This window comes from Balaenoptera musculus, chromosome 13, assembly GCF_009873245.2.
Source record: "Balaenoptera musculus isolate JJ_BM4_2016_0621 chromosome 13, mBalMus1.pri.v3, whole genome shotgun sequence".
NCBI classification, from domain to species: domain Eukaryota; kingdom Metazoa; phylum Chordata; class Mammalia; order Artiodactyla; family Balaenopteridae; genus Balaenoptera; species Balaenoptera musculus.
The window spans coordinates 77,251,677-77,323,765 of NC_045797.1; the positions used below are offsets into that span (position 1 = coordinate 77,251,677).

At 45.4% G+C, this 72,089-nt stretch overlaps 1 protein-coding gene across 6 annotated transcripts; it reads right to left on the minus strand.

The window, feature by feature from the left end:
* Window positions 1-18,127: 18,127 nt before the first annotated feature.
* On the minus strand, window positions 18,128-52,140 carry KCNS3 (potassium voltage-gated channel modifier subfamily S member 3). Of its 6 annotated transcripts, XM_036872327.1 has the most exons (5): window positions 51,993-52,140; window positions 40,094-40,277; window positions 35,769-35,879; window positions 28,870-29,061; window positions 18,128-20,131 (listed from the first exon to the last, which is right to left on the minus strand). In XM_036872327.1, exon 5 carries the CDS (start codon window positions 20,073-20,075, stop codon window positions 18,600-18,602), a length of 1,476 nt encoding a protein of 491 aa, XP_036728222.1. In that variant the 5' UTR covers window positions 20,076-20,131; window positions 28,870-29,061; window positions 35,769-35,879; window positions 40,094-40,277; window positions 51,993-52,140; the 3' UTR covers window positions 18,128-18,599. The 6 variants fall into 6 exon arrangements, 5 of the variants coding, with proteins under 5 accessions (XP_036728222.1, XP_036728221.1, XP_036728223.1 ...); XM_036872326.1 differs by lacking the exon at window positions 40,094-40,277; XM_036872328.1 differs by lacking the exons at window positions 35,769-35,879; window positions 40,094-40,277.
* Between the last annotated feature and the right edge of the window lie 19,949 nt (window positions 52,141-72,089).

Sequence of the window (72,089 nt, forward strand, 5' to 3'; positions counted from 1 at the left end):
AATGTGGTAGTTGAGGGACAAGGGTTAAATAGCCCAAATGAAACAATATGGAATGTCCTTGTAGAACAGAAACTCCTTTGGGCCACCTGGATGGATAATGGCTTGGCAGAGAGCAGAAAAACCTGCCGTGTCATTGCTCTCTAGACGGAAGAAATGCAAGGGTGGTCTCAGGAGATGGGACTTTACACAAAGAAGGATAAGATTTGTACATTCATGGATTTAGCAGCATTATTCTCATAGCCAAAACGTGGAAGCAACCCAAGTGTCCATCAGCAGATGAAGGAATAAACAAAATGTGGTATATACAAATAATGGAATATTATTCAGCCTTAAAAAGGAAGGAAATCCTGTTACATGCTACGACGTGAATGGACCTTGAAGATATGTTAAATGAAATAAGCCAATCACAAAAGCAACAATGCTGTAGGAATCCACTTAAGTGAAGTCCGTAGAGTGGTCAGATTCATAGAAACCAAAAGTAGAATGATGGCAGCCGAGGGCTGGGGGAGGGGACAATGGAGGGGTATTGTTTAAGGGGTACAGAGTATAAATTTTGCAAGATGAAAAGAGTTCTGGAGATCGGTGCACCACTATGTGAAAAATACTGAATACTCCTGAGGTACACTTAGAAATGGGTAAGATGGTAAGTTTTATTTATGTGGTAAAAAGTGTGTTTTACCACAATTAAACAACTTTTAATTTAATTAAAAATAAAATGACATGGTTGGAAAGACCGAAAGAATATGATGTTATAAAGAATATGCATTGGCTGAGCAGAAACTGGAGGTAGATGACAAAGAATGAGGCTGATGTAAAAGTGCAGGGGAATAGCAGCCAAGGCACGGTCCCCAAGGGGTCAGAGGACGGGTCTCAGCCCTGTGCCGCCTCCCCGCATGCCTGCCCAGCCGTGGAGAAGTCTCTGCTCTTCTAGGGGGCTGATATGGCTGCACCCTGGGTCACACATGCTGGCCCTGCTGACCCCAGAACCACAGCAGAAAATCAGCACAGCCCCTACCTGTGAACCATGGCCCTGCCTAGAGAGCCACGCAGCACGTGACTGTATCATAGTCACAGACAAGGGCCCACATGCTGCAGCTCCTCAATTCTCTTGGGATTGAGCTCTAACCAGTCATGTGACCAGAGAGTAGTCCTTCCACATGGCCAATTCCCAAAGAAAAAGACTCGAATAAAAATATAAAAGAAAACCAGTCTGAACAATGAGCTATGCCAGATCCCATGTCACCTCCACAGTTAACTGAGGGCCGCTTACCCGAGGGCAGGTGTACACAGGGCCTCACTCTAAGACCACTGCAAGTCTGGGCTGTGAGTCAATCTAATAGATGAGACTTTGTCATAACGAGACCCCGCTGTACAGCTGAAAACTGTCAGCGTATTCTTTTTGTTCCTAATATCACTAGCCTATTGCAGAAATGTTGAGTAAGACTGTTGCATATCCCATTTCTACGTCCTCACTTCCTGTTTTTCACCTCTTCTTACTGCCCTCGCTATCACTCAGCCCATCCTCTACAGGGCTGCCAAAGAAAGCTTTCTAGAATACAAACTTCCCAAGATTATTCCCTCCTTAATGCCACCTCAAAGACGCCCCACGAGACACAGGATCAAATCCAAGCTCTTCAGCCCAGGTCATTTGTGACCTGGTGCTGCTCCCCTGCACTCGCCTCGGTGCCCACAATTCTCGTCTCAACCCAACACGCTCCCTTTGCTCCAGGGTCACCTTTGACCCAACTTTTCTCAGCCTAGAACACTCTCCCATCTTTACCAATGCCCATCCATCCAGCCTAATTATCACACATCCATCCGTGCATTTAGTGTAAGTGCAGCCTCTACTGCCAAGCTGGCTTAGGTTCCTCCAGCTGCCCCCATACTTGCTAACACCTATCTTGCCCAGGCATTTATCCAAAGACTTTAACAGAAAGTGACCAAAATTATCTTTGTCATCAACAAAAGTTCTGAGTATTTTGAACAAACAAGAATCAGTTGAGCAATTTTGATTCTTTCAAATGATTTCAGTTGAGATGGTTAAAGAAGAGGGAAAAAAAAACATTTTTAAAGAACCGCATGATTATTCTGAGTCCAAAAACCCAGCAGCTGGAGTCGGTCGTTGAGGGCCCCAGGGAGGCGTCCTTGGCGACCCTGCAACTGCCCTGGTCCTGTCCTCCCATGGCTTGGTGTTCTGTTCTTCCTGTGGATCAATGAGTCTCCCTCGAGTTTTCTAATGAATCCCCCCTTACGCTTAAGTTATCTAGAGACTTTTTTTGTTGTTTGCAACCAAAAGAGTCTTCACGGACACAGGGAGTTTCTAATTCAAGTCCACTTTGGCTACTAAGCCTAAGGACATGAGAGAACTGGAGAAAAGAAGCAAGCAAGAAAGAAGCTCCTGTCCCAGGAATGTTCCAGTTCTTGAGAAGTTACCTAATATCATGCAATATCCTTTTGTGGGCCTCAGCGTCCCCATCTGTAAAATGCTAAACGATTTACAATCTTCCAGTTGTGAATTCTGACAGCCTATGAATTTTTGAGAGCCCAGGATGAGCCAATGTACATATTTGTTTAAAGTCCCTGTACTGATGCTTCCACCAATAGCCTGTGGCACTGGTAAAGCTTAGTGCCAACACCGAGATCCTGCCAGAAACACGGCGGAGTGAAGTAGTCCAGACATGCTCCTTTGTTTATTTGTAAACCAAAATGTCTGGGCTCCCTGGAGGCGTGCCTCTGCCTCTTGACCCATGAAATAAGACACAAATCTAACTGCAAAGACCTTGAAGCATAACAGAGAACTTTAGTGAAGGCTTTTGAAGGAGCTCAGAAGACTGTTGCTCCCATAAAACACGCAGCAGAATTTCTTTAAAATCTTTTTTGAGCATATTCCTCTTCCCTCAAATTTGATAATTCGGGGCGGCTACTGCACCTCTTTCTGTCCATAGAACGCCCTCATTACCAAGTACACCCCCAGTAGCCCCCCTCCTGTGGGATGCCCCCCATCACCTATACACTCCAGTGGCCCCTCCAAATCCTGACTTCTTGTCCTGACGTTCTTGCAAAATGAGGCTTCCTAAAACTTTGGCAGATAGATTGCAACTTCATTCAATAAACACCCATATGACTGGGAGGAAGGGGTCCCTAAGGGAAAATTCAAGCTGCATTTCATACTCCGACTCCAGTTCCATCCCATATTTCAGTTCTAAAGTTTAATGATAGGGCTTCCCCGGTGGCGTAGTGCTTAAGAATCCGCCTGCCAATGCAGGGGACGTGGGTTCGAGCCCTGGTCCAGGAAGATCTCACATGCCGCGGAGCAGCTGGGCCCGTGAGCCACAACTACTGAGCCTCTGCACCTAGAGCCCATGCTCCGCAACAAGAGAAGCCACCGCAGTGAGAAGTCCACGCACCGCAACCGCAGCGAAGAGTAGCCCCCGCTTGCCGCAACTACAGAAAGCCACGCGCAGCAACAAAGACCCAGCGCAGCCATAAATAAATAAATAAAATAAATAAATTTTTTTAAAAAATAAAGTTTAATGATAAAAAATTAATTCACTTAAAAACCCTAGTCCAGCTGGCAGTTAAAAGCGGCCTCATTGAACCCAGGCTGCATGTGACGCCCCGCTGGGCCGCTGACATCAAAGCCTCAGCACAAGGGGGCGGTGCCTCACGCAGAGGCCACCCAAGGCCCAGGAGTGGGGAGGCCGCCGCCACTGCCCGAGGCACTGGTGCTGTCTGGGGGGCCTTCTGTGTCCGCGGGGGGGAGGCACTGCTGATCGCTCTGGACAGAGATCTGAGGCCACTGCTGACAGGGTGACGTCAGCCTCCTGGCTCGCGTCCGACTGGCGGGGCTTCAGCGCCCATGGAGGAGTCGCTGGAAACCGGTCTCGTGTGGCAGCAAAGCAGCTTCTTCAGGAGGATTCAAGTTAAATCATTCCGTGAAGCCCCTTGATCGGAGGAAGACACGGGGCTCACATAACTGAACAGTCAGTTTGCTCCCTTCAGAGAGGTGCACTGAGTTATTTCAAACCAAACTGACAGACTTTGTGTAAAGTGACCTACAGCTCTCTGTTTGGGGGGTGATACTAACAAGCCACCAACATCTCACGCCTCTTAACTAGCATCTCCCTCCCATGCTCTCTCCTCTCGTCTCCATTCTCCACACTTTAAGACAAAATTTAAAAAGGATCATATCACTGCTCTGCTTTAACCCTTAAGCAACTTCTCATGTACCTGTAGGACGAAGACCGGAACCCCTCAGGTGACCCCACAGGCCCTTCATGGTCAGCCCTGCCCCCACCCAGCCTCACTCATGCTCCCCTGTTCCCTGTGGCAGCCACTCCAGACTTGTTTCTGTTCCTTCAAGGTCCTGGCTTCCTCTCACCAGGGCCTTTGCACATTCTATTCCCGCTGCTGAGAACCTGTCCTCTGCCCTTTAACTAGTTAGTGTATATTCTTCCATCAATATCAACTTAAATCTCACTTCTTATGGGGAAGCTTCTTACTTTATGTTTCCAAACCAATATTTATCACAAACGCAGTGTTCCTTTTGTTTTTATAGTTCTTTGATTAAACTATAAGTTTTATTTTGATTAAAATATAAGTTCATGAAAGTGGAGGCTGGGACTTTTTGTTTTATGCTTACTTTTGTTTTTCCGCTAATTAGCATTAAGACTTGAAATATGGGACTTGAAGGAAGGAAGGAAAGAAGGAAGGGAGGAAGGGGGGGGAGGGAGGACCTCACGTGGGCAGCTCCAGGAGGTGACCTCCAGGCCTCTGGCTGGGGTCACTGGGTGGATGGTGCTGTCATTCCCTGAAACAGACAGGACAGAAGATCATCATCTTAGGAAGATGATGAGTTCAGTTGGGGACTTGGTGGGAGATCCCAGTGGTCATTTCTCTGTCAGTCTGAAGCTCAGGGGAATGAGTAAGTGCTAAAAGATAAATGTCTGCCTTTGCCTTGTGAGTGGATGGGGTCGCATGAGGAAGAATGCACATGAAAAGGAGAGCACTGGGCCAGAGGAAGCTTGCACAGAACCCATCTTTAAGTACTAGGCAGAGAGTGAACAAGCCCTAAAGAAGACAGAGAAAGAGCATTCAGAAGTTTACAAAAATCCAGAGAGTAGGGTCAAAGACACAAGGGCCGTTTCCAGGAGGGAGGGACCGAAGCTGTCCAGTGTATCTGAGAGGCCCAGCACAATGTAGAGTACACACGGGAATGACTTTGGCAGGGGCAGTGCCAGGAGAGTGATGGGGGAAGGATCCAGATTGCAGGAACTGTGGAGAAACGAAGAGAAGGCTGGAACTGTAGGCAATTCTTTAGAAGCTTGGCTCAGAAGAGGGAAACTAAAGTGACAAAAAGAAAGCGGCAGAAGAGGATAAAAAAGATTTGGGCATTTTTATAGGCTGAGGTGGAACAAACCAGCAAGACAAAGAGGGAGCATCAGCAACAGAAAGGGGGTGACAGATAGGTGGAAGCCCTGAAAGACTGGCATTGAAGGACGAAAGACTGTTATTCCCACTGCCGGGCACGGTGTCTGGCACCCAGCAGGTGATCAGTAAGTATTGAATGAGTGAATGAATGAATGATGAACAAATAAACAAATGGACAGACAGAGGTGAAGAGAATGGCTTTGAGAAAGACCTTCCTAGACTGGAAAGAAGCCAGAGTGGGTGCAGATATAAATAAACTGCTATGGGTTATAACCAGTATTGCAGCAAAATTTTCGTTTTGAACGAACACTTACCTCGGGAGCTATTTAGAGAGGTTGAGACACTTGTCACACAGGGACCCCAAATGAGACCCCCCTGCCATTTTTCCAGGCAGCTGTCCCTTGGCTGCCATGGATGAGGCTGAGTGAACCAGAAGATGCAGTGGCGTGGGGAAAGCTGGCCTGGAGTCAGGAAGATATAGTTTTTAATCCTGTTTAAAACTTCGTACTCGTTTGACCTTGGAAAAATCTAACCTCTCTCTACCTGAGTTTGTTCCTTGTAGAATGGTGCTAAAAATTATCCTTTAGTCATGGGCTTTTGTGAGAATGAGTGTAACATGTCTAGCTCCGTGCCTGCCACAGAAGGGCTCAAACATTGAAGATGATGCTGTTATTTTTGCTTGGGTTGTTGATGTTATTGTTTTGCAGCCAAGAAGTAAACCCTCCTGGGTCTAAATATTGTATTTAGCAGACACCTGAGAATCCTTTATAAAGTGACTGCCCTGAGTATGCCTGCACGGTGTCCCATCAGCAAGTTGACAAGCCAGCCGGTGACTTATGGAAACCACCAATGGTACATAAAGTAGTCCAATGCCTGATACACAGTCAAAAGAAGTGAAGGGCCCCAAGCCCAGGCTCCACAGCAAAGGCAGATGAGCAGGTGAAACAGACACGTATGCAAATGAAGCAACCAGACAAGGTAGTCAGTCAGCGTGGATGTAGGGTCACCAGTTGACGCAGTGCATCCCGTCCTCCCAGACAGCACCATCCATATGGGGATTTGGATTCCATGAACCCAAGATGGTGCAGCCAGGAATAGAGTGCTAGAGGGGTCCTGAGCCCAAGCCCCAAGAGAGGCTTTGCTGAAGTCAAGTGAGGAGAACAGGGTTTGGTGCCTACGCAGAACTGAACAGGGTTTGGGTAGGAGCAGACCTGCAAGAGGAATCAAAGTGGAGAGTCAAGGCGGAGGCAGAAGAGGAGATGGTTGGAAGCAAAGCAAGGGAAGCCAGATGGTTGCAGAAAACCATGATCGCTCAAGGTTTCAAATTTGCCCTTGTTAGCGTTCATCACTTGACATCAAGACTCAGGATGGGTACCAGGTGTCACTCACTGTGCACGGAACCCACACACTTTGCATCTTGACCCTATTCAATTTTTCTTCTGTTAACTCGTCTTTGTTCTTTTTTATGATTATTAATTTCCTGGCATTTGTTTGTTTTGAATGTATAAGTTAAAGTCCTTTGGGGCAGCAGTCAGGGCATGAATGCATATATTGCAGTTCTTTTAATTCTGTCATGTTAGATGGATATATCTTCGTAAACTACTTTAAAACCCTTCCCTAATGAGTCAGGGTACAAATAATTAAATAATACATACTTTTGAAGTGTATAGCTATGCATAATTTCCAATGTATTTTACTTGGCCACCTCTTCCTCAAGTAATCTATTCTTATCTTCTTGTTTCTCTCATCTCTATTCCAGAGTCCTGATTGAAGTTGGTAGCTGGGGTTGGAACATGTTTGGGGAACTAATCCCTTTTCATTCTTTGTAAGCGACCCCAGTTTTGGTGGGGAATGAGGTGGAGTGTTAGTAAGTAAACAAACAAATAAATGCAGCCTGTTTCTAGAATGACAATAGATACCATTTACTGAGCACCTGCTATTCGGTGAGCACCGTGCCAAGGGCTCTTCATATTTTGTTTCATGTAACCTTCACAATAACTAAATTGGGTGGTTTCCCCACTTTACTGATGGGGAAACTGAAGATGGAAGTAGTTACACAGGTTGCCCAGCTAGTAAGAGCTCTGAATCCAAGGGTACCAGACACGCGAATCCTGGCTCTTTCCGCTAACACGCACACACATACACAAATGTGTACATGGGTGTACACAGACATCCCACAGATCACCAAATAGTGGAAAGGGCTAGAATGTGCCACGAGATTCAACCAGTTACCTTGACTTCTCCAGCAATGTCCCCAAGGTCAAAGTCTCCCTCCCGGAACTCAAGCATAGGAAAAATGGCTTTCTGTGGCTTTGTGGTCCATCTCAAGGTCATCGCCAACTCATACCCACCAATTCACTGAATTGCAACATCTTGAGAATTTGCAGACACAAGTGATAAATGCCCATAGAGCCCTCACACACGCTTCATGCCTTAGAAAGGGGTGGTGGTCACATCTCAAAACTTCCCTGGCTTCAGCTTCATAGAAGCAGGGTCCCAGACTGCCACTGAAATGCCATGAGAAACTGAGCTCGTCTACCACCTTCCCTGGTAATGCTTGTTTTCTCAAAGTTGGCTATCGGCTTACATAGATGGATTATTTTCCTCACTATGGCCCTGGAAGCCGTATGGGAATAACAAAGAGCAAAATCCACTTTCATTCCTGCGGACAGACCAGAGGGGGCTGGAGCAGCACCACGAAGAGACCGTGTTCCTCTCTGGCCTGGAGTTCACTGTTCAGGATTCTTTCAGGGGAAGAAAGCTAAAGGCTCTTGGATCTTCATGGGGCCTCTCTGAAAACCAAAGTGCTCTTGGAAGGAGAGGAGATTATACTACACGAGGATTCATTCCCCCAAACTCCTCTAATCCTGGCTTTTAGCTTTGACTAATCCCCTATGAGAAGGGGATAAGTGATGGGGATGGGGAGTGAGAGAGGTGGGAAGGTAAGAAAGAGCTGGAAAGGAAAACAGGCTGTGCCCAGAGCCAGCCCCCCGGCCAACCTTCCTATGCACACCCACCTGCAGTAAAGGCTATGAGGCCGTGATACATTGTGTACTCGCCATGAGGGTCTCGACTCAGACATATGCTTGTTGGCCCCAAAGCAGTCATTTGTTCACAAGATCATTTAATAGTTTTCGTTCACTCATTAGACAAATATCCACTGAGGACCTATTATCCACCTTTAAAGACCCACAGTCTAATGGAGAGACACTTATATACACATTTTATATTAAAATGGGAGTAAATACAGCAAGATATAGATAGATGATGGATGGATGGATGGATGGATGGATGGACAGATGGGTAGGAGGGAGAGGGGAAGGAATTAATTTAGGAACATTAACTTTAGTTGTTTTATTTTTAAGGGGAGTAGAGGAGGTAATTCTTGAGCTGATTCATAAAGCCTGACAAGAGTGGACTAGTGAGAGGGTATGAAAGAAAGCTTTCCAGAGAGACAGAGCAGTGTAAGTAAAAACATGAAAAACTGAAAAACCAGTAGTGTGTGTGTGTGTGTGTGTGTGTGTGTGTGTGTGTGTAAGAACAATACCACTTTCAGTCTAGCTGTTTAGTAAAGTATAAGGGGCAAAGTATGAAGCAGAAGTGGCAGACTTGGGTCAGTTCATAGAGGTCATGTGAGCCGAGCTATGGAGTCAGAACTTCACCCTTGGACAATGAGTACGACTGAGGGATTGAGAGCAATAGTGGCATGATCAGAGAGAGGTAAGTCAGGGGGTGGATTCGGGTAATTAAAGAAAAGTTCCTGGAGAAGGGAGATCTTGTGCCTGTGTCTTGCTGGTAAAGACAACAGGGATTAACAATTACTCAAAGAATCTGAGTAACCTGTGGCCATATCACCAATTTTCCTCAATACAAAGAAAATCCAACTCATTTTTCTTTACTCTCCATTGTGGGTGTAGAAAAGCAAAGGTCTTGCCATTTTTCACTATGATATTGACCAAAATTCTGACCTCTACATCTGCAGGTAATAAGTATTCATACCCAATGGTAAAGGAAAGAAAGAGTCAACAACAACCAGAAGGTTCAGAGAGGCTGTGTAGGACACATAACTAGTAAACCACTGAGCCATGATTGGAACCCAGGTCTGACCCCAAGTCCAAAGCCCTATATGATTGAGCACCTAGCCTCAGCTATGACACAACATAAAATGTTCACCCTCTTTTCACTCTCCAATTGCTTCTACTTAGTGAAATCTCTCCTCTTTCATGAAGACTTCTATACCCCTCCCCCAGCTCACAATGACTTTCCCCTCCAAGAGGCCCTTTATATTTGCAGTCAAAATTATGCAATCCCCCTATATTACTCAGATATGGTTTCATGTCTGTTATTCATACCCACACACTGAAAATCTAGAGTCTTAGGAGTCCAGGGACCTATTAGGAGACAATTCATGCTCATAAGATGAGAAGAAACACAAGAGACCCATGAATTGCCTTCATTCTGATCTATTTTTTCAAGGATGTTTACAGAGCAGATGGAGAGAGTGTCTCCAGGTAGTTTCTTCCAGAACAAAGGGCAGGTCTGCTTACTGTGCAGGATAATAAAGGTAATGTCACCTTCTGGGGCAAAGGATAGACATGCTCACTTCCCATTAGGAAACATCTGAGTTGCCTCAGTTCACGTGTCCTCCTCAGGGCCACTTTGCATCACCCTATGGAAATGGGCTCAGGAACAGGTGGAAATGCTGATACTCTGGTGACTGCCATTGCTGTGACTAACGAACTGCCCTTTGTCTCTGACCCTGGAATTGTGTGTCCTCTGCCAGCACCTGTGAATCTATGGCACACCAACTCATTACCATGCAAGCAGGATAAAATTCCAGATTCTACACAGTTCTCAATAGGATTGTATCTAACAATCCTCCAGTCTTCTCTCCCAAAACCAAGAGAGTCCTCATCACATAGCAGGGCCTTAACAAAAACAGCCATAACAAGATAAGGAACAACACATTTTCAGCATGCACTCGGCCTTTTGAGATAGTCAAAATCTCATCAATCAAATTTCTAAATAACATGTAGTCATGTGACTTAAATTAGTATTGAGCCAGTATATTGTAGTGGTTGAGAGCATGAATTCTGAGGCCAAACCAGCTGCCTTGGTTCTGAAACCAGCTGCCTAGCTTCTGAATTACCAGCTGGGTGACTTTGGGCAGGTTTTATAACCCCATTGTTCTTTAGTTTTCTTAGTGGTAAAATGAGGGTAACAGCAGTACCTTACTTCATGGGGTTCTTGTAAGGGTTAAATGAGTGAATTTATATCAAGCACTTAAACAAATGCCAAGTATACATGTAATATTATTACTGTACAGCTGCCATTTCAAATGCAGCAGCACATTCCAATGGCACCAAAATTACTTTAAAAACACCAGCTTTATTATATCTGCTGATTGCAGACGATTTCCTAACATGGACTGAAACATTTAACCATCAGAAATGAAGGATGCCTGTCCCGGGACTAACCTATGCAGCTCCATTGTAGAAGTCTGGTACTCAGTGAAGGATGGAAACCTTTGCCAAAATTTTTGGGGACCACTGTGATGATTGTCATCACTCAAATACCACGTTCATGAGGCAGTTATTTTGGGCCCATGTTGTTTTTAGAATCCCTCATTGACAAGGCAATACTGGATTCACAAATGTCAGCAAGTCCGTAACCGCTCAAGGAAGCTCCCACAGTTCAGGGGTCTCCTGACTCAGGATGCATACGATCATCAGGGGAAGATGAAAAGGTCAGTACCAGCAATCAGACAGGGGTGGAAGGGGCTGCTCTTGACCTCAGAGCAACAAGGGCATGTAATATCATTCTAATGAACCAACACAAGTTTATCAGGCAAAGGACGAGGTGAAGAGCAAGGAGACGTGGTAAGTCTGAATCATCTGGCTTACAGTCCTCACCATTCAGATTCACTAAATACATGTCAAGGCTTCAATTCCTCTTATGTAACGAAAGCTTAGCCAAGAGTGCAGTATTGGTTAATGGAAAGAAGAGGAAAGTAATGTTTATTGAGCACCTACTATGTGTCTTTAATGTGCATTATCTCAACTTTGTGAAATAGGCTGAATTAGCCCCCTTTGACTAATTGAGAAAACAGAGGCTTCAGAGAGGTTAAATAACCTGACCACGATCACAGAGAAGTAAGTGATGAAGCCAGTCCCTGAACAAGGTCTGTACTCCAAGTCTTGTGCTCTCTTCCTGCTCTGCCTCGGACACCTCAGCCCCAGATGCCCATACCACCACACCATGAGCTTCCTGTAAGCAGGAGCTGTGGCCTTTGCACCAGTATATCAGAATATATATATGCATATATATGTATATATATTAACTATAATATTAAATATAAATATATATATTTATTAGTAGAGCCCTTAACAAACTTTTATTGAAAAAATGAAATTGGACATCTGGCAAAATCATAGTAAATAATCTGGGTTCTTGAAGGCAATCACCCAGAATAAGAGCTCTAGGGTCCTCTTCTATCAACTTGGGAAGCTGCCGCAAATAACGACTCAACTCTACAATGTCTCTTGACCACCAGGAGCAGCTGGGGCAGGCTGGTTAGAAGAGGGGACAGTTATACTGGAGGTCCCAGGAACATGCAAGGGAAGGATGGCCCATTTAAAATCCTATTATACATCATGCGTTATCTTAGATTTGACCCTGATGTTAGTGGATAACCCTTGCTATGAAGCCTGGAGTGAAGTCTGATCAGGCCTACATCAGTCAGCTGAGCTCATGGATTCCAACAGCCGGAAATGTCCAGGTTTCTCCCTGCAGGGCTTTCAGCAGGTTGGGCTGATCCCTGGCTGGCTGGGGCTTGGGGTTTTCCTGAGAGGCCGGCTGGGGTAGGTTCACATTGAAAATGGTCTGAAATGAGAAGACAAATCGACTGAGGGGATGAGGGCAAACTGAAGTGAGGAACAGAGAAATCATTTGCCAAGATCCAAGGGCAGATGACGAACAAAAGTCAAAGCTGAGAATCAGGAGCCAGATCACACCCAGATCCATCGGAAGCTGGAAGGGACCAGTGAAGAGGGCTTGAGTCTATTGCTGTGAACAAGAGGGCCTGGGTCGATGGCCATGAACTGACAGCTCAGTCCCATGGGCTAGGCAGTCAGGTTAGCCTGGCGGCAAAAGGTATGGCAAATGTGAACCGCTCTTGCCCCCATCCTAACATAGCCAACCCCCTTGAGAACCTGGAAAGGATTCAAATGTCCTGGCCTTTGCAGATCCCACCCCCCCAGCATGGCAGTGAATCATATCTGAGATGGCTCTGAAAGCTTTCTCTTGCTGGGCAATGGGAAGGATGAAGATGAGGATTGTGAGTGTGCTGACCTCCCACAATCCATCAGGGCCTGTGACGTCAAGGACTGTACGCCATGACTCTTCCTTTACTTCTGGAATCTGTTGGGATTGACCCAGGGAAGAATGGGCCGAGCGTCTGACCCGGGGGGGCCTTGCACTCAATTCAGTCCACAATCGGAACTGCACATGCTGGAGTCATCACCATCCATGGAGAGAATCCCTTGCAGGAATAGCTTTGCTGACAGAATTTATGAATCCATCATTAGCTCTTCAGAAACAATGAGCCTATTTCTTGCCAGCACTCAGGCTTGAATGTATGTGCGTGCTGAAAAACATCTTTTACAGTTTATAAATACCATAGCACGTGCTCCCTACTCCAATGGGAACAGATCCGGCTCGCCTGCTGCAGACAAGGCGCAATTTCATCAGATAATTGCTACTGGAAAAAGAGCTCTTCGTGTGCTTCATACATCTGGGCTTGCAGCACCATGGAACTTCTCAATAAAATGTATACTCATGTTGGTATCTGGCAGGATTCATTTGGAAAGAAAGCTGTGTTCAAATAAAGCTGCACAAAGCTTCAGGAACCATGTTCATTGATTTTTCTTTTTAATGATGCAGTAAAGTCTATCATTGATACACATGTAGTTGCTTCTCTATCTTCCTTATAAGAGAAAAGGGCCTCATGATAGCTTCTTACTATGAAGTGTTTGTAGAACATGCATGAAGCATTTTTACATCCTCACAACCATGATCTTGTTGTTCCCTTTTCATACGTTAAGACACTGAGGCTTAGAGAGGTGAAGTGACTTCTCCAAGCCCATTCAGAAAGAAATAAGCAGATCTGAATGCAAACAAAAGGTATTCCGACTCCAGGTCCGATGCTGTTTTCCATCTTCAAAGCCGTTGCATCTCGGTGACATTTTCTGTTTTCCAAAAACCCTTACGATCCGCTTAAAAGTTGACCCAACATTAAATGTGATTCTTCTGTCTTAGATTTATATTTCTTAATTTTAAATTAGCTTTGGTGTCTTTTCACACAATAATACTTTATAATTTTTCTACTGACACCTGTAAATGTCTTATAGGCAAATTGTGTTTGATTTCATTAATGTACTGCAATCAGACAGAAAATACCAGGTCCTGCCTGGGTACCACTTGAGATAAATCAAAAGAAGACTTGCACTAAAATAACATGGAAGACCATTTATGGAGTGCATATTATATGTCAGGCACTGCACCAGATAGTTTATATTGATTAGCCAGTTTAATCCTTACACTATCTCTATGAGAAGGTTGGTACCAACCCCATGCACAGATGAGAAGACCAAGACTCAGAGAGGTTAAAGAGCTTGTCTATGATTACGGACCAAGCTAGGATTAGAACTCAAGCTTGTCTGACACCAAAACCCATGTTCTTATCCAATGTTCCTTTCTCCCAACCAATAAGATGCATTATATTCACATAGCATTAAAATTAAGGCTTCTTAGTAACAGTGTAACTTTGGTGTAGTTGGCTGAATATTGGCCCCTAAAGATATCCAAGATATCCAGGTCCTCACGCCTGGAACCTGGAACTGTTACCTTACAGGGCAAAGGTACTTTCCAGCTTTGATTAAATTGAAGATCTTGACATGGGGAGATTACCCTGAATTATCTGAGTGGATCCTAAATGTAATCACACGTGTCCTTATAAGAGGGAGGCAGGGAGAAGTGCGACACAGAAGAGAAGGCGATGTGACCACATTGGCAGAGACTGGAGTAATGCATCCACAAGCTAAGGAATGCAGGCAGCCGTCAGAAGCTGGAAGATGCACAGAACGGAACCATGCCCGGAACCTCCAGAAGGAACCAGCCCTGCCAACAATTTTAGCCCCTCAGACTCAGTTCAGACTTGTGGCCTCCAGTACTGTGAGAATGAACTTCTGTTGTTTTAAGCCACCAAGTTTGTGGTAAGTTATCACAACGACCACAGGAAGCTATTACTCTTGGGAAAGTTGTTTAAGCTCGCTACTAAAATACCCACCTTCATTTGGATGTTGGTTAAGTTGAGTAACACTTAATAAATATTTTATCTTCTTCTCTTACCTTCCTGGAAAAAAACTGAGTAAAGTTTTCAAAACGGGGATTCTTTATAACAGGAGAAGAGAGCTCAGAACAGAAACTGAACAGCTGAAAGGACACAAACATTCCTTATTCATGGACAGTCGTAGTTGGTTCCACCCTCAGGGAGTGTGAAACAAGGACAAATGAACTTTAAGCTGCTGTTGACAACATTTAGGTTAAACGTAAGCTGTAAGGTGTGTTCTCTGAGCCTCTAGAGATTTTTAAATCTGGAGAAAACAAGTTATGTGTCTCAGGTAATTTGAAGGTCTAAGCAGAAATCATTTCAATTACTTCTTGAGCTTCCCTGCTTTCCTGTGACTCTTTAATTCATGATTTGTAGAAATTCTTACCTGAACCAGGTGTTTAGAGATGCCAGGTAACTGGAAAGTCATGGCCCTGCCGTACCTTCTAAGACTGGATCGTTGACAGTATTGAGAAATTACTGTTAATTTTTAGTTTTACTAATGGCTTTGCAATTGTGTTTAGAAAAAGTTTATTCTTTTAAAGATACTGAAATACTTATGCATCCAATGATATGACTGACAGTTGCTTCAAAATAACCTGGGGAGGAGAGGAAGTGAGTCGAGGAAGAGATAAAATAAGTTTCTTATGAAATGATAACCGTGGATCCTGAAGAGTAGGCACATGTAGGTCACAGGGTAGGGACAAGGAGTCTGAAAGAATTAAAAGACAAAACTCTGCGAAGTGGCCTGGTCCCACTGGAACGAATGCACCCCGGTGCCTGGGACTGAGCAACTCGTGTAGAGGCAGTGCCCATTAGGTCAGGTTGCCTGGCTTTCTCTGTTCTCAGCACCCACTCCATCGCCAGCATCCCTGGGTAGCAGCTGTTCAGCCACTGACTCAGCCCCCCTCACAAGTAGGACCCCGCCATCTCACCATGCGGGAATGACCAACAGGTGACCTGCGTGCATCGCGGGAAAGCCGAGAGGCATAGACACGGAAGGCACTGCAGCGCTCTTGCTACAGAGGCCTAATGATGTGGCATGAGTTTTGACCGAAGAGCATGGCAGGGACTGAGGTGAGGTCCTGGGGGAAAGAGTTCCAGCTGGCCAAGCCCAGAGGGAAGCCACTCGCGCCACTCACTCCGCACCCTCTCAGGTGGTCCGGCGAGCTACCTCCGCGAATTAACACGCAATACCGGCAGAAACACAAGTCCCGTACAGCTGCGACCTTGCAGGAGCTCAGAGTACAAGGATCCAGGTTTGGAAGCTCTTCTTAAGGACCCACAAGCTGAGAGACACTCCTGGATTCTTGTAGAACCACAGGTTTCCCGCTGTTTCTGCCACTCGGGGGCAGGGAAGGACCCTCAGAGCCTGTTCCAGCTTCTAGAAAACCCTGCCCTGTCAACAAATGTGTCTGCTTTGTGAGTCAGGAGAGGGAAGGTACATAAGCCAGCATTTCCCCTTTCCACTCACTTCCCGGAAAAATCAACGTCGGCCAGAGTTTATTGCTTTTTATCTCTTCAGATGAACGTGGCCCTGACGCATCCTTAAATCCACTCCTGAACCCAGGAGAGCAGGAGGCAGTGCCGTGTTCAAGGCATAGGCTCTAGAATCCGGCTCCTGGGGTTCTAAGCCCAACTCTTACTCCCTGTGTGAACTTAAGCCATTTTTCCTGTGACCTTGTGTCCTCATTTTTTTCTTTTAATTTATTTATTTTATTTATTTAGTTTTGGCTGCATTGGATCTTCGTTGCTGCGCGCGGGCTTTCTCTAGTTGTGGCGAGCAGGGGCTACTCTTCATTGCAGTGCGCAGGCATCTCATTGGGTGGCTTCTCTTGCTGCGAAGCACGGGTTCTAGGCGTTCGGGCTTCAGCAGTTGTGACTCGCGGGATCAGTAGTTGTGTCACGTGGGCTCTAGAGCGCAGGCTCAGTAGTTGTGGCGCCCGGGCTTAGTTGCTCCACGGCACGTGGGATCTTCCCGGACCAGGGCTCGAACCCGTGTCCCCTGCATTGGCAGGCAGATTCTTAACCACTGTGCTACCAGGGAAGTCCTGTGTCCTCATTTTTAAATGGAGACAGTAATAAAGCCTTGCTGCTAGGGATGTTGTAAGGAATGAATGAGATTATATAGGTAAAGCCCCTACATAGTAGCTTATTATTATTATTGCTGTTGCTGTTATTACCACTACTATTGTTATTACTATTGCTATTACTATTACTATATAAGCAGTCTTCAATTACTTTATGACTATTTGGGAAATCTTAAATAAAACTGGGTTCCAAGTTCTACTGCCATGCTTCAAAACTATATTTATGCCAACATCCAAGGCACTTGGGGGAAAAGAAACTTTTTTTTAAATGGGCAGGGAATGACACACATGCATGTAATAAACCTCCAGATTTAAAAATAACTATAAACCCTATTCAGTTGTATCCATCTCAGAAGTCAAGAAAACATTAGAAGGGGTGATGAGTCAAAAGGTTACCTTCATCAGATAACCTACAGAGAATGTCCTTCTTTCCACAAAACCCATCTGCAAACATAAACATTTGGATCATAAATGCACGTGGCTCTTCCATTCAGAAGATCTCACGGAAAGAACCCAGTCTGACAGCATGAGTTAGAGTCGCCATACATCTCCAAAATTAAGATTTTAGCTAAATTCTCTCTGCCTGGGATAGAATTGCTGTCACTGCTCTGGATATGAGTATGTATGTCTTTCGTTATGAGGGGTAGAAACATAAGAGGCAGAAATGACTGCCTCTCAGGCTATTTTTAAATGTTGGCTCATTTCACAGCTGCTGGCATAGCTTTGTTCAGTGATTTAAGTCTCACTCCTCTGGCCATAGTGAATCACATCTGTGTTTGTACAGCATTTCTCCTTTCTTCCATTCACTGAATGTATGTCTGCCTGTGAGTGTGTAAGTTTGCTCTGCTCTGCATAATTTTCAGGTGATGAGGTTTTATCTGAGCAGTAGAAATTAGAAAATATAGACTGGAAACATATCTGTAAGGGCACATGTTTCATGCACATATGCCAATTTGAGCATGTCCTAAACATGTACATGCATAATCAGCTTACACCGGACAGTGTGTTTTAATCATGAACGTGATCCTCCCAGTTGCCAACCACTACCAAGTCTACTGAACAAAAGAACTAGCCCACTGTTGATGTGTATCCAAAATTCAAAAACACACAGAAAGGGCTCTTAATGTGTGCCAAAAAGAGCTTTTCCCTCCCAAGCCAATTGTGAATATACTGAAATATACTCACTTGACATAAAAACATACGACCAAGACATTCTCCATACTGAATTAGGCAGTTTATTAGGCTCCTAATATCCATGTTTAGAACGTGAACATGGATTGACATGCATCGTCTCATTTTGTGGATCTTACATGCATGTAGTCTTCAGTCAGCTGGGCCTTTGATTCTACTTGTCAGTAATTGACAGTTAGCTCAATGTGAGTAAATGATAAACACAGAATGATACGTAAGCCGTAGCAAGAAATTCCACCCAATACCATCTACCTTTTTGTTTTTCAAAAATCGTATCACAACTCTCTCTTGTAAAGAATAAATTTCAGAGCGAGGCATTTAATTCGCCTCACTGAAAAAAATAAAGACGTTTCTATCATTTCAGAGCAATGAAATGTCCAACTATGGCTGAAAAGTACACCCTGAGAATTAAATGATTTTAACGAACCCACTGAGGTTTATAAAGCTGTGTTAACCTAACATCGGTAAGGGACACGAGGTACAGGCACAAACGTCCCGGCTCATTTTGCCGTGCAGTTCTCCAAGGATGCCATGTTATAAACATCCTCGTTGTCTTCGATGCTTGAAGCGTCTGTGGCATCGGGGTCACTCACCACGATGCCCACAGAAGAGAGACTGGTGATGAAGGCATGCATCCGCTGGGCATAAATGTCCCTAATGTTAAAGTAAGGGAGCTCATGACACTTCTCTGGTGGGCCCTCACTACACTTGTCCACATCGATGTCCTTTTGCTTCTGGTAGTACTTGGAAAACTTGTTGAAGATAATGGTGATGGGAAGGGCCACCACCAAGATGCCACAGATGATGCACGTGCTGGCGATAAGCTTCCCAGCCAAGGTGACTGGGTGGGTGTCTCCGTAGCCCACGGTTGTCATGCTGATGGTGGCCCACCACCAGCAAACAGGGATGCTGGTGAGGCTGGACGTGTGGTCATCTTTCTCCACAGAGTAGATAAGCACAGAAAAGATGGAAATGCCCACCGATAGGAAGAGAAGCAGCAGCCCAACTTCGTGGTAGCTATGCCTCAGTGTGGCACCGAGAGACCGAAGTCCTACCGAGTGCCGGGCAAGCTTGAGGATGCGGAAAATCCTCATAAGCCTGAGGATCTGGACCACCTTGCCCATGTTTTCGATGTCCTCACTCTCTTCCTTCTTGGTGTCTACAGCCAACGTGGCATAAAAGGGAATAATGGAGACGAAGTCGATTATGTTCAGAGGGTTTTTCCAGAATTTCTTCTGACAGGGAGCAGCAACTACCCGGATGGCCAGCTCGACGGTGAACCAAGCGATGCACGCGATCTCGACGCCTTCCAGCACGGGGTCGTCCACCTCCCCGTCCTTGTTCTGGAACTCCGACATGCTGTGGACGCACATGGCCACGATGGAGGCCAGCACCACGCTCAGGGAGGAGATGGCGATGAGCTTGGCCGACAGGCAGTAGGCTGGGTTTTCCATGCGAATCCAGATCTTCTTCCGGAGCTGACCGAATCGCAGCTTGTCAAACTTCTCCAGCTCCTTATCGAACAGAGACGACTCTTCGAACGAGGAGTCGGCACTCACGTCGTTGCTTTTCTGGTCCCAGCCCTTGTCGTGGTTTTCCCCCTTGCGCTCCTGGTAGCGGTCCCTGCAGCAGGAATCGAGGAAGAGCTCGTCGATGCCCCAGTACTCGATCTCCTGGCAGAACGAGAACGCGCACAGCTTCTCCATGACGTGTAGCTTCCCCGTGTAATAAAAATTCAGGACGTATCTGAACAGGGAGGGGTTCCGATCGAAATAGTACTCTTTATCGGCCACGCTGTAGTCATCACACAGCTCCAGGATGGCCTCTTCCGAGTGGCAGCTGATCAGCTTCCCGAGCCTGGTGTGAGGAAAGCGCAGGAGGGTGCTCTGGTCGATGGACTGTTTAAAGCCCCCCACGTTCAAGTTGACAAGTTCCTTGTCTTGTCCAGGGCGATGGAAAATCTCACCAAACACCATGGTGGATACAGGCGGCGGAGAGCTGGCTGGGAAGGGAGACGGAGTTCACGCTGGACCTGGAAGGAACATAAGACGGCATTTAGCCCGGTCCCATGCAGCCAGCCGTGCCAAGCTTATTTTTAATCTGCCCTTTCCAGGATGATGGGCTACAATAAAAGCAAAACAGAAAATGGGGGGAAAAAAAAAGAATACGCTATCCCCTTTTTGATTAGAAGAGAATCGACACAAAACAGGTTTTTGGTTTTCGTTTTTTTAAAAAAAGGGTTTATATATCCATTTTTTTGGAAAAAGACTGCCATATAATTTGTATGAACCCCAATTCCTATTTCTCTATTTTTTAGCCATCCAAAATTACCTCCCACTCCCCCAAAAGCAATGCATTTGGGATCACTTACACAATACAATCATCTCCAGTCTCAACCACGAGCCTTCCTCATTTGGAAATGCTCAATTCAGACATGACAGGCTATTTGCTGCCCGGCTTGTAGCTCATCTCTCCTGGCCCCTAGGGCTTGGTCGCGCACCCTCGGGAAGAGCTCTCTCCTCTGCTCTGCACCTCGTCCGCAACCCACACATCCCTGGGGGCTCAGCTCAGCTCTTAACAAAAGATGTAGGTTTCCTCTTACGCTCCAATGTTTCACTCCGTTTAGAAAAGGTCCTATTCCCCACGTTTGGATGTGGACAATCAAGAGGATATAATTATCTCCCTGTCCGTAAGTATCTTAAAAGATACAGTTACACTTCATGGGATGGGGTTTCAGGTACATCCACAAGGGAAGAAACTGACTTAGGGAACCTTTTCAAGTTAACCCGCACTATCAGTTTCCTGCCATGACCAGGCTCCTCTGCCACCTCCTCCCTCCCTTCACAGTCTCCCACGCACTCCCAATCTATGACACCCAAGTCTATACCGGCCCAGCACATACAGGCTATTTTATTCTTGACACTAACCAAGATGTACCAGAACCATTTCTCAGAGATAAAATAATACATTTTTTTTTACTCTGAGTTAACAGAATCATGTTCTTTTTTTGTTGTGGAGCATGGGCTCTAGAGCGCGGGCTCAGTAGTTGTGGCGCACGGGCTTAGTTGCTCCGCGGCATGTGGGATCTTCCCGGACCAGGGATTGAACCCATGTCCCCTGCATTGGCAGGCGGATTCTTAACCACTGCACCACCAGGGAAGTCCCAAAATAATAGATTTTGACCATCATCCAATAGAATGATGCTTCCTCAGAGCCAATGATGCAAATAAAAGAAAGGTAGGAAACTGTCATATACTGACTTCCAACTGAGTACTAGTAGATGTTTTGTTTTTATTATGTCTTTTAATCCTTCCAGTACTATAAGGTAGGTGTATAGGAAAATAGATACTCAGAGAAGTTGAGTAGAGCCACGATTTAAACCCAGGTTGGATTAACCCCCAAGCCCATGTTATTTCCACTACACACATTCCCCCCCCATCCCTTCCTATATTCTTTCCTTATTATAATCTAATAACCCAATGTGGGAAGTGTTATAACAGAAATGAGTCAAGCATCTTTGGGTTTATTGAGAGAAGAACAATGACTCCTGTCTGGAGAAGCTTCATGGCAGAGGTTCTATTCAGGTCAAATGTTAAAGGTGTAAGCAGAGCTGAGCAAAGAGGGAAAAGGACATTCCCAACCGAGGGTATCAAAAGGTGGGGACAAGCCAGACTGTAAAGAGACTTGTGTATCAATCTAAAGAGTCTGGACTTGATCCTGTAGGTAAGACCACTAAATCATCTTAATCAATAAGTGGGCATGGCTATATTTGTGACTGTAACTTGGAAAGACCCCACTGACAGCAGGAGGGAAGATTGCTGGTGGGAATGGCTGGAGCCAAGGAGGTAGGGCTTCGATAGAATAGGTGAGAGGACCCAAACTCATACAGCAGTGGTGTATATAAAGTGACAAATTCAAAAGTTTATAAAGTGGAATTGACAGGACTTGGTGATTGATTGGAAGGAAAAGATAAGGAAGTGGAAAGTCAAAAGGAGGATGTGTTTTCTACTCTGCATTAGTGGGTGACATCATGAGAGGAAACATAAAGATCAAGTAGGAATTTCTTGCCCTTATGTTTATGGAAAGCCAAATCTGTCGGCGAGACAAGAGCTTCCTTCTCTGAAAATGACACTCCAGAGGACGCAGCCTGAAAACACAGCCCTCTGCCATCCACCCTAGGAGGAAGCCTAGCGTCATAAGGAATACATGGCCATTTGCTCTGGACTCACCAGCACTGAATGTGTTCCCATGAAACCAGAGACCTCAGCCTGGCATGGCAAAACGCTTCATAGATTTGCTGACCTCTTTAAAAGACTTGATTTTTTTCTGCCTCTGCTTTCTATTTTTAGTTAGAGATCTTCTCTGAAGGGCCTAAATCAGAGCTTACGGCTTGGTCCAAATATTTATGGAACCTCAGAAAGCTTTCAGAGGCTTTCATAAGCCTCTGAAAGCAGGCTTATGCTCATGGCAAGTAGAGTAGTAAAATGTTCCAAGGAACTAGTTTTAGCTAAGCTAGCGTTAAGGCTTTAATGGGCATTATCTCCTGGTGGATTATTTTTTATTTCCTTGGCTCTCCTGGAAACCCACAATGGTAGAAAGCCACTGTCTGCCTTCATGATACTACCTGCTCAAGTCAGTCTCAATCAGAGAGTGTGCCATCCACTTCCTGTTTCACAGTCACTTCTCCAAAGAACAATGTTATCAGCCATAATATCCATCTTCTTGCTCTGTCCTCCTTGCTTTGTATTGACTCCATGCCAGTAAAAGAGAGCCCATTCTGAGGTCCACTCATTCCTCAAAGTCTAATCACAAAAGCAACACACATCATAAAACCAGGGGTCTCTTGTTGTGGGTCTTTCAGAAGAAAGAAAAAGGAAAGCATCTCTGGATCAGATCAAATGCTTCAGCTCAGAGGGCAAGATGAGATTCTCTACGTCACGGCGGCCAGAGTACAGTGTTGATTTCTTTGGCTGTGTCTGGCCCATAGCAGCCTATGGAGGGCAGGGAAAAAGAAGACGCCCACCTTTACAGACTGTAGCAAGGTTCCCTTACATACAGCTAGTCCCTGGCCAATTACAAACAGTCCTTATATCATTTGCTCCTCACTATTACCTCGGGATTTTGCAGATGAGGAAGCAGGCTCAGAAGAGATGAATGGGCATCATGCAGCTATTAAGGGTCAGAGCAAAACCCAAGCCAGGGCTCCTTAGGCCAACCCCTCTGCTCTACAGCGTGCTGGCTCACACATCCAAAGTGGCATAAGAAAAGCAGATACTGAACATCATTATTTACAAGATTCCTATATTCAGGCCAGCATTTATTTAACAGCCATCATTTACTCCCATTCAGAAAATACTTGCTGCATCGAACGTATATCTATATATATTTAATATATATTTATATATAATATATATTTTATATATGAAGTTATATGTGAATGTACCTATAAAGGGATGTATATTATATACACATATACTCACACTTAGTGTGAACCAAATATATATATATTTAACTATGCACACACTAAGTAAAAACATGGGTCAATTCCTCTATAAGTGAGAAAAACTTCTCTAATTGTGACTAAAAATATAGAAAAAAATAACCAAAAAATTTTTGGCTACATAAAAGTAAAATTTTTGGTATGGAAAAACATGCCATAAGCAATGTTACAAAAGAGAATACGGGAAAAAATATTTGCCACTTACATCACAGACAAGTGGTTAATATACCTAGCATGTAAAAAGCTTTAGACAGAGAAGAAAAAAGAGAACAACAATATAGAAAAACGGACCAGATATGAACAGATAGTTCACAGAAAAAAAGCAAATGGGTCTTAAAACAGGAAAAAAAATGTTCTACCTTGCTCATAGTAAGATAAATGCACATTAAACTTATGGTGCAGTATCATATCCAATACCAAAATGGAAAAAAAATCCAAAAATTGGGCTACATACTCTATTATCAAGTATATGGGGAAGCAAACACTTTCACAGACCAGGAATACAAAATGAAAGGGAACCTTATGAAGGGGAATTTGGACATATCTAGCAAAACTGCCCACAAAATAGGAGAAAATATTTGCAAATCATATATCTGATAGGGGTCTAGTATCCAGAATAGAATTTAAAAAAAAAAAACTCCTACAACTCAACAGTAAAAAGGCAAATGGGCAAAGGATTTTATAGACATTTCTCCAAAGATATATAAATGACCAAAAAGTACATGAAAAGATGCTCAGTATCATTAGTCATTAGGAAAATACAAATCAAAATCGCAATGAATTACCACTTCACACTACTAGGATGGTTATAATCAAAAAGTAATAATAATACAATATTGTTTTGTGTCATAATACAATAACTGTTCGTGAGGATGTGGAGAAATTGGAACCCTCAAGCATTATGGGTAGCCATTTTGGAAAACAGTGAAAGAATGATAGAATTAAAATCTCACCATTTTGCAACTCATAATGAAATAACGGATCTGGGCAATGATCATAAATGGCTGCTAAAACCCAGATAAAAAGCTGATGGGGAGCTTCGTAACTGGTAGATCAGAGGAGCAACGCCTGAACCCATTGATCAAGCCTGGTGTAACAAAAAGAGACACCAAGATAGAATGTGCCTCCTGATGGAAATATATACACAATTCGGAACTATACCGGCCCCCTAAATGTCAGACCTGAATTTGATCTAGCCTCTAGATCTACCAGTTGAAGTAAAATAGAGATTTCAGAGGAATATGTTCAAAGACACTCTAGGGATGCAATCAGCAAAAACCAGACTGTGGGAAATTATACAGGACACATGACATGGATCAAATACATCACATATCAAATAGATCCAGCGTGTGGCTTTGTATGGATGCTGACTTGAGCTAGCCAAATGCTTTTTAAAATACATATGAAAACCAGGGACATGTGAACGCTAAACTAGACACTTGATGACATAAAATGATAACTGTCAGTTTTTCAATGTGTTAATGGTATTGTAATTATGCTCTCAAAAAGAATCTTTATCTTTTGGAAATATATACTAAGATCTTATGGATAAAATTATACTACGTTTAGGATTCATTTCAAAATAATCCATTGATGTGGGGTTGGGAGGACAGATGGAAGCACTGACATACAAGATGGCCATGAATTAATAATTACGACAATCGTCGCAGCTGAGTGATGGGTACAGAGGAGGCTAATGCATTATTCTATTTTTGTACATGTTAAAATTCTCCATCAACAATGTTTTAAGAAAAATTTACTAAGCACCTTTTTGAGCCATGCACTGTGGTAAATGCTTTCATATACACTATTGTGCACCTTTTAACTCCCAGGATCTCAAGCAGTACCTCAGTGTAAGTACCCCTGAATGACTGAATCATTTCATTTAATTCTCCCGCAGTCCTACAGGGGTAGATCTTATACCTGGTGTTGCAAACAGGGAAATCTGAGGCTCATAGTTTAGCCAACATTATACAGCTTTTATAGGGCAAACTCTTTCCACTATGCCTCAAATATGAGTATTTAATTTTTTTTTTAAGTGGGAGGAAGGAGGGACTGGTTGATCTTCAATTTTGCATCTTTTATCAGTCATCCTCATGAATGAATGCTATATTCTTTGGTAGGAGATTTGGTACTAGCGTGCCAAGGACACATGTGGTCTCAAATCAGGCACATCTGTGGGTACCAAAGGCATCTGGCCACAAGGTAGAAAAATCAAATGCCATTTTCATTCTCTTCCTCAAGAAGAGCTTCGGTTCATTGTATCAATCCTCCTGCCTACTATCAACCCAAATCACTCATGGTGAGAACACCATATACTGTATGTGGTCACCTTGTTCCTCTTGGTATTTGTAAGATTGAAAAGAAAGAACAGATGCCAAAAATCCAAGATATTCTCTGGCAGCTTAAAAGAAAAACCACATTGATCCACTTCTCTCCAAGTGGCACCCATAAAGCCTTTCCAAAGCCATTAACCTCTTAACCACTCTCTTTGCTTCATGCTTTCAAAATCACTTTAAAAATACTCTCAAAACTGTGTCTTTTCAAGGGTGAGACATATACATGCACACACGTGCGTGAGTAGCTTTGATAATGCATTTGATTTGCTCAGAAAAGTAACAAAAGCAAAACAAATACAAGCCACTTGTACTTGCTTTATTGGGCAGAACCACTTTTTAAAATCAATTCCATAAAAGTAAACAAAAAACCTTGATTCTTTTTTCCTTCCCACTTGTCCAAAATCTACATTAGTCCTAACATGAAATCAAAAAAAAAAAAAAGCGGGGGGGCATACTAAATTGTATTTCTGGCCATGCCATATGAGAATATTCCAAGCAAAACTAAACACATGTAAACAGACTTGAAAATCTAAATTCAATCCACACCCAAGTACTGAGCATCCTCTCACCAGGAACCTTGCCTGGTGATGATCTTCTCCTACAGCAAGCTCCCCGTGCACTGGGGTGGGTAACGTGTAAAGAAAAGAAAATCAGAAGTCCATGTCGGGCTATAGGGGAGCAGAGGGTCTAATGAAATGTCAATGGCATTGCACGGTCCACCCTGACTGTGAATTTGGAAATGGAAATGCTAGTGGTCCTTGATTCAGACCTTTGTGAATCAGAGTGTTTTTACGGCAGCTAAAATAGCACAATCCTGAGAAAGAAACAGCTGTTTATGAGACATTTAGGAGGACATGTCCAGAGCCAGAGTACAGGACACACAAAACTTCAAAGAGCTTGCTGTATTTAAGTCTTTGTTTCCAGGGATCAGCATTTCCTGGGCATCCAGAGCCTTCTACATGGAGCCAATCCCCCGGGTAGCCTTCCAAACGGTTCTTCCCAGCCCAGTGAGGAAGCCTGGATATAAAGTGTGATTCCCACTGGCCAAATAAACAGCAAGGAAACTCCCTCCTGGTCTATTCCACATCTGACATGTTCCAACAGCATTAAGTGCAGCTGACAACACACCAATGGCATAGGTCCCAGGTCGCCCTAATTCAGAACATTCATCACCTAAACCCAACTTTTAAATGTTGAACTGAAAGAAATGAACCCACCAGGTCCCCTTACCTGTGCTGAACTATCAGAAGCAACTAAAGAATAGAGAAAAATGTTAAGACTCCGAAAACTTGTGCTTGAGTTACCAGTCCCCATCTACATGACCTTGGGTGGGAGATTCTTGATCTACAAAAGATGATGTACACACCTTGATGATACAATAACAAATGCAAAAGTCTTTTGAAAACACAAAGCATAAGATACATGTAAAACCTTATTCCAAAAATAAGACATTAAGGTAACAGTATCCCTACCTCCCCTTTCCTTCCCCTACTTACTCCTTTCCCTCTCTTACCCCCTCCACCTGGACCAGTCATATTAGGGTGGTACTTATTCCCTCTGGACTCTATTTAGTGTGGCCGATCCCCTCTGAAAACTCCAGGGATCCCTGTAATCCACGCAGCTCCTCTCCAAGCAGGAGGGCTGCTCAGAGGGCTGATTCAGTGAGACAAAAAGCCAGAAATCTGTCCTATTTGTAAAAAGCAAAGAACCACAGGTGAAAGATTTTCAACCAGAAACAGGAAAAATGTGGACTTTGCCCCAAGAGGTGAGCCTTAACTCTTCAGTAGCTCCATCTGAGTCACAGCTCCACCTGAGTCATGTGACATGGAGGGACGCACATACAAAGGGCTGTCAGAGTGACATTCTGGTTTCCAGAAGAGGGAGTTCTGGAGCATTTGAACGCACCGACGCCAAATTAATAGTTCGCCCCTGCCCCTACTTGCCGGCTCTGCTCACCTTTTCCCACAGCCCTGCAGGTGCATTTCTATTTGAGCCCCTACCACGAGGGATTAGAGTGTTTTTACAGATCTCTTTCTCCTCCACAAGTCTGACCATTGCTGTCACTAGACTCCAAGCTCTTCTGCAGAGGGGACCATGTCTCGTCATCTCCACAGCCCTTTATGCTAATTTCTGTCCACCGTCTAGTGAAAGACACTTTTATCTGGAAGAATTAACAAAAACTATCACTGTTTTTGTGAAAGAGCCAGCAGAAGGATCTAGATCAGGCATGGTGAAATGAAATGCTTCCAGTGGCCAAACAAGTAAGTTACACAAACGAAGTGCTCAGGTTGGGGACTATGGTGAACCACCCATGCTTGTCTAAGTGGCAAAGGCGACTCAGCACCAGAGTCCTTTGTGGGAACAGAGGGCCAGTCTAGGTGTATCTTACAGTGTTCCCGGAAAACCCAGAAATCCTGCTTTTTACGTGGTATATCTCAACTGTCATTAGAATTGATCCAAAAAGTTTTTAACATTATGTGGCTCAAACAAAAATGTACCCCCGGGCCAGGCACTGCCCATAAGCCCTCCATCTGTGACCTGAGTGAGATTCTTACCAACCCCAGCTCTACGCACTGATTTCAAGCCAGACTGACTCAAATGGACACAAATGGAACAACCTTGTCACAATAACAGTAGGGTCACTCCCTCAAGTCTGAACTGCAAACAACAAAAGGGGGTAAGCCACATGGACGACAGAATCTTCCACAGTTGACCTGCCATGTCCCCCAGGACAACCGCAGCCCCAACCTTCCAGTCTGGCACTCTCCCTTTCTCCCTTAGTCATCTGCCCCAACTGCCCAGTGGATTTTACAGTCAGAAGAGTCTCCCTGATGTCTGACTTTCATTTCTGTCACTGCACTATAAGGTGTGTTCTCCCCTTCCTTTGATAAGTAATGGTGTCAGAGAAAACATCAGAGAGGCAGCGCTTACCCTTGCGGTGCTGATGTCACACACTCTGCCCTCATCCTGCCCCGTGGAATGTCCATCGTCATCCAAGAAGCTCCGCCCTTCCTCCTTCACTGGAAAGTGTGGTGCACAGAGGCATTTAGTGACCAAAAGGAAGAGAAGAATCCTGTTCTCTGGTTGTACTGGCCAAAGCAGTCGCTGGGAAATCACTCTCACCTGCAAAAGAAAGCATGAGTCAAGTTGTAACTCCAAGGGGAAAACACATACAAGAAGTTTTATCTCAGACTCAGTGTTCTGGGTGTTTTACTGATTAGACCCATATCTTAGAGCCCCATCTAACTCTCAGGGACCCGTCACTCCCACTGGACACGTGGCTACAGAGACATCGGGAAGTGATTCACAACCACTTTCAGGCCCCAGGACCCTCAGATCTTGACTGGAGTGGACACGTGGGACATCTCCACTGACCCCAAGGCCAAAAACATATCCAAGGATAAAACGAGGCACTAGAATTAGGACCGCAGTCACCTCCCACACAGCTTCTTCTAGGAGCATTATTTTCTTAGCTAATTCATCAAGGATATACTTATAAACCCCTAAATGAGTACCTTTAATCCACATTAGAGACCAAGTTCTGAGTGTGACTGCGCTAATAGAATGAATACTGCTGCTCTAATTTGAAATCAATAGGTTTCGAAGGCTGGCCAAATTCCATTTTGCTTCATTTGCCCATTGTCATATTTCACAGGTCAGAAATGACTACGGGTGTTAGATCAAAGTTCTCTAGTTAATGTGTGTGTGTGTGTGTGTGTGTGTGTGTGTGTGTGATGGGGGAGAGTTAAGTTTGTATCAAAACAAATAAAAGGACAAATTTCAATTTTTCGCTCTGAAAAAAATTAAAGAAAGTAAAAAATATCCCTTCAATTCCCAACAAGGTAAGCCTTGCCTCACAGTGGCGCATTCCCATAGATTTATACTAGCATCTAAGCATCTATCCATTGATTTTCATGCTTTCCAATCAATGCTAGGTTGAAAGGGAAGGAGGAGAAGATAAAGAAGAAAACATTGATTCTGAGCTTCCGAAAGAAGTGAAAGCAGTGCCTCCAGCTATGTCAGTCATTACAAACTTTCATTATTATAGTTGAAGCTCTGCCCAGCGTTATCCAGGGCATTGGGATTACAACAAGACGCAGTGCCTGCCCTCAACCCCACCCCAGGAGCCCACAGGCCCCAAACCAAACAACAAAGTGGAGGTGTCCTACCAACACCCAGGGGGCAGTGAGAGGGAGCAAAGCAGGAATGGTTTCCAAGCCGGTCCCAACAATGGCCAGAGCAATCCTTCAGTGAATTTCCAGCTCTAATAGAGATGATAATGAGGAAGGATCCAGAAAAAAATGCAGCATTACCCAAACTGAACTTCTGAGATGGGACACTTGGCAAAAGAGGTAGAGAAATCTCAACAGGGATAAATAAAATCAATTCAGGAGCTAACATCCTCCTTCCCCTCCTCCCCCTCCTCTTCCTTCTCCTCCACAGACTACCAGCAGCACCTCAAAGGGTTAGCCTCAGATATTTGTGTTTCACTTGAAATGCAGAAATGTTGTGCCTTTTTTAAAGGATACAGCACATATATATAGGCTTCCTTTCCCTAGCAGACGCCTTTCCAAATGTAGCACATTTTAAAGAAAGGTAAGATTAATCTGGCTAGGAGATAATTAACTGCAAACAGCTTTGATATGACTATATTAATTACTGAAGAAAAAAATTAACAAAGTCCTTAGGCTATTCAGCACTTCTAAGAAACCCCAGCACGGCTGGGCACTGGCTCATCCCCCAGAAGGATGGGGCTGGCCCAGGGACAGACTATGAGGTTAGCCAAATATATCTTTTTTACAAAAACTGTTGCCCAGTGGGCATGAATGTCTGATGCACGAATAACATCCCAGGCTATCTTTTTCTCTCTCCTTCCCCCAAAACTCAGAATTCTTGTGCCTTCCCTCATTTCCCATCACCATGATTTCTGTCCAAAAAACTGGACTTTTGGAAAACATGTAAAATTAGTCAGTACCTCTCTACGTGAATTTATGTCAATTTACTCCCTGCTTAGGGCATTCACACACTAGGTGTGACCTCGCCACGTAAAATGGTAACTAGCATATTCCGAGTCCCTACAACACACCAGGAACCTTCCCAAGTGTTTCACACACGTCACCTTCCTCCTCAACCACTGTAAGGGGTAAGTGCTGAAATTCTCATTTTATAGGTGGGACATTGAGGCTCAGAGAAGCTGTCTGCCCAAAGTTCCACACCTAATGAGTGCCAGAGACAGGACTCAAATTCAGGTAGGTCTGCCTGATTTCAATTAGTGTAGAAAATCAAGGTCCTCTTTTAGTTGTTGGGGAAACTTAAGAAAGGATTGGTAGAGGTGGCAGAACGTGGCCCAAACCAGCAGGTTTGGGGGGAAGAAAAATGTGTACATCCAACACGTTCTCTCCTTCCTGCTTAACAATCCCACCAAATGGTTCTGTCTCTCTGTGTTCCTATCATCTGTATCAGTGTGCAACTGTTCAAAAAAAAAGACTGGATCATTTGTGATTTAGCACTTAAGCAGGTTTCTGACTTTGCTCAGTGATTCAGCAGGATCCTGGCAAAACACATCGAGCTCACTCAAGTATTGCTAGCCTCTGCATAATTCCTCTCGTCATAGGACAAAGGGAGACCCTCTGCGGCATCCTCGGACTCCCCTCTAGCCTGGCTGTATTTCTTGGTGGGTTGACTACAGCCTTCAAAAATGAACAAGATGACTGCCTCCAATACTGAGAGGGAAAAGGTGAAGATTAAGTGGCATATCAGACTCTTTCATCATCCTGAGGCCTGACATCCGATCCTGGAACAGAACGAGGAAAATCAAACGAACAAGCAGACAGTACACAGGAGTGATAATAATGCCCTCCATCCCTCTCCCAGAACTCAGAATCACAGGGATAAAATTAAACTCGAAAATCAGTGCCGGAGAGCTCAAAGCAGACACTCCAAGTGACACTGCAGCCTAGGTCTGTGTCCTCTGTACTTGCAGAGAATCCTGAGAGCACCTGTCATGGCCCTGCTCACATTCTTCTGAAATGTCGTCACCCCAGTGCCACCCGGTAGACTGAGAAGCCTCCATTTAGGGACAGAGTCTTAATATCAATCTTCAAATGATTGTTACCCAATGATGCTTGACACGTTTTTATTGAACCAATTCCTCTCCCCCAAGCCAACAAGACTAAAAAGTAAATTAATTAAAAGAACCAATATGGATAATGAAAGGCAGTGGGTCAGCAATGGAAACAGAGGAGGAAAAGTGTAAAAGATCAAAACGGGTTGCCAAGACCCATTCCAGCACTTCCTAAAGGAGAAGAGTCTTATCCTGAAGACACAGCATCTCCAACACCGATGTGAAACATCTTGAGTGGAGGTTTAAGACCTCAGAGTTTCAGGTATCACTAGATACCCCAAAATCTCCCCTTGTTCTGATTCCAGGCTCCCTGAGGCACCTGCTAGCAATTTCATTTCCCAGGCTCCTGGCCAACAGACAGCATATAAGCTATGCAGCCAACACAAGCGCCCACTCTGTCCACCAGTTCTATTTATTAGTGGAATTTAATAAGGCAAAAAGAAGTTTATTTGCTCACCTTCCTGGGGGTTTCTATTCAAGTCAGCCTCCTAGAGTTTAATCAGCTCTGGGACATCTGAAAGTGAGTTTCTGAAGTTGCAAGTCTGAGAGAGAGCTGACCCCGATCTGTGATAAGGTTACCAGGTAAATGACACCTTGAAGCACGCTCCTGGCAACCAGCTAGCTCCTCTGGAGACATCCTGACCTTGCAAACATCTACAGCAGGGATCCTCGGCCTCAGCGCTATAGACATTTTGAGGCCAGATAATTATTTTTCCTGGGGGCTGTTCTATGCACTGTACAATGTTGAGCAGCACCCCTGGCCTCTACCCACTAGATGACAGCAGTATACCTCCTCCCAACCCCCCCTGGTGTGACAACCACAGTGTCTCTAGATATTGCCAAATGTCCCCTCGAGAACAAAATCATCCCCAGTTGTGAACCACTGCTCAACGAGAAGAGTGAAAAAACCTCAGACACCTATCTGGGATCTGGAAGTTCAGAAAGGTCAGAATGACAGATAGTACTAATACTTCATCTGCTGACAGGGGCTGGGGAAATTTCCCCAAAACACTTATTCTTTTAGAATTCAGTCCTGGTATGTCTGGTGTCAGACAAGCAAAACTTTGCAAATGAGGAAAGATAAAAGCAAGGTTAACCTTTTGTTGAAACTCAAAGCATGCTTCACACAACGTGAGTCAGGAGTAAAGGTGAGTGATTTTCTCTGAGAGTCTGTCTTATGTTTGCCAATGTTTTTGGCGCCAGAATAACACACAGGGCCCGTGCACTAGTATAGTTTCCAAGATGTGGCCTTCTTCCTGTGGGCCATGGTGCCCCTGCTGGCCACACCCACTCCTAATCACATCTGTCAATCTTTCGGAAACTCATTGATATTCCAGGAAAAGATGCAAATATATATCAGTTTTGTAGTCTCGCCCCTATTCATCATCCACAGACCAATTTTCAATAAAATCAAAGAGTAATGAGATAATACAAATAATAAGAAAAGGCGAAATTTGACCTCACCTCTACCTTGCATCACTAGTGAGAAGTGTGGTCCAGGGTTTTGCTTAAATAAAATTAAAATATCGCAATCAGGCCACCATAATGGGATTTAATGTGCCAGTAAATTATGTTTATATTTAAATCCCATAATCCAAAGCAATCAGAATAACACAACACTGTCTAGTTTATTCAGAAAGTAGATTACTAAGAATATCTCCAAACGACTTAGTTTTTCCAAACTATCAAATTTCAAGAAGTACTTTAAGTTAATATGAAAAATCCTTGAATTAACAATGATTTTTTTTTCCCTTTATTTTGCTCTGTCCCAAGAAGAAAATGAAAACTTCCCAGGGTCTAACATACTCAGGAATTAAAAATAAATTGGGGGCTTCCCTGGTGGCGCAGTGGTTGAGAGTCTGCCTGCCAATGCAGGGGACACGGGTTCGAGCCCTGGTCTGGGAAGATCCCACATGCCGCAGAGCAACTAGGCCCGTGAGCCACAGTTACTGAGCGTGCGCGTCTGGAGCCTGTGCTCCGCAACAAGAGAGGCCGCGATAGTGAGAGGCCCGCGCACCGCGATGAAGAGTGGCCCCCGCTTGCCACAACTAGAGAAAGCCCTTGCACAGAAACGAAGACCCAACACAGCCATAAATAAATAAAAATTAAAAAAAAAAAAAAGTTAAAAAAAAAAAAGTTACCTTTAAAATAAATAAATAAATAAATAAATAAATAAATAAATAAATAAATTGATAGGGGTTCAGGTCTTCGGAGAGCAAACCAGTAAGTGCTTTCTAAAGGAAGGCCTCTAAATGACATTTGAAAGGTTAATATAAATTATTTTTCTCTTGGCCATCCAGAATGAGTGAATGCAATACTATCCCCAGAAACCCCAAGGGCTGGAAGCACAGGTAACTAAACACCGCTGTCCTCTTCTCGGGTTCTATTCCTAGACAACCTCCCCTGGGGAACAGAGGGAGGGGGCAGGCTTCTGCTGAGTCACGTCCAAAGACAATCCACAGAAAGAAAGCCCTGCGGAAGGGTGGGCATCGCCTAAGAAAAAGCAAAACCACACGGCCACTGACCTTTGCACGGTCCTCCGGGACTGCCACCATTCCACTGGCCCCAGGAAGGAATACCCTGGTTCCCCCCACCTTGCAGGAGTCCCCCTGCTTTGTGGCTGACCAAGCACAGGGGCTCAGCCTGCAGCCAGGAAACAGGCAAATCAGCTCACCCGGGGGCTTTAGACTCTGTGCTTGAGCTTGTCTGTCCCCACGTTTTCAATGGCTGATGCATCAAACATCTACACTAACACAGTGATAGAATAAGCAACTGAAAGCAAACAGTTCCGGGGGGGGGGGGTGCAGGGAAAAAAACCTATCATGCAACGATAGTAGCAGTGTCCGTCGGTTAAAGGAAACCTTCTGGAGGACACTAGTAATGTGTGTCACAAAATCCCACAGTTTCACGTTTTGGAATGTATCCTGAGGAAATAAATCAGACACGTGTCCAAAGATGTAGATACAAGGATGTTCACTGCGTCATTAATTATTCATAAGCGTAAAAAGTCAAAGGCAACCTAAAAGTCCATCAGTAAGGGAATGGTTAAGTAGATTAGGAGGCAGCCATGCGATGGAATACTCTGTGGCCATTGAAAACACTGACATGATAGTAAGAACTCCGCATACCGAGTCAGGCCCCGCTCTAAGTGTTTGCATGCCTGAACTCACTTAATCTCACAACACTGGTACAAGTAATATTTTTATTGGATTCATTTTACAGACAGAGAAACTGGTAAATAGAGAAGTTAACTAAGTCTCCAGGGTCAACAGCTCTTAAGTGATAGTTTCGTGGTTTGAACTCAAACAGTAATGCTCTAAAGCTCTTCTCTTATCCACTGTGCTCCACCACCCATAGATTCATGAACAGATAGTCACAATATGCTAAGGAGAAGAAGAAAATAATTATAATACAATAGTGTCATGATTCTGATCTTTATAAACTATGTCTGACTTTATAAAATGAAAAAAAAAATCTATAAGAATATGCACCAAAATGTGAAATGCATTCTCTCTGGATGATGGAATTTGGGTGATTTTTTTCCTTCTACTCTATATCTCCAACACTGTGCAAATTTCTTTACAAGTATTACAAAACACTTAGGAAAAGAGTTATTTCTACTTGAGAACATAAAAGGTCATAAGCAGCCTTGGTCAGTATTTGGGAAGGGAGGAGAGGGAGTGGGGTAGACATTAAGTGAACTTACAGATCTAAGTGAGAGAGAACCCTCTGCCAACGTGCTGTGGCGTCATTTGTAGGAATCATAAGCTTCTGCTGTTCATTCCCGTCGGCTTTAGGGCAGGCCCTGTCCTGGGAACTACAGAGAACAAAACACAACATGGCTCTTGCCCTCAGAGCTTACAGCAGCTTAGAAGAGCTTGGAGGATTGTAAATAGGTAAATAAACAACTGCAACCCAAGGCAGAATATGAACACTAGGGGAGGTACCAAAAAGGTGCCGCAGTTCAGAGGAAGTAAAGGGTCCTCCTCAGATAGGGAAGGAAGGACAAGTACATAACCAGGTGTATCAGAGCTGAGCCCCGAGAGTCGGGTCAGATGTGAACAAGGAAAGGAGACAGGTAAGCGTAAGGCTGTTCTCCAAGCAGAGGAAAGAACACGTGCAAAGACATGGAGGCTATAAAGCTTGTGGCAGGTACAGAGAGCAGAAAATGGGTGAGTTTGGCCAAGATATAGCCCTATGACCTGGGCTATTTATTTATTTAATTTTATTTAACTTTTTTTTTTTCTTGGCCATGCCGTGCGGCTTGTGGGATCTTAGTTCCCCAACCAGGGATCAAACCCAGGCCCCCTGCAGTGGAAGCTCAGAGTCCTAACCACTGGACTGCCAGGGAAGTCCCTGGGCATATTTAAATAGATTCTTTCTTCTTAGAATATGAAGAATTCTGCCTGTACCGTCCACACCTTTGTGAGCCAGGAGTTACCCAGGTGAGAGATATCTCTGTGGAAGGGAAATGGATTGCACGTGGCCATACAGAGAATCTGCTGAAACAAAGGGACCACACCCCAGGTCTCCTGAACTATTCAGTCACAAGGAACCAGTCAGAAAAATTAAAAAACAAAACAAACAAACAAAAAACCCTTTTGGAGTTATCACTGTTCTAGAACATCTGAAAAATTAGAGGCTGCCACCGGTAGAGCAGTGCGCCAGGAGGTGCAGTGATGTGAAATGGCTAGATCATCTTTAATGAGTTAATAAAGAAGAACATATACCTGTATTGCTAAGTCATAAATTGGTTTTAGTATTTTGATGACTGTATTTGCATACAATTGGATCCTTTTTTATCTTGTGACTTTTTTTTCTTTGCATTTAAAAATGCTATTCTGAAAAGTGGTCCATAGGCTTCCCAGACTAACAAAGGGTTCCATGGCACAAAAACAGTTGAGAATGCCTTAGCTGGAGATCCTGTCAAAATGTAAGTCACTTCACTTTGCTCCTGTGTTCAACCCAGCAGTGGCTTCCATCTTACTCAGAGTAAAATCTCCCCTCCCCCACCTGACTTATCTGATTTCATCTCCTACTCCTCTCATTCTCTTTCATTCCCATACTGGTCTCTGTAACAGTCCTTAATCATGCCAAGTGAGGCACATTCCTGCCTCAGGGCCTTTGCACTGGCTGATCTCTGTGCCTAGAATGCTCTCTCTCCAGGTGATTGCATGGCTCCTTCCTCACTTCTCTCAGGTCTTTAGTCAAATGATAGCTTCTCAGTGACACCTTCCTTGGTTACCCTATCTAAAATATCCCTCGATGAAACTCCAAGCTCCCTTCCTTACTTTATTTTTTCCCCTTAGCATTTGTTAATCCCTAAAATACACATAGAGACATATGCTTTGTTTCTTTATTTTATTTATAGTTTGTTTCCCCACTTGGATATGAGCTCCATGAAAGCAGAAACTTTTGCTTTATGCATCACTGTAACCCCCAGAGCCTTGAACCTCACATGACACATACGAGGTTCTTAAAAATTACATGTTGAATTGACTGATAATCAATTAGTTGGTTACATTTATCACATAGCTTGGCTACTGGCTGCTTCCATCCCATGTCGAATTTTAAAGTCTTTCTTGCCCATTGCACTACTGGGAGAAAAGAAAAATCATAGCAAATGTGGGTTTGGAATTGTGGTCACCACAGAAGAAAAGTAGCTTATTTATCAGCCACTGCAGAAGGGAGATACATTTTTTTCCTCAATAAAAAAGTTTTACATCAAAGACAAGATAGTTCTAACACACACACACACACACACACTAAGTTAGATCAAGTTATAGCATAACAAATACAAAAAAAGTAAATGGAAAAATTAGCATATGGCACAAAACCAATAAAAGCACACAAACCCAGACTGAAACAGAAGGAATGCTGGTTGATAAGATCATCACACAGATTCCACCTGGCAAATGATAAAAAAGGAAATGGACAGCTTACAAAGGCATGAGTAAATGCAGGTAATAAATCACCACATGGCCACAGCTTGACTTAACTTGCTGTTGTTAAAATGTAGAATTACCCCTCTGAAGGCACTGCTGCTTACATATCAGAATAGCAAAACTGCATTTAATGCTGGTAAAATCAGAAGTTCACAGGGCCGTCTTCATAGACATATAAAGCACCTCACGCCATTCTATACCCTGGAAGCAGGTAGTTTTAATAAGAACAACATTTTTTTTGTAGGATAATCTGCTAAACAACCAAAGCCAAGACTGGACTCCTTGTAGTTATAAAATGTAAGTCAAGGGTAAATGAAGAAAGTACTATTTTATATCACACACGTCCTTATATAGATATGCTGAAGGCATTCACATATCAAAAAATAACACAAAATAAAACCTCCCAACCCCAAATTCCTCTTTGCAACACAGCTGCTTGAAAACATTTTTTACACTCATCCTTCCTTCTTCTGCTACAATACCTACCCTAACGCCGCAGTAAGTGTTTTTGCTAAAGGCACCTTCAGGTGACCAAACCCGTCTGTGCGTGACTCACTTGTCCAAGGCATCTGTCACTGCTGACCTCACGGCCCCTGCCATTCACTGACACCACTTGTCTGGCTACTTATTCTTGGTTTCCTATGAAACTCTGCTTCCTCTTCCCAAATCTTAAATCTGAGGTCACAAAATAAAATACCTGCAGGGGCTCGGCAGGTGCCCAAAATGAGAAAGGAGGTCACCGGGCCATTGTGACAAGCTGGAGACCACCAGCCCTGCCAAAAAAGGACCGCTGTCCCTTATCTGTGAGCATCAGGTGGCCAGACTGCCCCACACTGTCAAGAATGCCCACAAATCTTATTTTTATGGGAACTTTCCCAACTTTTTCACTGTTATCAACTTTGTTGTTAATGTTTTAATACTGTAAGCCAAATCAAACAGATCTGTAGCCTGGATACAATCTGCAGGCCTCAAGTCTGTGTCACCTCCCCAACCCGTGGGTTCTTCCTCGTCCCGCTGTTCTTCTCCCTGAAAATTTCACCCAACTCCAGAGGTCAGGGGTGGATCTCCAGCCCTAAGCTTCCTCCTACATTGTGGACTCATGGAACTGCCTACTGGATGTATCCATTCAACTGTCCTAATGGGACCTTGAAATAAACACATCCACACTTTCCCTGCATCCTCTGCTCCCAAATATCTCTCAAATCCCTTTCCTTCCCCTCTCTCTCTCCTGCCTCTGCTTTAATTCAGACACTTGGCATTTTTCCATGGTTTACTCAATAGACTTCTGACTGTCCTCCCTGCCTTAGGCCTGTCCCCATTCCCTACTCTCAAATTCATTCTTCAATCCAAGCTAAAGTTACCTTCTAAAATGCACAACCTTAACGTGCTTGATGGCTTCCTTGGCCTTCAGGATAAACTGTGGATCCAGACCGCTTGAGTCTGAATCCCAGCTCCGTCACTCTCTAGCCATGTGACTTGGGCAAGTCACTTAAGTTCTCTGAGCCTCAATTTCCTCATCTGTGAAACATGGCTACAAAATATCACATACCACATCTGGCAGTGACAAGGACTAAAAATGAGATAATACAAATAAAGCTCTCTGTGCTTGGTACATAGTTAATGCTCAATTAAATGTTAGCTGTCAGTATTATCATTACTCATCCATTATCTTCGCCTGTCACAACCCAACTCAAACTCTAGAACTGTAAAGATTTACTTGAAGTTCTCCACAAGTGCCCCCAACTTCTCACTTGTTTGCTCAGAATGCCCTTCAAGACTCATATTCTCTGTCATATTCTTCAAAACCAAGCCCTGACCCCTGACCTCTCCCTATCCCCAAACCAGTTCCCCCCATCCCCCATCCGCCAGTATCTGCGTCCATCTGAGTACATAACTTGCTGAGCTGCAGTAGAACAATTTCCTCGAAGCCTCCGCCATGACCCTGTGAGCTCCTCAAAGGCAGGGCCTATTTTTTCTTAATTTTTGCATCCTTAATGCCCAGCAAAAAACAATGAATGAATGAATGATCTTCTTTCATCCCCAGATCCACCCAGAGAGGCAGGCATTATTATAATCCACCACTTACGGATGAGGAAATTGAGGTCCAGAATGGTTAAGTACACATGGGAGACGGCAAGCCCTGGGCCCAAGCCCGGCTCCCCGAGTGAGGCCCGTGTGGGTAAGCTGGTCATACTCTGCTCCTGTTGGCTGTCTGTCCTCACACACCAGGCTCATGTACTTACAGCAAACTTCATTTTTATCCTATATCCCTAAATAAGTGTGGGAAGAATACATGTAACCTTTATCATCTCATGTTCTTTCTATGAAAAGCTACAAGATATCTTCAAAGGTCATTGTATAGAGCACAGGTGTTCAATACAAGGGTCACAATTTTTTTGTGCACTTTTCTCAACAAAGTATGTACAGTCAGTCTTCCTGATAGTATCTAAAGCTAAGGTTCAAATTCATAGGCAAGAGCATGGACTCTGTACTTAGCCTGACTTGATTTGAATTCCAATTCTGCCACTTTCTAGTTCTATGACTTGGGTAAATTATTAAAATCTCTCATTGATGTTTCTTCATCTGTTGGTAGATACATAGATTAGATAGATAGATGAACAAGTAATATAAGATAAATTGATAATACCTACCTCGAAGTATTGTTATGAGAAATAAATGAGTTATTATGTATATCACATTTCGAGCAGTACCCAATATTTATATAAGTACTACGTAAATATTGCCAGAGCCCTGAGCGTCATCTGAGTAAGAACTGAAATTCTAAATACACAGAGATTGCCCCATCTCTTTGATGCTATTTTCACATACACACGCACACACACACGCCCAGGTAGACACACCTGCAGCCAGGATCACCTGCAGCAACACCGCAACGTTCATTGGCAGGGCCTTAGTCTCCGGTGTCCCTTTCAGTACTTCCCTCGTTCCCTTTCAGCAAACACCATCCTGTGTTTGCCCTGTTCCCCTTTCAAAACCAGTAGAAAAGGCTATGAGATTAGTCTTCATGCTCTGGTGGGAAGTAAGGCCTTCGGACACTTCCCACATCACCGAAGGCTCTTTGGATACAAACAACACCTGGAGTGGCTCACTAACAAATCCAGTGTGTGTCAGTCAGAAGGCTACTTGAAGCTATCAGGACCAAAGGGAAGTCTGAAGAGCCACACCTGGCAACAGACAGGAGCCGGGGCACTTCTGAAGGACATGGAAACAGAAACAACTGATAGAAGAAGACGTGTGGTTTGGGAGAGCAAGGAACATGCCAGTGGACTCTTCCGTCCTCCAGTTCCTCCACTGACAGAGCGCCTGATAGGCTGGGCAACGCCACCTGCCCACCCAGTGGCTGGACTGGGGCAGAAGGAACCTCGGGGAAATCCTTAACACTTACCATCCCACCAAGGCAACATTCAAACAGGGAGGAATAATTACCCAAAGGAAATTATGGGGCTGCAGGAAGTGGAAACAGATGTATGGCCAAAAATTCCATTCAACCTTCCCAGAGAGTTCTCTATTCTTGACCTTAAAATATAAAGATAAAGAATGTAGAAGTCTAAGGAACAGGTCAAATTAACTACCTGGGTGACAGAGGCCCCGCTCTAATGCACCCAAATCCCACTAGTAGACAAGTCAGTGACGGCATCTTGCCCCCCCTTCTCACTGACACCCCTTCCGCCTCCGCAGGCAGCCAGAGACTTTTCTAAACTACAAGTCAGAACGTGTAGTTTAGATAAAGCTTCAGTGGCTCCCCAGTGTGTTTGGGATAGAGTTCAAACTCCTCCACTAATGTCAAAGCAAGAACATTCCTGCCTGCCTCTCTGACGGCTGCGTCCACTAATGTACTTCCAACCCCTCTGCCTCAGCCCCATCAGATTCTTTCCCATCCCCAACCTTACGGTTCACTCTCTTTCTCATTGAAGCTGTTCCCTCTGTTCCCTTCTTTTCCAGTTAGTTCCAGTTTTGTCTTCAAGAAATCAGCTCCAATGTCACCTCTTCCAGGACACTCCCCTTTGATGTACTACACGTGTGCGCACGTGCACACGCATCCACATACACATCTCATGCTACATAGGCACCACCCGCCATGCTTGCAGAACCGAACCATATTTGTAAGCAATATCACCAATACACAGTGGTATCAGCGTCTGATATACAGCAGAGAAGTGGGAGAGATGTTTGGTGGAAGCATAACTAAATTAATGTTCTGCATGAGGGTAAAAGACAAGGATTTTCCTGCTCAAAAGAGTGGAGAAGGCTGTTTGGAAGGTGCCTTCACATCATACAGTCTTTCCTGGAGACTCCAGGACAACAGGATGAGAATGCCTGACCAAGCTATTGTTTCTACCTAGTCTGCACACCTGACATGTTATGGTCTTTCCAAAGGATTGTAGAAAAGTATTTATTGCAGCTAGGAGTCACAGATTTTGCCAAATCAGAAATCCTTGGCATATTTACAACAAAACTCTGAAAATAGCCAAATGTCTGTTGCTGTAGTAAGTTGCCACAGTGACGATTTATTTCATGGGGTGAAAAAAGAAGTTTCACTTAACATTTTAAATATGATGGTTTATATAGCATCTAATAAATATGATGGTTTATAGAACACCTAATCCATTATTTGGAAGGGAGAAAAAATGTTTTTATGCTTCACAGACATCCACATCCAGCTCCTGAAAACCATCCTGGGAGGATTTTTTTTAATCCTTTGCCCAGAACTATCCGCTATGACGAATTCCATAGTTTATCAATATGAAAAAAATTATAAAATAATGAGATCCCTGGTGATGCAGGTCAGAAAGTTTTCAATTTGATGTATTAAAATAAATTTTCACAGCTCTCCTTTCTCCAATCTATGTCCTATGTGTGCTCACCTCTCTCTGAGTTTCCAAGTTCTCCATACAACGAAGAATGAGGTGGGATAGAACAGGAAGGAAGAAAAGGAGAGCCCCCAAGCCCTCCAGGGAGCGCAGCAGTAACATGTGACAGTAGGACAGAGCCCCAGGGACAGCTTTCAGCACAGCCTCTGGAGGGGTGCAGACTTTCCTTCTGAGATGTTAGAAGGAAGTCCTCATTCCATAGTAAATAAAAATGCATGCTTGAGAAAAACAAATGATACGATAGTTTTTTTTTTTTTAAGGAGCCACCTAGTTCTTTCATTTGAAATCATAGACAAACAATATATGGAATTGCTAAAGTTCAAATTCAGATAATATTAGATGAAAAGAGACGAAAACATATAACACAACCAAAAATTAACTTGGCTGGAGATTTATTCTATAGCAGTAGTTCTCAAAGTGTGGTCAGGAAACTCTGAGGTTCCTAAGATCCTTTAAAGTATTCATGAGGTCAAAACTATTTTCATAATAAACTAAGATGTTATTTTCCTGTTTCCCTCTCATTCTCTCACAAGTGTCCTATGGAGTTTTCCAGAGGATGTATGATGTTTGAAAACATAACAGACTTGATAGAGAAGAAACTCTAAGAATTCCATTGTGTTCTTTTAAACCGGACAGTAAATAAATTTGTAAAAGTGTAAAACAATGCCACTCATAATTTTGTTGTTTAAAAAAGATAGTTACTTTTCATAAAAATATGCCATTTATGCAATGCCACTCATAATTTTGTTGTTTAAAAAAGATAGTTACTTTTCATAAAGATATGCCATTTATGTTAACATGTTATGAGATGATTATCGTTATTTTTAATGAATTAATAATTAAATACTTTGAAATGCATCTATTTTCATTTCTAATATAAATATTGACAGATATAACCCACATTAACCAAAGCTCTTGGGGGTTTCTCAATAATTTTTAAGCATGGAAAGTCCTGAGAGAAAAACACTTGAAAATGTTATTTCATAGCACTGGAATCTCAATTTCTACTTCTTCCAAATTTTTTTATTGTGGTAAAATACACATGACCTGAAATTTACCATCTCAACCATTTTGAAGTGTACAGTTCAATGGTATTAAATGCATTCATGATGCTGTGCAACCGTTCACCTTGCAAAACTGAAACTCTCTACCCGATACGGTGCTTTTTTGTGGATTTGTCTATTTCGCCCAATCAGCTAAGCAGCCCACACTAACGGGCGTCCTTCCTCCTCTAGGCTGTGCGCCTGAGAAGATGGGTGTGTGGGGCAGGACCCTGTTCCCAGGAGAGAGAGCTCCATCCCCTCCCGTCTACACCACACAGTCTTGCACGTCCACTGCTCAAAGCCATCTACCGCCCCACTCCTTAGGACTTAACTCTGCATTCGTGGGGCATTCTGAAACCTAACCCCAATGCCTCATAACGCTTAAGTGGGAATTATTTCCGAGTTGCTGACACTAACTTACCAATGAAGGATTGTAAAACAGGGCTTGCTGGCGTGCAACTGTTGATATGGGTGATAGGAGCAACTGGCAAAAAGCAAAGCCAGGGAATTTTAGGGCCACATTACATAACTGTACATCCTACTGGGTACTCTCTACTTCAAAGTGCCGTATAAAAGACACAAGATGAGAAGGCAAAGTGTGCTGCACCTTCCGCATTTTAAGTCTGGAGGAGCTGGGGGAAGAGAACTCAGGGCTCAGCACCAAAAAGAGGCACCATGCCGACATTTGATTTCTATTTAGATCCAGAAGCCTGGGGAAACTGCTTAAAGGTGAAGCTCTCAGGCCCCACATGAACTTTCATAAGATTCCTATTTTTGCGTATTTGGAGAGCCTACACTGTAGGATTTGTGATTTAAGGAGATGATAATGTATGGGGATACTGATATCATTTTGCACCTCAGCAAAGATAGATAGATAGATAGATAGAGAGATAGATAGATAGATAAACACTGTCACATAATGACACTTTTTATTTACACATTTAGCGCAGAGGAGACAAGCTTCACCAAGAAGGCCCAACCTTGAAACAGCCTAGGGGCTAAATCTTGGCCAGGCAATAGCTCATGACCAAGGGGTGGAGGGCGGGCAGAGGTCTTATGTCAGTGGCCTCATGAGGGTACCACACTTAGAAAACTGGGATCTTAAAAACCCACAAGAAGGGCTTCCCTGGTGGCGCAGTGGTTGAGAATCTGCCTGCCAATGCGGGGGACACGGGTTCGAGCCCTGGTCTGGGAAGATCCCACATGCCGCAGAGCAACTGGGCCCGTGAGCCACAATTGCTGAGCCTGCGCATCTGGAGCCTGTGCTCCGCAACAAGAGAGGCCGCGACAGTGAGAGGCCCGCGCACCGCGATGAAGAGTGGCCCCCGCTTGCCACAACTAGAGAAAGCCCTCGCACAGAAACGAAGACCCAACACAGCCATGGATAAATAAATAAATAAATAAAATTTTAAAAAATAAAAATAAAAAAAAGTTGAAATCTTAAAAAAAAAAAAAAAAACCCACAAGAAAACACTACCCAGAAGATATGATTTACTGACCTCAATGACAAAAGTGCTGAAATACTTTTGCCAGAACCCAGGCGTATCCATATCTGCAAACCACGATCTTTAACCACGGAGTTCTCCCATCTCTTTAGCCAAATAAATTCTTTACCTTAAGTAAATCATAGGAGATGATTTTAGGTTCACTTTGGCAGGCCAATCAGGGCTTAGGAAAGCCAAACCAGTTCATAGAAGAATGTAAGTGAAAAAATGTAAACATGTTCAAGCCCAAAATGTTAGTCTGCTGACATTCTTTTATCTCAACACACTAATTATTTGCCGGGATATAAGTCACCATCACTGAAAGAAGTCTTCAAAAGGCCTCTTAACCAATGTTTGCAGTAATTTTCAATTATGTGTTTATGCTTTCCCTACAACTATAAATTGGTCACTGGGTACTCCACCGCTTCTTCAAGACTCCATCAGGCTATCTGTGATGTTCCTTATTGATCTTTAGGCCAACACATTCCACTGAACATGGGTTCCCAGATTACAGATCATATGTTGCTCTCTTGCATCTTTTTACAAGATACCAGTGGGTAAAGAGGAAGAGTCTCATGTGCCGAGGAAGACCTGGTAAAGGAGGATTCCACTGAAACACAGAAAACTGGCCTCTAGCCATGCCTCAAGCTCTCCATTGGGCCTCGCCCCCATACATCTTGGAGAGGCTTGACATCTCCTCGCCACCACGCTGACCACTGATTTCTCTCCATTTAAGCCAATTCGAAAGCAGCTTACTGGTGATCATCAAGGACCAAATGCTTAGAATCTCACCACAAATGTTCCCACATACCCACTCATAGTTCTCCTAATTCAATTTATAAAAACAATCCAAATTAACACATATAAATGACATTATGGGAGAAGAATATTCATAGAAAGATTATCTGTTTTTTTAATCATAAAATTTCCAGGCTGTGGGAAAAAAAACCAGGGAAGGACAAGTGATACGCTTAAACTTACCCAGCGATTGGAGACAGAGTCAGACAAATGTCTAACCTTCTAGAAGTGCTAGTACGTACCATGTAACCCCACATACAGAGATGGGTATGTGTTGGTTTATTGAGGAGCTGGACTCAGCTCCCTAACCTCAGCCACGGTCACCTTCCACATAGACAGACATAAATGCAAACCCTCCCCTGCACTCACCCTGTCTCTGTTTTGTTTCATAATCAACCTGTACCTGTCAGGTCTCCACTTCCTCACCGCCCATTCGTTCTCGCTCAGTCCAAGCTGGCTTGAGGTTCCACATCCCCAGCACGCCTCTAACTAAGCTCCCAACTGCCATGCTGGAACCTCTCTAATCTTTTCTTCTTTAATATCGTTTTCACAGCCTTCACAGGTGATCTTCTAGAAACACAAACTGACACTCCCCTGCCACTACTCCATTATCTCCTTCCCGGAGCCCTCGGGATAAACTCTAAGACCCTGAACTTGGCCCAAAGCGCACAGCGTGATCTGGCCCTTGCCCTCCTCTCCAACCTCCTCCCAGTGCCCCGGCCGGTTCTCCTGGAGTTCCTCCAACCATCAGTGCTCATTCCTGCCTTAGAATCCTCACACGCTTTGCAGCCCAGACATCTTTTTCTCTGCCTTTGCACGTGATAAACTCTTCTCCATCCCTCAGAAGGAAAAGTCTCTTCCTCAGAAAGGTCTTCCCAGCTCCCCCATCTAAACTAGCACCCTCCCACCCTTGCTACTCTCCCAGATGAAGCTCTTTAGAACATTTGCCACTGCTCAAATGTTTGCATTTATTTGTTTAATGTCTGTCTCCTACCCAGCCCCAGCCTTGTACATAATATGGGGTAAGTACTCAAATACTTGTTGAATAAAAGCTTGTGCATAATTGTATATGTAAAGAGGATATATACACGACCACAGAAGTTAATCACTAAGTCAACATTGGTGAGCATCTGCTGGGTGCTCCGTTGAGCTCAGCTGATCTGCTCAGGACCCCAGCAGGATGCTTCATTCGCTAGGAACTTCGGCAACCACACTGTAGCCAGCTGCTGTCAACATTAACTGCTGATCTGTACCGTTACTGCCTAAAAGGGGGTCTTGGGCCTTTATCATCCAACGCTTGTGCAGTTAAAGACTATTTTATAAGGTATCTACTCCAAGCAAACCATGGTGCAACTGGGAACTCTGCTCAATATTATGTAGCAACCTAAATGGGAAAAGAATTTGAAAAAGAATAGATACATGTATATGTATAACTGAATCACTTTGCTGTACACCTGAAACTAACACAACATTGTTAATCAGCTGTACTCCAATATAAAATAAAAAGTTAAAAGAATAAATTTTTTTTTAAAAAAAGCTGCTTGCTTTCTCTGCCTCTTACACAATTCTGACCAATAGAAAGTAAGCAGAAATGTTCTGGAAAAGCTTCTGAAAAAAAAAAAAAACCACCATGATGCAAGGCTCTTCAGGATTCCAGAAACAGCAAGACCCCTTTGCCCACAAAGAAAAACACTACAACCTAATCTAGGAACTACTTATAGCTTAGCAAGAAGAGTTTCCTTTTATAAGGGGTAGGTGTGTGTGTTGCAAAGTTGCCAAAGGTGATCTAAAAGAAATGATAAAGGAAGACAAGGATGGGAATTCTTCTAAATCAGCTTCGACATTTGACTGCACATTATAAACATCGTTGTTGTGTTCACCACAATTGGGATTTCTCTCCAAGTTTCACCTACCACGTCACTGAATGCAAAATAAAATAACAACAGTAAAAAGTACTTTCTCCTCCTCCCCTGCTCCAACTAAGCACCCTGACTAGCCAAGAGCAATAACCAAAAGCCAGCTTCAGGATGAAATTCAAACTCCACCACCTCCAAGGACCCTCCACATCCACTGCCCTCCTTGTGAGACACAAAGATGATGGACTTGGCCCACAATCTTTATGATCTGTCTCCTTTTTTCCCAACTAGCTGGGCAGAATTCCACTGGAAAGAGGATAACTTTGGCAAAAGAAAAAAGAACATTTTTCTTGCATAGTTTTCAAGTTTCTTTCCAAGGGGAGAGAGGGGGCCAAAAAGTCGCTTGGTAACAGCAAGCCACCTCTCCCTGTCACCATTCAACAAGCCCAGTCTGAGTCCTATTAAGCGCAGGGCACAGTGTCGGGGCTATAGGGATAAACAAAAAGGACAGAATCTCACAGTGGCTCCACAGCCAGATTGCCAGGGACAGAATCCTGGCTTCACATCATCCTCATTATGTGACTTTGCACACGATACTCATTTGTCTCTTTTTTCTCATCTACAATAGGTTAATTCATGGAGGCAGAGGTCAGAGTTATGTAGCCATAAGCCAAGGAATGCCTGGAGCCACCAAAAGCTAGAATAGGCAAAGAACAGATTGCCCACAGAACCTCTGGAGGGAGTGTACCCCTGTGGGTAACCCTGATTTGGGACTTCCAGCCTCCAGAACTGTGAGAGAACATTTTTCTGTTGTTTTACGCCAATACAATCAAATTAAATTAAAATGGGATAATAAAAGAGCCTACCAAAAAAAAAAACAAAACAAAAAACCACAGGATGGGACTTCCCTGGTGGTCCAGTGGTTAAGGCTCTGTGTTTCCACCACAGGGGGCAAGGGTTCGATCCCTGGTCGGGGAACTAGGATCCCGCATGCCACACAGTGTGGCCAAAAAACAAACAAACAAACAAAAAAAAAGAGCCTATCTTCTAGGGTTGTCATCAGGATGAAGTGAATTAATACATGGAGAGCTTTCAGCATAGTGCCTAGTACAGGGTAACAACAATGTCAGATGTCTACATCCTTGCAGCTAAATAGACTGAGGCTCAGAGAAGCAAAGTGACTTATGTTGAGTCAAGGAGCCATAAGCAGGTAGGAATCAGGCTAGAACCCAGGTCCCCGGTCCTAGTAGGTTTTTCACACAAGTGGCACCCAGGCAGATCTACCTTCCTGACACCTGATCAGCAGAGACAATAAGCACGCCCACCTGCCCCTCTGCCTCACCCCACCCTGGATAGCTGTCCTCACCTGCCAGTGAGACCTCAGGCTCAGCCCCACCCTGCGGTCTCCCATCAGGCTCAGAATGCCCGGCAGGGGCTCCATCTACTGCTGGCTCCCACTGAAACAGTGTGACCCAGAAGGGAAACCTCACTTCCCAATGGGGCTGTTCTGAGGATTAAATGAGATAATGCCTGGAAAAGTGCCAAGCAGCATAGCTGGCATATGGTATCCAGACAATAAATGTCATCTATAAAAAAAAAAAAAAAGAAAGAAAGAAAGAAAGAAAGAAGGCTTCCCTGGCTGTCCAGTGGTTAAGGCTCCGCGTTTCCACTGCAGGGGACCTGGGTTCAATCCCTGGTCTGGGGAACTGGGGAACTAAGATCCCGCATGCCTCTCAGGGCGAGGCCAGGAAAAAAAAAGAAGTGGAGGAAAACCCTTGTGATGCCTGCTCTCTCACGAAGCTGACACACATCCCAGCCCCAAATGCCAGACACAGGGCAGATGGAGATCTCTGGTAGAACAGAGGGAGGCAGGGTCTGTGAAGGATTACAGCGAAGGGCAAAATCCACTGAAGACAGAGGAGGTGGCTGAAGTGCCCACTCTTCCCCTACTTTTTAAAAATAATAATAATAATAATAATAATAATAAGGAAGAAGAAAAAACTTAGCTAGTGCTTTGCTGGCAAACTCCAGTGTCAGAGCATTGGCTTTTTAATATTTTAACATTTCTGAACAGAACAAAGATTGCTTCCAACCTCCCAATTTGCTCTCACACACTTAACCAGCAAAACCTTAGCTTTGCTGTATTCATTAATGGCTTTTCTGTTCAGGCTGATTTTCCAGGTAATGATGGCTCAGACACAAGCCTGAGTCCACACAGATCCTGCAAGTCTCCTTAAAATATTCACAACATGCTCTGGCTTCAGAATCCTTGAGTACTTCAGTCTCATCTCCTCCCTACCCTAATATTGACAATTCCTAGTTCTGAAATGGCTAATTTAATATTAGAACAGGAGAAGGAACGAATCTGGTGAGGAAAAACAGAATAGACTGGGAGGCAGAAACTTCACCATGCTCTGGGTATGACCAAGGACTGGCCCAGCCACTGTGGGCTGGTTGTAGATACATTCTGAGTGAATCAGTGTCCTCAAGCAGTTTACAACAGAGGTAGAATGAGGCCTGCCCAGTGCACCAAGTTCAACCACAGAATCAGTGCCACCCTCTCTCAGCCTGAGACATGTGGGGAGAGAGGCACTAGGGCATCTGCCTTTAGCAAGGGGGCACGTGCTCAGGAAAATGCTTGCTTCCTGTTTACCTGGGCAGGTATTTGCAAGTAGTCTAGAAAGGGGAGCAACTAGGGGTAACTTACACAGTTCTAAGCCAGTGCTTATGCAAATCACTTAAGCAAATACATGAAAAGGGAGGGGAAGGTTTCTGATCCGGTTTATCTCACCTGCTCCTCTCTCGGAGGGTGACATGAAAGACAAAAACCAAGAGTCTACTCTCCAAGAGGGCAAGGAGAAACACCCCACCACCACGCCCCAGCATCAAACTAGGGCCCCAGGGCCATTCCCGCGGGTGGAGGTGGTTCTCTGCTGCCGTCCACCCCAGTCGTGGGCTGCCTCAGTTAGACTACCGGCTCAGTGACCCCCGCCGAGACGCTGGAGACACCAAGGGCACAAACGACAAGAGGCAGAGCCGGGGAAGCGGCGCGGGTGGCGGTTCAGAGTGATCCCTGCAATGCGAAAGGCGCCCAGCCCGGCTCGCCGGGGCCCCTGCCGGCAGGTCTGCCTCGCTCGCCAGCCCGTTCACCTGCAGAAGTCGGGCAGCCATCCAGGGAGGCGCGGGAAAGGAAAGTTCCCGACCCCGAGGCACCCACTCCCATCGCTATCACTGATCCAAACGCAGTCTGCGGGCGACTCAACACGGGCCCTGCAAGCCCCAAGCCGCTCGCACCCGGAGCGCGCCCGCAGTCCCTGGGCGCAGCGCGGCACCAGAGCAAGGGCCCTGGGTGCGCTCTTCCCAGCAACTGTCGCGGGGCGCCTCGCACCGCTGCAGGGCAAAGGGGAGGGGAGAATGACAAGGAAGAAGGCGGAGCGGCGGCCTGGGAAGCACTTACGTTGGTCAGGAAAGCGCCTCCTCTCGAGGAAGAGAAGGAACGGCTTCCCGGCTAAGGGAACGCCCCAGGGATGCCCCTCCGCGAAGTGCCGCCTTTCCCCGGCTCCTCGATTTCTCCCGCCTCCATCGGTCCTCCACCTCGCGCTCAAGAGCGGATTCTAGACACCCTCCCTGCGGCTTTCCGAGGCACCCAGACACTGTCTCGGCTGCCGGCAGCCCGCGCAACAGGCGGATCCTTAGGACTCCAGCAACGACAGGTCTGGGGACCGGAGGATGGACAGCGCCGGAGACAGGCGCCCAGCAGGATGCAAAGTCCCCTGCGGGTGTAGATCTGCGGGGTCGTGCACCCGTGACCTGGGCCACGGCGGGGCTGGGCAGCAAAAGGTGGGGAAAGTTGCGGGGTCGCACGGAGAAGTCTCCCGAGCGCACGGGGAGGAGGGGACACAAGCAGGTTACCTGCGGGAGTCCCGGCGCCTCTGGCTGGCTCCGCTCTGCGACGCCGCCCGCCGGCGCTGCAGGGATCAGGCGTCTCCGCGCGGCCCTGCGCCCGCCGCGGCGGCGGCGGCGAGGAGAGCCGGGCGGCCCGCGTCGGTCCGTCTGTCCGTCCCGCCCGGCAGGAGCGCGGCGCCCGGGAGCCGCCGGCGGGGCGGGGCGGGGCCGGCCGCTCGGCCGCCGCCCCATTGGTCTCAGCTCCGCACGCCGCCTCGCTTCGGGCTCCCAGCCGGCGCTCCCCGGGCCGAGAGCGCGGCGCTGTGCCGCGGGCGGTTGCTGGCTGCCGGGGTCAGGCCGCGCGGCAGGCGAACTGTTGGATGGACAGAGAGGCGGCCCCGCGGGGCGCGCGCCCCCGCCCAGACCCAAGTGCAGAGTCACCCGTGGAGCTGCGCGCCCAGTCCGGGGGAGGAATCGGAGCGCGCCCCGCGCCTCCCACCTGCGAGCCCTCCGGGGCTGGGAGCACCTTGAACCTGTGGGAGACAGATGACCTCCTCTGCGGCCCAGGCGGCTCCGGCAACCGCCTCTCCTCCCAAGCAAAGCCCTGCGAATTTGCCGGGATTTTCTTAGTAAGTATCGCGGCCCCCAACTTGTTTTAAAACAAAGTGCGAAGGAGGAAACAGACGCAGGTCCTGCCTGTTTACCACCAGCTCGGCTGCCTGAAGACTCACGCACAGTGCAGAACAAGATTGTTTCACACGCTCCATTCCTCGACTTACCAAATCAGAAGAGGTGGCGGACGTAGGCACTGAGCGGAAAGAGGACGAGTCCGGTCCCCTTCCAGAAGGTCAGAGGAAGATGCCTTCTGCCGAGGTTGAGGAGCGAACCAGGACTTCAGCAAGGCCGGCGTGTGGTCCAAAGGCATCGCCCGCCCCTCTGCAGTGAGCGAGAACGCTCAGTGAACCGCCCGGAGGAGAAATGGGACGCTCGGGGACCCACCCCCGCGCTCCCCCGCCCGCCCCCAAACTGCAGATTTTTAAGTTGTGCAGACTTGCAATAATTCCTCAGAGCCAGCTGCGCCAAGCTGTAGGTGCCCAGTGTTCCTTGGGCTCCCGCCCCACATCAGGCAATCTGCCAGCTGCCCCCAACCCGGCACCCTCTGATCACTGGCCTCAGACCAGCACCCAGCAAGACCACACATAGTTGAGTTCCAGACCCTGAGCCAGGCCCGCGGGGGGAGGGGGTGGGGGCAAAGAGATGTATGGAAAAGGTGAAAGACACTTTCTCTGACCTCATCGAAGTACCCGATGGTGTCTTTGGGTTTTTCTCGTCATTTTTGTTCGATCACAGCCCACAGTGGGAGTCAGAGGTAAGGGAGCAATATCTGGTAGGCTTCTAGAAGGTCAAACCTGCACCTTACAGGGTTCAGGTATCTGGTACAGTATCTGGTAGGCTTCTAGAAGGTCAAACCTGCACCTTACAGGGAGGTTTGGCTAGAGGAGAGGGTAGCAGCAGGCAGGAATGGCAGACCCGCCTTCCCTCAGCCTCCAATATTTTCATTTGGCTCATGGAAGGCGAGGTGGGGGGCTCAGGTGCCTGGAGAACAGTTGTTTGGGGGCCCTCTGACCCTGAGCCCATGGTTCTTTAGCTCCCCCAAGCCTGCGCCCTCTTCTGTGGAAGAGGAGCCAAAGCATTTGTCTACACTGCTGTTAGCAAGCAGCTGGAAAGGTAAATTTTCATGCACCATTCATCATCTTTAGCCTCAAATCTAAGATTATTCTAAAAATATGTTTACATTGTGTCAACACCTGAGAAGAATGCTTCCAGGTCTCTTCCAGCAGTTAGCTGTTAAATCATTTTTAAATCACTAAGCTTATCCCAAAAGTCCGGCATTGTTTACTTGAGAATGAACCATGTTCCGAATCTCTAAGCACTGCAGAAGGCATCTGCAGTGCAGAAGAGTCTGGAGTGAGGTCCTTCTCACAGGGTCTGGATGGCACATGTGAACTGGAGGGAAGGCGCACAAGGGGGCTCGGAAAGGGCCCCCACTTGGCATCTGTGAAAGCTGAGCACAGAAAGGTCAGGCCTCCACTCTGGGCATATTTGGGGGACGGGGTAGAAGGGGCACAGATTTGAGAGTCAGACAAACTGGGTTCTCATCCTGCTGTACCCTGTGGGGAGCCCTGCGAGCAAGTCACTTAGCTTTTTCAGCCCTGGTATCTTCATCTACAAGAAAAGTTTCTCCCTCAAAGGGTGATCATGTGAAGCCAATGAAATAAGAAACAGGAAAGCATTGCGTGGACCATAAAAAGCGTGTCTGTTCCCTGAAAGTTTACCAAGGTTGAGTCAGGCCAAGTGGTGAATGCACTCCTATACACACACACACAGCCACGCTCTCACCCCCTGTGTCTAGAGCCCCTTCCTCTGGCCTCAGTCTCCATCACCACGGTGCATGCACGGATCTGTCTGACTGACATGCTCTGATCTCCCTCCTTCCGCACACCCACCTCCCACCCCATCAAAATGTCTTTTTGCCGCATGATACAACACTCCGTCTTCTTTTCACTAACCCTGCCCACAGGGAAGCGTCTGGGCAAGCCATGCACTGGGCTGTAAGGGGTTAATCACCAGCTGAGGACAGCGCTCACCCTCCATGGTTTCAGAGAAGATTCCCAGAGTCCGTGGAGGCGTCGCAAGCAAATGTGGGCTTTGTGCAGCCTGTCTTCCAGGGCTCCACATTCTCCTTGCTCTGGACACATCTCATTTTCAGGGTCTCCCTCTCTCACCCACTTACCCACACGTCCCTGTACTCCCTTCCCTCTCCCCACCCAAAGCAGCCCTTGACCTTTCATTCTCGCTAAAGTCCAAATGACAGAAAACAGCTGGGCGTCACCCTGGAGGCAAGGGAAGTACTAATTTGCTTTTTAAATGGGGGATAGGTCTACATGTGGATATGAAGAGGCTCTCATCTCTGGTGGGAAGTTGGAGCGTGAAGGGGTATTAGTAATGATGGTCAACATTTATTCAGTTGGTGCCTTTTATTCGCTAGTCTTTACCCAGCCAATATGAGCACGTTAAACACTTGCAATTCCCCAAAGCCCCCAGGCTTTTTCATGTTTCCCTGCCTTCTGCTTAGAATACCCTCCGCCAAACCCTTCTTTATTCAACAAACTCCCTTTGTATTGGGATGCCATTCAATCATAATTACTACCCTCTGGAAAGACCCCCTTCCTGTCCTGAGTTACGTATCTCCTCTCCCTTTGCAAATACCATAGCATCTGCCACATTGAATTTAATTGTTTATATGCAACCAGGCAATGAGCGCCTTGAAGACTGAATTTCCAGGACCTTCTATAGGGTCTGCATGTTTTGGGTTTTTTTGGTTTTGGTTTTTTTTTAATTAATTAATTAATTTGTTTGTTTTTGGCTGTGTTGGGTCTTTGTTTCTGTGCGAGGGCTTTCTCTAGTTGCGGCAAGCGGGGGGCCACTCTTCATCGCGGTGCGCGGGCCTCTCACTATCGCGGCCTCTCTTGTTGCGGAGCACAGGCTCCAGACGCGCAGTCTCAGTAGTTGTGGATCACGGACCCAGTTGCTCCGCGGCATGTGGGATCTTCCCAGACCAGGGCTCGAACCCGTGTCCCCTGCATTAGCAGGCAGATTCTCAACCACTGCGCCAGCAGGGAAGCCCGGGTCTGCGTGTTTATGAAGTGAGTTACTGAAGGCTCTGTCATGGGGCTGCTCAGCTCCTCCTGCTCTGGATGGGGGCCATCATCCTTTATTTCTCTGTTACCTTCTATCAGGTAAAAAGAAAGATATAAACTATCACATTGATCTCTTTGCTTGGATGCCAGGCAACTCAAGACCAAATCTAGAAAATTCCAGATTATTGCTACAATGATCACTCTTCTTTCACAAAATCATTTGTATGCTTACTTTAAATGCCCTGTTATATTATTTTTATTTTGAAAGTGCCTTAAATATTTATCATCTTCAAGTTCGAAGACTTGAATTCTAATCCACCTCTGCCTCTGAACATCTCAGTGATATCTCCTCTCCAGTTCTGTTTGGGTTTGGACTAGATGATCTCCAAAGTCCTTGCCAGTTCTAAAATTTTTACAATTCTACAGATAAAAGGACACCGTTTACACATTATTAAAGAAAAAAAACAAAACAAAACCCTGTGACAGAATATGGCTTAAGTCTCCAGGCACAAAGGAACACTCTCCTAGGTACCTGGAGGTATCCTCTGAGGACTCCCAAGGTGAGTTCCACGGAACACCTGTGCCATGGTCAAAGGCTTTGGGCACACACATACTGCATTCCACTTGTCAATACATATAATACATTTTAGCACAGTAAAGGCTCTGTCTGAGAAGTCAGGTCATAAAAATACTCCAAGGGATGGACTTCCAAATTGCTCATAATCTGGCCAAAACTTATCATTTTAGCCAGTGTCAAGCTCTTCACAATTTTCTCTCCGTCTTACGCATTCCTACACATCTTCCGCCACCCCAACACACACACTCTCCACTCACATTCCAATCTGACACATCAGCTCCTTCTTTCCCCTGTGCTCATTGTGTGCTCTCTGAGCCTTGGCCCTACCTACACTCTATTTCTATAATGCCCCCTTCTCTACCTGGCAAATGCCAACTCAACCTCCAATATCATTATCACCTATTCTGTGACCCTTTCCCTTAACCCACAAATCATATTTAGTTGTTCCTTCCACTGGGTTCATTATACTTTGTACAGTTATACTCCTGTAGTATTGTTCCCTGCTTGGAATGAGTCTCCTCTATTAAACTGTGAGCTCCTTGAAGGCTGATATTACATGGTGTTATTCAGCTCAGTACCTTCAAAGCCTGGCCCATTACAGATGTTCCGTGACTGCTTTAAGAATAAAAAGGTGGGTGATTGGATGGATGGATGGATGGATGGATGGATGGATGGATGGATGACAGGGCTTCAGACTTCAGGGAGGGTGCAGGAAAGCAAACTCAGAGGCACCAAAGATCAGATATGTCAACCTGGTGGGTTTTCCTCTGGGGGAATTCTGCACCTGTTTTAATAATCCTTCATTTGTATGATGGAACTTAGGGTCTAGTCTTTATTTACAACTAGAAGAGTAGAGAGTTTCTCCATGACAGAGATTGCTAGGAACAACCCCATGATCTTTTCTCTTCTGCTTCCTCAGTAATAATATCTCCAATGGTTACCCAGGTAGTAGGGTGAACTACTCTTCCTGGTTTTCCTGGGATTGTCTCAGTTTTAAAACTGAAAGTCCAGTGTCCCAAACCTCCTCAGTCCAGGCAAACCAGGACAGTTGGTCATCCTACAAGATACATTGCTGCCCAGGATAAAGTCTACATGTCCAAGCTTCCCATGTCACTAGGGGCGAGCATACGACTGAGGTCTTTCCAATGGGATGTCAGTGGAAGTGACCCATTCAGTTGCTGGAACAGGAGAAATTTCCTATTAAAATTTCTTTTGAAAAGAAAATCATAGCTTCTTATCACAATAATTTGGAGGCAGTTCTGCCATAGCAAGATATGGCGGAGAGAAGGAACCAAAAGATCTTTCTGGAGGAGCGAGATGGGAAGTAAGTGCCCTGCTCTGCTGGCAGGGCACTCTTGGATGCATCCACTCTTCCTCTTTAAATGCAGCTTCAGCGACCTATGAGTGTGGGTCAGCTGGACTGACTTAGTCATCTTTCTTTCCTTCCCTTGGTTGCAGAAGGCTACTCAATACCCTTCAGTAATAGCATATTATCATCATTAGCACACACAAGGACTTCTCCTGTTCTGAATGTTTATTTTGCCTTTATTCCCCATTCCACACTTGCATTGTCACCCCCTCTCCATAGACTGCCATTCTAATGAGCTTGTTGATCGCCTTCATTTCCATGTGCCCTTGCAAAACGTGTATGGTTGTTTTGAATGCATACATTTTAAATTTATGCAAATAGTCATTTGACCTTTACCTCAATCTTCTCATGTGTTTCATTCCACACGGCGGGATGGTTTTTACCTCCATCCCTGTTGGTCTGTGTGTATCTCTACTTTATTACTGTGTATGTCATCCACTCTCCAATGACGGGCACCCAGAATAGCCCAAATTCCCCACCACCATAAAAAACACTGGGATGAAGAACCTCACACGTATCACCTTATGGACCTGGAAAGAATTGAGGGTGGTAATATATTACCAGGATTGCTGGTCATAGAGTCCAGAGGGGGCTGATACAGAAATACTGAAATATTTCCGTACTTGTTGGTAAGTAGCCCTGCCCCCAAGCTTCCTGAGTATCCTTCCCATTGCCCCAGCCCCTTCTCCAGGAGCCCCCAGAAATTTCCACCATCCACCAACTAAGGGTTAATGCCTGACCCAGTGAGAACTGACAGTCTTTCTAGCAGTTATAAGTATTTTGAATATCACCCCTGGATATGCATATGCTTAATTTAATGGTCCTAGTCGTTATTTCTCCACAGAGCAACCAAAGCAAACAAACAGACAAAAACACCCTTACCTAAAGAGTTCAGTCCAGTCTCTTGTCCTGTCCTTAAGGAATTCTCAGAGCTATAGAAACACTGCTGATGTTCCCATCTGCAGCCCCAAGGTCATGTCCTACACTATGCTAAGCAGAGATATGGGAGCCAGCAGGTTGTGACCACCCACCTGATTCAGGGCCAACACCACAGGCAGCTGTGCCAGCATGTGAAGCACCCTGGACTCAACACCCTGAGTTTTAACTCTCTAACTGGGTGACTTGGAGCATTTCACCTCTCTCTCTGACCCTCAGTCTCGTCCTTGGAAAGATGCTTCCCCAGAGGGTGGGAGTCGGGTTCAAATAAGATAATGATGTGATACACAGCAATATCAAGGAGGGAAAAAGCCTTTTGGTATTAAACTCAGCATTCTACTGGCTGTCTCACCTTGACCCTCCCCGGGTCTCAGTTCCTCCCATGTAGAATGGGGATAATTACACTGTATTGTACCCCCCAATTATGAGATTCCATGTGCTGCCTTAACATCGTTGAACTTCACAGGTCCGCAGAAGCTTAGCCATGAGTACCCCTGCTCCGGCCAGATATGTCCCCACCCAATGGGGAAGGCTTTCCTCCTGGCTAGGTCTCCTGTATCAGCTGGACCAGCTCTACTCCACTGGGTCCTCAGCCTAATGGGTTTCACCTCCCTGCCAGTTCACAAAACTACTCAAACTAGCCAATAACATCCTCCTGTGGAAAGCAAGAGTCACGTCATTTTCTTGTCACTGCAAAGCCTGCTGGTTCACACAGCTCCTGAATGCAGCCCTGTGTCGCCCTGCTTGGCATGTGGTGTCCTCCTCCCCAGGGCTGTGAGTACATGTGAGCAATGACCTGCAGTCAGCCTCAGCAGTCCGGTGTCAGGGGTTATGTGTTCAGCCATCTCATATTTAGTGGGGGGGATCCCTCCTTCACCAGTGCGGTGAATAGGAGGTGATCAGAACAGACACCTATTTCAAAGAGTTAAAAAATTAAAGTGGGGGCTTCCCTGGTGGTGCAGTGGTTGAGAGTCTGCCTGCCAATGCAGGGGACACGGGTTTGAGCCCTGGTCTGGGAAGATCCCACATGCCGTGGAGCGGCTGGGCCCGTGGGCCACAGCTACTGAGCCTGCGCATCTGGAGCCTGTGCTCCGCGGCAAGAGGGGCCCTGATAGTGAGAGGCCCGTGCACCGCAGTGAAGAGTGGCCCCCGCTCGCCACAACTGGAGAAAGCCCTCGCACAGAAACGAAGACCCAACGCAACTAAAAATAAATAAATTAATTAAAAAAAAAAATTAAAGTGAATCATATATGTAAAGCATCCATCATCATGCCTGCTCTGGTAGAAGTTCATGCCAACAGAGAAGAAAACAAAAGGGAATGTAGCCACGGGCAGGAGGTATTCTCACCAGAGGCTGGGACACTGCTAGAAGTCATGTGGGAATGAACCCTATTGCAAAGACCTACCTCATGCTGACTGGTTTCATGTTTTCCTTGCCGAAGGGGAAAAACACATAGAAAAATGATCTCTCTTCTTTTTAGTATAACAAGAAATGTTGTCACTCATAATTGAAATGGCATTGTAAGGCACCCCATCTCCCTTTGGCTCAGTTTTCTCACCTGTAAAATGGGGATTTTGAGCTGAATAATATGCCAGATACCAAGCTAAAGAAGGGAGCTGAAGAGAAAGGATCAGAATGATTGATAACTGGGTCCCTCCCTGCAAGAGCTCACAATTCAGAGGGATGATACCGCCTGCCTTTTGCACCAGGCAGGGAGTGAAGATAACTTAGCAGGATAATATAATTGAGAAATAAGAGCACTAGAGAATGTGATGGGGACTGCCACTTGTCACTCAATTTTTATTTACAGGGCAGTCACATCCCTAACCAAACACATTACACTTCCCAGTCTCTCTTGCAACTAGATTGGCCATACCAACTATTAGACAGTAACCTGTAAGCCCAAGTGGTCTTTGAAGATGTTTCCAGAGAGTCTTTTTTAAAAGAGTAGGTATGCCCTTTTTCCTACTTTCCTCCAACTCCTGTGTAGATTGTGGATGAGATGGCTAGAGTTCTAGCAGCCATTTTGATCCAAGAGAACAAGTTACATCCTAGGGATGGTGGAGTGAGCTACTGAAATATGGGACCCTCACCAGTTCACAGAGCTGTTATATCAATGTCAAGGGCTACGCTTCTTTTACCTGAGAGAAAAATAAACAATTTATTTGTAGGACTATGTGTGTATATGTGTATTAATGCAACCAATTCTAATCTCAACTGATACAACAAATACTTAATATTAAAAAATATTATACCTAGTTACGATTTTATTTAGTTCCTAAAGATCTTATGAGATTTTTTAAAACATAAGACACTTCAAGAATTCAAGAATTCATTTTAGCTTCTGAAATGTCAAGTTTCATGGTGGTACAGCCTTGCATCGCAGGTATTTTCACAACCAGGAGACCCAAATCAGTGTTTGGGCTTAGGTCATTTTAGGACTGATAAGTCTAGAAAATTCTACCTTCTGAACTAGTAGGTAGATTTCTAGGACTGTAAATCTGCTGTACAGAACTTGGGTCCACATGCACCCTCATCCACATGCCTGTACAGTCACGTGCGCACACCTGCAGGGGGCACACACATACTCTCAGGAAGTTGCACATATGCATCACACACACTCACAGCCTCACACAGGTACATTCTCATATCCACACACGGTGAGAGCTCCGGTGGTTCCCTGAGATTGTGAAAGCCCCAGATTTCTCCTTCATCAGAGCACTAAACTATTATATGAGTGATTTTCAATAACCTTGTATCCTGAACTGGAAGTGGAATGCTGAGTCATAACAAGCAAGAGCAAGAAAGCTCAGTAAGTCAATCCTTGACCGTAGAGGTACACTCATGGCCAAGCAGGAAAGGGAGGCTCCCCTTCCCTCCCCCATACGGGTTCCGGGTCAGAAGGAAAATCCTGATGAGTGGGGGAGGGGGGCAATTTGGACTTCATGGGGACTCACCTTCATGGGGGATACTTCCATGCGAGTGTGAGTTAAGCTCCTACCTGAGCCTCTGTCCTTCTCTCTCCAGGGCTGTTCCCCTAAATGAGTGTATCAGTTGACTCAGTCCCTGCTTGTATAGTTTGATGTCTCCTAGAACTCACCCCCTGGCTCTGATCCCAGTCTTCTGAGAGCTTGCTCAGCACTGCATGTTGTGCTAAGGACTTTGGAAAACACAAAGATGAAGGAACTTAGTCCCTGCTTTCAAGAGGTGAGCATTCTATCCAAAAATCAACTGAGAAACAAATATGGAGAGCCGACTCCATAAAAATGTATGGATAATTACAGAAGTTGACATGAATCTAAAATGTCACTTGCTACCTTTAGAACCTTGAGAAATTCTAAGTTTTCTCATCCACCACTTGGGAATAATATCTGGTTCCTTCCAACATGGCTGTTAGCCATATCCCCTTCTTTGGGAGACGGGTCCCTTTGCCAGTCCAGATGGCTCAGGTGTCTCACTGGAAGTGATGCCAGTGGTCTGAGGGTGGGCCTGGCAGGGCAGGAGAACCTCAGCGTGGAATCCTTGTCTAGCCATTCATTAGAGTTCAGACTGCTTCTCACAGACCTCAGTTCATCTCTCTCCTGAGCAGGTGCAGAGGCTGACGTTCCCATCCATCCGTCGCCTCCCTGCAGGCACCTGGGCAGTCTGTTTGCTGGTGAGAAACCTGTAATCCTAGTTTACTCTTTTCAAATTGTCCAAACTATCCTCTGAACACCAGTCTCAATGGATTTAGTTCTCTCCGCTGGTGACCCCAGCCCACTTGGTGTTGGAAGAAAACTTTACCAATCAGAGCTCACTCCCAATTAGAAAACTGCCTGCCACTCAGCGATCTCAGAGATGCTGGAGAATTCACACTTGTCAGGAAGTACCAACTTTAGCTCCTCAGGGCAGGCTGGCACTCAGAGAACCATTTCTAACAGCCCTCCAACTCCTTCTATATAAAATAAAATACGCAAGCACCACCAAACAGTTAACATTCCTGAGAATTCTCTCAACTAGCTGCTAGAACAGGGCTGGCACTCTGGAGAAAACCAAAATGAAAAAATCATCATCATCATCTTCTTCAAAAAAAAAAATTAAGGCTGTTCCTTTTCTTCCTCAACCATGAATTCATCTAGTGATACTCACATCTAAAATCTAACCCTGAAAACCACTGACCCTCTGCCAAACAGACTAGGGTATTCCAAACCTGTGTACATTTTTAATCCATTTATATAGTGTCCAGTACTTCACACATATTTTAGTTTTTCAGACTTTTTTGTGTTCAAATATGACTAGGGATACATACAAATTTAAGACGTGCATATGATGTCATTGATTTCTTTAATATGCTTCCTTAAATCGTTGCTCTCTGAGAGAATAATTCTTTTAGAAAATTCACCTAATATTGCATGGGACATATTTATACTAAAAACATTTAATTGGTATATATATATATATATATACCAATTAAATGTTTTATACATATATAGATATATATACATATACATGTGTGTATATCTATTTATATATATACACACACATATATCTTATTCCGCTTAGCTGCTATAACAAAATATCATAGACTGGTGGCTTAAACAACAGAAATTTATTTCTCACAGCTCTGGAAGATGGAAAGTACACAATCCAGGTGTCAACAGATTTGATTCCTAGCGAGAACTCTCTTCCTGGTCTATATACAGCCGTCTTCTTGCCCTGTGCTCACAGCCTTTCCTTGGTATGTGCTATGGTGAGAACGCTCTCTGTCTTCTTTTGAGGACACTAATCCCATCATAAGGGTTCCACTCTAATGAACTAATTCAAACTTAATTATCATCCCATTGGAGGTTGGGGCCTCAACATATGAATTTTGGGAGGACACAAACCTTCAGCCTATAACTGCTCTACACACACACACATATATAGCATGTAGATACTTTTTCCTCTGCTAAATCTGGTAACCTATCTCCTACCAGTTCATCCCCTGCATGCCCCCTCCCCACCCCGACCCTCAACATATGCACACAAATCCGTACCCTTAGGAAACTGGTAGCATCCACACTGCTGCCCTGGGGCTGTCCAGGCTGGACCACAGATCCAGTGTCTGCTCATGTCCTCCTACTAACTCTGCTATGGTGTTGAAGAGCTCACCTCTCTCCTGAAGGAATCCAACTTTCTCTAAAAAAAAAACCCATGTTGAATGACATACAGTTATAAAATTCTCTGCATAGGTCACAAATTTGTTTCTCCCAGTTCTGGAAGCTGGAAAGTCTATGATCAAGGTGGTGGCACATTTGGTGTCTGGCGAGAGTTGGCTTCCTGGTTCATGGATGGCCATCTTCCCACTGTGTCCTCACATGATGGAAGGAAGCCGGGTAGTTTGTGTCAGAATTGAATTGACCCAGCTGATGCCTGCAGAGAACTGCAGAATTGCTTGGAGTGGAAAACCCATACATTTGGTGTCAGAACTGTTGTGACAATGATAAACAGTTCATAGAAAAAGTGGGGGTGGGGACAATACAAGGGACTAAACTCCCCGCCTTCCTGTGGTTTGTTGTGTCAGGGGTGTGCCGTTTCCCCAGAGGCTGAGGTCAGGCATCGGGCAGACACTGTGGGATGCAGCTCAGCCCGGGCCATCTTGCAGCTACTCCCCCCCGGGGAGGGACTCCATCAGCAAGAGGCCCTGGACTGGGCACTGGTGGCAGGAGCCGAGGAGGAGGGAAGAGTTAGGTTTCCCACGGGCAGGGACTGAGCAATGCGGAGCCTGGGGGCCCACTAAAAACCCAGCCCCCTGAGGCCAGCAGAGCCATCAGTGTCAGCCAGCGCAGCAGTGGTGGTCGGCAGGGAGAAGACTGTATCCGTGCCCGCTCAGGTAGAGACCAGCCCTTTATCCTTCATCCAGGGGTGTGCTCACTCCAGCTCACATCTCTTCCCAACCCCACCTCCAGTGACCTCACATCACTAACTTGAAATCAGCCTTGGAGGTGGGGCGTGGGGGGTGGAGGGCATTTACCCCATGGAAATGTGCAAGCACTGCAGATCAGGGAATCTTTTCCAGGGAGCTGGTTGTTAAACATTTACCAGCGCACCACTGCCCACTTTCCACCTCCCTGCCCAACACTCTGCTGGATTAAAGACTAGACCAGGCAGGAGAAACAGAGGAAGAGAAAGAGGAGAGGGAGGCCGTGCCCCACTCCCTACTCCATGCCCTTCGAGCACGGCATTGACCTAAAATGGGCCAGAAGAACAACTCTGAATCACTTATGAGGTTGGCCTCATGAACTGGACTGGACTAGTCTGAATCAAAGGAAATAACCAGAGCCTGTGAAATCTGCCCAGGATGTGGCGAAGGGGGCTGCCCATATTCCAGCTGTGGAAAGTGATTGTAAGAAACAGCACTATTCTGTGTTTATGCCCTTGAGTAGAGGGTCCTCAGAAAACCCGTTCCATCAGTCTCCCCACTGCACTTAGTAGGGCGCTGAGCCACAGGTGGCTCTCCAAAGCACGTTCACATAACTATTACCTGGTCCTCACCTGGCCACTGGGCTGCTGATAATCCTGGGTTAATCGCTTCCCTCTTGGGGCTCCAGTGTTCTCCCCTGTACAGAGGTGACAGGAGGAAATGCCCTCTCCTCTCTCAAGCATGTGATGCTCCTCCGTGAATCACACACACACGCAATACACATACACACACCCCATACACCCAGCACACACACACGCTCTGCAGGACACCAAGTTAGTCATCACTGAGGTTGACAGTCCACTATCCTCTGGGGATTTCACAACCAAGAGAGAGGACAGGAGGCCTGAAGCGGAGCCAGGATGCCTGACGGAGAGTGCTGGCAGCGCTGTCCTTGCGCTGGGAGCCCGGGAGGTTTGGAATAAGGGTCTGTGGGGAGCGATAATGTCCTCTGCATTCTGCTCACCCACTTACGTGGTTTTTAAGAGAAACTGTGTGCAGAGAACATGCAGGGGTATATTTACTGATCACCGTAATCTGAAATGGGACGATCTAGGGCAGGAGTGTCACTAGAAGGGCAGACTGTGCCCCCCGTCACTGCAGCTTACCCCTGAGCTGCCCCCTGCCCCTCTCCCCAGTTCTGGGCAGCGGTGGCTAAAGAAGGGAAAACTGAGGCCAGGAGGCTTATTGATCAGCCTCGACTCAAAAATAAACCTGAAGAGGATTTCTTTTCCAATCATCAATTCAATCTCATCCCGTCAAATGGCTCTTTTTTTTGCCCTTAGTGACGCCCGGGGAAATGCCACAACCTGTCAGGTAGTTGTGTTTGTTAAAAGTCCAGGATAGTTTGAAATAAAAGAGGCAAACAGGCAATAGGCTGATAGCCAACGCGCAGCTTTCACTCCCCCAGGTCCTGGCTGGTCTTGAGGCTGAAGGGACCCAAGTCAGAGACGCCTAGGAGTGGAAGGGGGGACTGCTCTTTCCCAACACCCCGCTTTCTTCTCTAGGAGCAAGGCCTCCCTATATTAGGGCAAGGAGGAGAGAGAGAGGGAAAAAAACAAGCATCTTGTGGGTTGTGTGTGTGTGTGTGCTTCCCCCGCCGCCTCTCCCCAGGGCTCTTCTCGCTCAGGTGGCTCAGGGCAGATCTGCAACATCTCTGTTCAGCCAGGTGCCCAGTCTCACCTTCATTCAGTCTCCTCCCCGAACCTCCAGGAGCCTCCAGCTTCTGACCCGTGCTGTGGGACTTTGCCTTGCACTTCGGTTCCTAGAGATACGTAGGGGCCAGAGGAAAAGCCCCACCTATCCCAACAGAGCAGAGGGTGCCCGGTCTCCTGCCTCTGAGCTACACCCTTCAGATCTGAGCATGCCTTTCTCAGTCCCAGCCTCCTTTAGGCACTTCGCCCTCGCTAAATGGGTCCAGCGAATATTACAAAGGAGGGCTTAGGACGGGTGTTATTTCAGTGCGGGGCCCTTCCAGGAACTAGGACGGTCAGGTCTCACTCTGCTCTCTGCGTTCAAGTTGTTCACTAGCAGCTCCGCGGCGCCTCCTAAAAGCCATCGGAGGGGCACAGGCTCCGCCCCGTGGCCGACTCCTAACATTGCACCTGCACAGGATTACAGCCTCCGAAAATTCAAATCTCTCTTAATCTTACACGTAAAAATCCTCAATTTACCATTCTGTTGTATTTACTCCCAGTAGGCTTTCCATGGGCACAGAAAGTATGAAGATCTATGTCCCTCTTTTCTCACTTAACTGCCCAAGATAATTTAATTTTGCTACTCTTGGGCATTTTTTAATGTAAAAAATTCCTTGTGCAAAGTATTGAAAAACTTGCTAAAATACTGAGAAACGATCACTTGTTTTACACTGAATAGTTTTCTCTCTCTCTGCCTCTCTCTCTCTCTCTCACAGACACACACGCACACACACACATTTAGGGAATCTTTATTTTTCCAAGTAGAAGTTGGAGGTGGAAGGAGAGAAGGGGAGTTTTCTTATATGCTTTCTTGAGTGTGTGTCCCTAATTTGCCAGGCACTTTTTACATGAGAACATTGTGACACAATAAATCCCTATTTTACAGATTAAAAAAAAAAAAAAAAAACCTCAGTTCAGAAGAGTTAAGTAACCTTCCCAAGGTCACACAGCTGATGAGTGTCAAGACCAGGAATGAAGCACTTTCATGACCCCAAAGCCCTGAGATACTAGACCTGCCAAATTAGAGCTTCCTCTTACCCCTGGAAATGGTATCATTGAAGGATATCAGTTGGGACAGCGTCCAGGGTTTTTTCGATCAATTTTACACATTCATCCAGAATGGCTCTGGCTCTGCCACAGTTCCCCCCAATGAACGCTCACACTGCCCTCAGGGCAGAGTCTCCTCACCCCCTCCCTGTCCTTGGAAGGTACACCCTGCCCACTGTTCCCACAGTGGGAATCGTTTCCAATGACAGAGACCTGACAAAGCCCTGTGCTGTTGAGACCATCTGGACGAAGTACATGACTGAACCCTATTAAGGCCTCTATATAAACTTTTAAGATTCCTGGGGGCAGGTGTGGCGACCCACTTGTCTTGCAGCCTCCCAGGACAATCCTTGTATGTAAGTTCCCTTGCTTATTAAACCTGCCGCCTACCAGTCTGGAGTGGTCTGCCCCTTCTTTGGTCTCTCCTTGACCTCCGTGTGCAGGAGCCAGTTTCAGATCTCACACAACAGCCTAGGGGCTGAGTTACCAGGGGAGATTAACTTCACCCCCATATCCCCAGTCCCTAGCACAATCCCTGGTAAATAGCAGGTCCTCATTAAAAGGGTCTTAACCCATGACAGATTCCTGCCATGGAAATTTCTTATTCCAATAAGGAGAGAGGTGTTCTCTATGTGTACACACATAGTCAGGTTCACTCGCTCCCACGCTGATTCCATTTAGTCTTGGCCAAGTATCTCACGGGCCTTTCCCAGCTACCTGTTTAATTTGCACATCGAACCAAAAGTGGCAGAAAAATTTTTTTTATTTGGATAAATATATATTCTTTCTCATCCTAGTTTTCCTTTCTTGCTCAGCAAAACCAAGACCTTGCAGTAGGGGTGCCAATTTAGCAAATAAACATACAGGATGCCCTGTTAAATTTGAATTTCAGATAAACATGGATACTTTTTTACCATAAGTATGTCCTAAATATTGCAAATATAATAATTGCAATATTCCCCAGATTATCTGAAATTCTAATTTAACAGGGCATCCTGTATTTTATTTGGCAGCCCTACTTGGGGGCCTCTCCTGGAGTGTTTGTGGAACATTCTGGGTGAGCTGGAAAGGGAAGCCTTGGGAAGGAGTCAGCAGAGGGTGGAGGCCTCTTTGCAGGGCAGCTGTTCTGGACTCTGTCTTGTTTCTGGGAAGAGGGGGAAGGGCCGCTATAGTGGATTCTCCTAGTGATTACAAGCCCCACTGAGGACAGGTCCATGCTGACAGGCCAAGCAGAAAGCAGAGCTTGTCTGCAGAGATAAAAGGCCAAAAGTCTGGGCTGGGCCTCATCTTGTACCTGGCTGCATGTCTTGCCATGAGGTGAACAATTGTACCTGGTTCTTACTGTAGGTCTGCAGCTGAGAGAGGCCACAGGACCTCAGGGCTCTCGGCTATTTGAAAATACGAGTTGGAAGATTAGTCCCTGTCCTCGATATCGCTCTCTCCCTCTCTCTCTCTCTGCATCTGTCTGTGTGTGTGTGTGTGTGGACTGTGTCTGTCTGGTCTATGCATATCTATCTGTCTGTCTCTCTATCTCTGTCTCTCCTCACCCACCCAGCCCCTCTTACTGACACTGTTTGGTAAATTTCTCTCAATGCCTCTCAAATCAGGATGCGGGGGAAGGCATTCAGTGCAGACTTAGCAGTGGAGTTTGTGCTGTACTTTGATCACAGATTAATTCTTCTTGGAGCTTCAGTTTTCAGACCTGGGGGCCCCTGTTACAGGTCGTTGATGAGGTTTTTCTTGTCCGCCTGGGCATGGTACGGCTAAAAGTGATATTCACAGGCTCACTGCCCCCCTTGTCTTTGCTTCACGTAGCTGCCTGTCCCTGGACTATGTGGGGAGCGTCATGTGAACAAACCGCGGAGTCTGCACATGGCAGGGGCAGTATCTGGACTTGCATGTAGTTGGTGAGCCTCGTCATCTGGGGACAGTCTTGGCTACACTTCATTCTCATGGGGTAGGGGGAGTCGTTATCTCAATCGGTTTTTTTTCTGTTTTTTGTTTTTTTTTTAAACCCCACATTTGTTTATTTATTTATTTTTGGCTGTGTTGGGTCTTCGTTTCTGTGCGAGGGCTTTCTCTAGTTGTGGCAAGTGGGGGCCACTCTTCATCGTGGTGTGCAGGCCTCTCACTATCGCGTCTTAATCGTGCCAAAGGATTGCCTATTTTGCAAGTAGAGCTCAGAAAGGCCTCCTGGTTCCCACAAATCCCTGGTACTTCCTGGCCTTCCTTGGTATCAACACAGCCCCTGATTTTGCCATCTGTAGAGTATTTCACTAAATCCTAGACCTCTAGCCATGGCATAATTGGCAGATTTCACACGTGGGTGGATTTGTATACAAACTGTTGCCTATTACCAATAAGGAACAGCCCACACTTCAGAAAGGAGCTATGTGTCTTATAGAAACCACAAAATATCATGGAGAGTGCTAAAAACTGAGTTTAACTTCACCTCTGTTGTGTTCACTAGCTGTGTGACCTTGAAGGGTATCTTAACCTTGTGATCCTCAGTCTTCCCCAGAAGTTGCAGACAGACGATGTCATGTGTTTTGCAGAGGGAGATGCATGGATGAAAATACTTGTCAAGGGTCCAGCAGAGCCCCTGCCACATCATAGTAACTTATTCCTTAAACAGCCATAATTGGGCACCTACAGTATACCAGACACTTCCTGGGAGGCTGAGGAGGTGGGGTCAATGAGAGAGACTACAAAAGATTTCTATTTTTATTTAAAAAAAAAAAAAAAGACTGAGAGTACAGGCCTTGGGGTCAAGTGCCTGATTTGAATTCTGGCTCCATCTCTCCTTAGCTGTGTATTTAGGCAAGATTTTTCTCATCTATAAGTGGGGACTGGTAGATTGGCACCTGAAGCTGAATAGGGAGAAGGGGGTAAGAAGGTGTCTGGGGCTCTGTTCAGACCAATTTGGCTCAGGAAGAAAAATAGATGAGGCCCTGGCTGTCCAGTGTGGCTACAGCATCCTGTCGGACCACTGGGAGAGTGTGGGCATCTCTCCTCAACCACTACACTTATGTACAGGTGTGACCCAAGCCCTCTAGGGGCACATTTAGCCTTGGAAGTGGCTATAGGCTTGGAGTTTGGGATCTTCCCCGAGTTACTAATATTTAGCAGTCCTCACCCCTTGGCTTCCCCAAGTCCTTTCTTGGGGAAAGGACATCAGCTGAGTCAGACCACAAGGACCACTCAGGGCTGGAGTTGGACCCCTACCCAAGGAGTCCATGACCTTTGAGGTAAATGTTGAGATTTGATGGTTCCATGTTAATTTTTTTTTATCATCCTATGATGGATTCAGTCATTAATGGAAGCTTCTTTCTTCCCAATCAGATTTGCTACTATTATCTACATTTGAAAGAATTTATGGTCAACAGTTTATCCAAAGGCTTTCATCGAACCGCTAGAAAGAAAGCTACAGAGGCTAGATAACATAATACTGAGACATCACCTAGGCTCAGATCAGCTCTAGAACCATAAACTAAATAGTAATTTTCTTCATATACACATATAGTCTAGACTCTGAATTCCTCTTGTATGAATAGTTTTGTTTGGTGTCAGAACTGACTGCACAACCTACTAGCTCTTTTTTGCCCACATTCCCTTGAGGCCAACTAGACAACAACCGTGAAGATTTTAGAACCTGTGTACAGGGTGGGATTGGGGACAAAATCACCACCAATAGAAAATGATTTTAAACCCCCCCTCCTTCATACTCTGAAGCCACTTTGGAAATCTCTACCAGATATAATCTGTACTCTCCTAGGAGGTAAGTCCTTCCAGAATCGCTGCTTCACTAAAGTTACTTTTGAAAGACAGTCAAACCCTTGCTTATATGAAAGGTTTGTCTATTATTTATCCCTTCTTCTTCTGAAAAATTAATAGGTAAGATATTTTTATACTTTATAACGTAAAGCTCCATGCTTGACACACTAGCTATATCACTCTATGAATGAGAAAAAAAAAAACCTCTTAAACAAGGAATTCACAACCGAAGAATCTATGGATGAAAGCTGATTATTAAGCATACCATATTGTTCCATCTGTCTCATTTTTTGCCTAATTTCTCTCCTCACTAATTTTGCTTTGGGTGGTCAGTTTGGAGCAGTAAAGAATGCTTTAGTTTAACCTGAGACTATACCACAGGACTCCTAAGCAGAATAATTACTAAAATGCAAGAATGTCTTTGACCTAACCTGTTATCTCCAATTAGAGTTATGTTCAGGATTAGTAATACTTTTGAATCTGAGGATGCCTGTCTTTTATCAGTTCTAGGATACTCTCAGCCATTGTATCTTCAAATATTACTTTACCCATTCTCCTTTTTTGGAACATCTATTAGACATGTGTTAAACCTTTATTTTTCCATGTCTCATTTTGTTCACATTTTTCACCTGCATCTTTGTTACTTTTATTTTTTTTTGACTGCGTCGGGTCTTTGTTGCAGCAGGATCTTCATTGAGGCGTGCGGTATCTTTCGTTGCCTGTGCTCCCCCCGGCTTCTCTCTAGTTTGTGGTGTGCGGGTTTTCCTTCTCTAGTTGAGTCGGCGCAAGCTCAGTAGTTGCCCTGCGGCATGTGGGAACTTATTCCCCGACCCAGGGATTGAACCGCATCCCCCTGCTTTGGAAGGTGGATTCTTTACCACTGGACCACCAGGGAAATCCCCTTTGTTACATTCTGAATAATCCTTTAGATGTACATTCCACTATCAATTCTCTTCAGCTAGGGACTTCCCTGGTGGCAACAGGGGTTAAGAAGCCCTGCCAATGCAGGCACAGGTTCAGTCCCTGTCCGGGAAGATCCCACATGCCGCAAGCAACTAAGCCTGTGTGCCACAACTACTGATCC

Excerpts from the sequence above, each read along its gene's own strand:
- KCNS3 (XM_036872328.1), bottom strand. The coding sequence starts at position 20,075 with ATGGTGTTTGGTGAGATTTTCCATCGCCCTGGACAAGACAAGGAACTT.